This window comes from Carlito syrichta, unplaced genomic scaffold, assembly GCF_000164805.1.
Source record: "Carlito syrichta isolate Samal-C Ts95f unplaced genomic scaffold, Tarsius_syrichta-2.0.1 Scaffold294881, whole genome shotgun sequence".
Lineage (NCBI taxonomy): Eukaryota > Metazoa > Chordata > Mammalia > Primates > Tarsiidae > Carlito > Carlito syrichta.
The window spans coordinates 44,909-116,997 of record NW_007238977.1 but is presented as its reverse complement, the minus strand read 5'-3'; the positions used below and the strand labels follow the sequence as shown (position 1 = coordinate 116,997).

Here is a 72,089-nt window from a genome sequence, read left to right as displayed (position 1 = left end):
TAGAAGAAGTGACAATTACATCAAATGTGCAGACATCAGTATAAGAACACAGAAAACATGAAGAGGGAAATATGACACCTCCAGGGGAACACAATTTCTTTCCAGCAAAGGATATCAATAAAAAATTAATAAAATCCCATAAAACATTAAAATTACTGATTTTAAATCTCAGTGAGATACAAGAAAATCTTTTTTAAATACAAAAGAATAAAGTTGAAAATATGAATGAGAAGTTTACCAAAGAGATAGACATTATAAGGGAAAACAAACAAACAAAAAAAACAAAACAAGTTTTGGAACTGAAGAGTTAATTGAGCAAAATACAAAGTACATTCAAATGCTTCAATAATAATCTAGATCAATTAGAATAAAAAATCTTATAACTAGCCGGGCTCGGTGGCTCAGCCTGTAATCCTGCACCTTTGGGAGGCTGAGGTGAGTGGATTGCCTGAGCCCGTGGGTTCGAGACCCGCCTGGGCAGCGAGACCTCATCTCTACAATAAATCAAAAAATCAGCCGGGCGTGATAGCGTATGCCTGTAATTCCGGCTACTCGGAAAGCTGAGGTGGAAGGATCGCCGGAGCCCCGCAGGTCGAGGCTGCAGTAGCCGGGGAGCGGCCACTGTACTCCAGTCTGGGTGACAGAGTGAGACTCCAACTCAAAAAAAAAAATCTTAGAACTTGAAAACTGATATCCCAGTCAGATAAAAATAAAGAAAAAAATCAAGAGTGAATAAACCCTTAGTGACCTATGGGATATCATAAAGTGACCAAATATTGGAATTATCACAGTCCCAGAAGGTGAAGAAAAATTAAAGGGTTGTAAAACCTATATGACAAAATATGAATAAAAACTTCCCACATGTAGTAAAAAATGTAGACAGCCAGATACAAAAATCACCAAACAGATACAATGCAAACAAACAAGCAAAAAACTTCCATGGCACGTTAGACCCAAACTCTCTAAAGTCAAGGAAAAAGATACCTTTTGTCTAACAGAAAGACAAAAAGTACCTAGTCACCTATAAAGAAAACTTCATCAGATTAACAGTGAATTTCTTAGGTAAAACCTGAAACCTTACAGGCCAGGAAGGAATGGAATTATATATTGAAAATGCTGAAAGAAAACAAAATTCCACCCAAGTATACCATATCTAGCAAAATTATTTTCCTTCATATAAGTGAAGGAAAAAATTTAAAGTCTTTCCCAGACAAGCGAAATCTGAAGAATTTCATTACCACTAGATCAGTCCTATATGGAATACTCAAGGATGACCTACACCTGGAAGCAAAAGGTTGTCATTTTCCATCTTGAAAACACATAAAAGTATAAAACTCACTGATAAAGCAACAAAATGAGAAAGAGAAAGGACTCAAATTGTATGGCTATAGAAAACTGCCAACTACAGTGACAAACAAAAAGAGAGGAAAAAGTAAAGAATATACAAACAACAAGAAAACAACAATATGACAGAAAAAAACCCCATATATATCAATAATAACCTTGAATGTAAATGGATTAAATTTTAAAAGATATAGACTGGCTGAATGTAAGAAGAAAAATGTGGCCTAACTATATGCTGCCTACAAGAAACACACTTTGCCTGTAAAGACACATATGCCTGAAAGTAAAAGCATGAAAAAATATATTCCATGCAAATGGAAACCAAAAGTGAGCAGGAGTAGCTATATTTATATCAAATAAAACAGACTTTAAGCTCTAAACAGTAAAAAAAGAGAAAGAAGTTCATTATATAATTAAAAAGAGATCAATTTAGCAAGAGGATATAACAGTTCTAAATACATATGGAGTATCAGATTTGTAAAGCAAATATTACTAGATCTAAAGAGATAGACTCCAAAACAAAAATAGTGAGGAATTCAACATTCCACTCTCAGCATTAGACAGATCACGTAGACAGAAAATTAGCAATGAAATATTGGATTGAGGCTGGACGTTAGAGCAAATAGCAGCATACACATTCTTCTCATCAGCACATGAAACAGTCTCTAAAATAGACCATATGCTAGGCCACAAAACAAACCACAACAAATAATAAAGTATCAAAATTATATAATCAAGAATCTGCTCAGATGACAATGTATTGAAACTAGAAATCAATACCAAGAGGAACTTTGGAAACTATACAAAAACACTGAAATTACAAAACATGCTACCGAACAACCATTGGGTTAATGAAGAAATTAAGATGAAAAATTTAAGAACGTCTTGAAACAAATAAAAATGGAGACACAACATATCAATGCCTGTGAGATACAGCAAAAGCAGTAAGAGGAAAGTTTATAGCAATAAACACCTATATCAAAAAGTGGAAAGATTTCAAATAAACAATGTAACAATGCATCCCAAGGAAATAGAAAAACAAAATAAATCCAACCCAAAATTAGCAGAAGGAAATTTATTATTATCTTTATTAGATTAAAGCAGAACTAAATAAAATAGAGACTAAAAAAATACAAGAAACATTTATTTCAGAATTTTTTACTATCTGACAATCTGTAAATTATGTTATATTGTTTACATTTGTCATATCTAATGCAAGACTTAATGGAAAATTAATATTGTACATTGTTATGAGACAAAACAAAGAGGTGGTTCTTTGAAAAGAAAAATAAGATTGATAAACTACTAGGTAGAGTCACCAAAAAAAGGAGAAAACCTAAATAAGCAAAATCAGAAATGAATAAGGAAACATCACAACAGATACCACAGAAATATAAAAGATCATGAGAGGTTAGTATTAACAGCTGTGTACTAACAAACTGGAAAATCTAGAGAAAACAAACAAATTCCTGTTAAATATACCATCTACCAAAATCTAGTCAGAAAGAAACAAAAAAATCTGAACAGATCAATAATAAGTAGTGACACTGAATCAATAATAAAAAGTCTCCAAATAAAGAGAAGCCTAGAACTGGATGGATTCCTTGCTCAATTCTAACAAATATATAAATAAGAACTAGTACCAATCCTCCATAAACTACTCGAAAAAATTGAAGAGGAGGTAATACTTCCAAACTCATTCTATAAGGTCAGCATTACTTCAACACTAAAATCGGACAAAGACACAACAAAGAAAGAAAACCACAGACCAATATCCCTGATGAACATAGACTCAAAAGTCCTCAAAAAATACTCCCAAACTGAATTCAATAAAAAAGATAATGCCCCTTGATCAAATGTTATTTATCTCAGAGATGCAAGTGGTTTAACATTTGTAAATCAATAAACATGACAGATTACATCAGCAAAATGAAAGACAATAACCATATGATCATCTCAATAAACACAGAAAAGAACATTTGATAAAATTCAGTATCCCTTCATGCTAAAAAAAAAAAAAATCTCTCAACAAACTAGATATAGAAGGAACATAACTCAAAATAACAAAGGACATATATTACAAACACACAACTTACGTTATACTGAATGGGGAAACACTGAAAACCTTTTCTCTAAGAACCAGAAAAGACAAGAATGCCCACTTTCACTGTTTCTATTTAATATATAGTACTGGAAGTCCTATCCAGAGCAATCAGGCAAGAGAAAGAAATGAAAGACATCCACATTGGAAAAGAGGAAATCAAAGAGTCTCTTTTTCTAGATGACATGATCTTATATTTAGAAAAACCAAAATTCTTTGCCAAAAAGCTCTTAGAGCTAATAAGAGAATTCAGAGACGCTACAGGATACAAAATCAACATATAAAAAAGTAGTAGCATTTCTATTCACCAATAATGTGATAGTGAAAAAGAAGTCAAGAAACCAATCCCATTTACAATAGTGACAAGAAAAAACCCTAGAAATCAATTTAGCCTAGGAGTTGAAAGATCTCTATAAGGAATACTATAAAATCCTGATGAAAGAAATTGAAGAGTACACAAATAAATAGAACAACATCCGTGCTTATGAATTAGAAACATTAATATCTTTGAAATGACCATACTGCTCAAAGCAATATAAAGATCCAATGCTATTCTCCTCAAAATACCAATATCATTTTTCACAGAAATAGAAAACAAAATCTTAAAATGTGCATGGAATAAAAAAAAAGAACCTGAATTGTCAAACAATCTTTAACAAAAAGAACAAAGATGGAAGCATCACACCACCTTATTTTAAAACACAGTACAAGGCTATAGTCACCAAAATAGAATGGTGTTGGTATAAAAAACATACACATAGACCAAATGGGACAGAACAGAAAGCCCAGAAATAAATACACCTATTTACAGGCAAATGATCTTCATCAAAGGCATCAAACGCATACATTGAGGAAAAGACACCCTTTTCAGTAAATGGTGCTGGAAAAATTGGATATCCATATGTAGAAGAATGAAATTAGGCCCCTATTCTCCACCACACATAAAGATCAACTCATAAAAAAAAGGAAAATCAACTCAGGATGGATCAAAGACATAAATATAAGACTCAAAGCGATAAAGCTACTAAAAGAAATAGGAAAACACATTTTTATCGGTCTGGGCAAAGATTTTATGGCTAAGACCTCAAAAGCATAGGTGAACTAAAACAGAAATAGATAAATGGGACTAAAAAGCTTCTGCACAGCAAAGGAAACAATCAATAGAATGAACAACCTGTTAAATGGGAGAAAATATCTGCAAACTATTCATTTGACAAGGGATTAATATTCAAATTCTAGAAGGAACTCAAACAACTCAGCAATTTTTAAAAATTCCATTAAAAAGTAGTTAAAGGCAGGAGTTCAAGACCAGCCCTGACAACATATCAAGACATTGCCTCTACAAAAATGAAGATTTAAAATTAGCCGGGTATGGTGGCATGCACCTATTGTCCTATCTACTCAGGAGGCTGAGGTGGAAGGATCGCTTGAGCCCAGGAGCTCAAGGTTACAGTGAGGTATGATCATGCTACTACACTCCAACCTGGGCAACAAAGTGAGATCCTTTCTCAAAAAGAAAAGAAAAGAAAAGAAAAAAGGGAGAGGGGTAAAGGACATGAATAGAAAATTCTCAAAAGAAAACATCAAAATGACCAGTATAAGAGCCGGGCTCGGTGGCTCAGCCTGTAATCCCGCGCCTTTGGGAGGCTGAGGTGAGTGGATTGCCTGAGCCCGCGGGTTCAAGACCCGCCTGGGCAGTGAGACCTCATCTCTACAATAAATTTTTTTTAAAAAATCAGCCAGGCGTGGTAGTGCATGCCTGTAATTCCGCCTACTCGGAAGGCTGAGGCAGAATGATGGCCGGAGCCCAGCAGGCGAGGCCGCGGTGGCCGGGAGCGGTCACTGCACTCTAGTCTGGGCGACCGAGTGAGACTCCAACTCAAAAAAAAGAAAAAAGAAAAAATACAATATCACAAAGCATCAGGGAAATGCAAATCAAGACCACAATGAGATACTATCTTAACCTAGTCAGAATGGCTATTATTAAAAAGAAAACAGAAAAAAATAATAGATCCTGGCAAGGATGTGGAGAAACAGGAACTCTTAAATATTGGGGATGGAAATGTAAGTTAGTAAAGCCACTGTGGAAAACAGTATGAGTATTTCTCAAAAAACTAAAAGTAGAACTACCATACAACTCAACAATTCCACTACTGGGTATCTCTCCAAAGAAAAATAAATCAGTATACCAAAGGAAGACCTGCATCTGTATGTTTATTATAACTCTATTATTCATAATGGCAAAGATATGAAGTCAACTCAAGTGCCTACTGGATTTAAAATATGTGCTGCATATGCACAATGGAATACTATTTGGCCATTAAAAAAATGATTAAACTATGTCATTTGCAGCAGCATGGACAGAACTGGAGACTAAAAGAAATGAGCAAGATACAGAAAAACAAATTTTGCATGTTCTCATAGAGATAGAGAAATGAGTGATAGATAACAGAAGTTGGGAAGAGAGGCAGAGTAGGAGGAGGAAATTTCGAGAGGTGAATGGGTATAAACTTACAGTTAGATAGAAGAAATAAGTTCTGATGTTTGATAGCAGACTATGGTAACTATATAGTTGTCAACAATATATATTTCAGGGAAGCTAGAAGAGAGGACTTGAAATGTTACCAACACATAGAAATGATAAATACTCAAGGTGATGGATACCGCAGATACCCTGGCCTGACCATTACACATTCTATGCATGTAAAAAGCACTTCCAGGTATCCCATAAATATCTAAAATAGTATGTATCTATAAAAAAGGATATAATAGTGGAGGGGCAAGAGGAATATTGGAAATCCCTATACCTTCTGTTCAATTTTATTGTGAATCTAAAACTGCTCTTAAAAAATAAATAAAAATGTGATAAATGATTAAAGGCATTGACATGTCAGGTTATATTTCATGTAGCATATGAAGATTTTTAAACGAGTGGTCTCCATAATGTTGGACGATCCTTCTTAAGACAAATTCTGAGGGTTGGCTGGCATTAGTAACTTGTACTATAAAATGACTACATGTGACTTTTATTTCACTAGCTTTCAGCACCCTTGGTTAGACACATATTGCCAAATGTGGGCAGGGACTACACTGGTTTCTATTACTCTATTGCTGATTGATTTATTATTAGTCAAAAGGCAATGAGTGTATGACGTAAAACATCAATAAGGAAAAGTCAACAATAAGATGACATTACACCAGGATACTCAGGGGAAAGTTAAGAGATTTCCAAACTGATCTTCTTAAATTTCTGAAATAAAAGAAAGAAAAAAAAAATAACTTTTAGAATAGACTTCTTAAAGGGATTGTGTGCACTTCCCTATAGTTTCAGATTTTATAATAAATTAATTAAAATTTGCACTTAATAAGTAAGTGAATCATCAGAAAAGAAATAATTTAGCCTTTTACCTACTAATAACTTAAAGGTTAGCCCTAGGTTTTGCCTTGCACTTGTAAAGCAATCAATATGCCATTTTTCCATCAAAGAAAGAACACAAAGGGATTTAGTGCAGAACCACATCTCCCCAAGTATGAGCACCTGGGTCAAAGGATGAGCATCAGAAGATGCTAACATGGAAAGAAGAGGCCACCCTCAGACAGACAGTGAGTCCCATGAGTTAGAGTGGATGAATCATAGGCATGAGGAAAACTGGGTGGCCTTTCTTTGATATAAGGATTAATATGGTTTGTGTCAAAACCATATGGGAAAACTCACAAGATCCTCTAATTTCTGTGGTTCACTTCCATGTGCTCATTAAATTCGGAAACTGAGAAAATTAAAGCATAACATATGTGCATTTTTTAACTCAAAGAGTAAACCTTGAGGCTGTTCACATCAATGTTCAAGTCTTGAATCCTAAGTATTTCTTTATTTTTAAGAAAAACTTTATTTTTAAGCAAAATTTAATTTTACACATGAAGAAAAATGATTATATTTAAATCATCAATATATAACTTAATTACTTCATTACCATATTCATGGTATACATATCCTAATACCACTAACAAAATATTAAAATGGCATCCTTGTTAATAAATATTTGTCATGGTAGCTAAAATAATTTACCAATTTTAAGCAAAACCGTGAAATGGCAGGAACGAACTAATACAATATTTGTTAGATGGTCACCTCATAGTTTGAGGGGGGTTCTAGTTTCTAACAGCTTTATACTGAACTCTATCATTTATTCTTTTCTCCTAAGGCACTCTCATGCTATTGAAAGACTAATTGCCCCATAAACATGACTTTCATCGTGTAACTTAAAAAAAAAATCTAATGGCTCCCTATTTTTTGAATCATCAAGAATGTGCTCAGTGAACTTCAAATTCTCTAAGAACCAAATTTATCCCAAATTTATTTCATGATAGATTGATCACATAATGAACTTTCAAGTCAAATTAAGCTTTGTCATCCTGCAAACATGTAATATTCTGTGTAATTTATCTTCTATTATCACAGCCTCCTTCTAATTGAGGTGTTCTCCATATTATTTTCTCTCACTTAAATGACTTTTTGTAAAGGCTCCATCCAATTACCATCTTTTTAAATGAAATCTCTGAGAGTTCAGGATAGCAGTTTAAAGTGCAGGTCTTGCATACAGATTGGTTGGACTCAAATCTTTATTCTACACCATGAACCTGGTGAACTTGGTTAATTCACTTTATCTTTCTGTGCCTCGATTTCTTGATCTGTGAAAGAAAGATGAAAGTAGCATCTATCTTTTAGAATAGTTGCAAGTAGCAAATAAAATAATGAATTAGATGACTTGGAACACTAAGAAAAGTATCACATAATAAACATTACATAGTCATCATCATCAATAGTTTAGTAATAGTAGTATATTATTCCATAACCCTTAGTTTCTCCTTTGACAGACTTTTCTATCACTTAGAATCCACGATGCACAATTTAGCCTTTAATTATATGCAGATTTGTATTGTTTGCAACTGTCTTATGTAGTCTACTTTTGTTTCTTCAACTACATTTAAAACCCTGAAGACCAGAAACTGGATCTTTTGCTGTGTGTGTGTGTGTGTGTGTGTGTGTGTGTGTGTGTGTGTGTGTGTGTGTGTGTGTGTGTGTTGGAGTCTCACTCTGTCGCCCAGACTGGAGTGCAGAGGCCACTCCCGGCCACCACAGCCTCGCCTGCTGGGCTCCGGCGATCCTTCCGCCTGAGCCTTCCGAGTAGCCGGAATTACAGGCGTGCGCCACCACGCCCGGCTGATTTTTTGATTAATTGTAGAGATGAGGTCTCGCTGCCCAGGCGGGTCTGGAACCCGAGGGCTCAGGCAATCCACTCACCTCAGCCTCCCAAAGGCGCGGGATTACAGGCTGAGCCACCGAGCCCGGCGGGATCTTTTGCTTTTAAATGTATTCTAGTGTCTGGTAGAGGCCCGGAGTACGTGGTCAATTAACAGTAACTGGCTGATTCATCTTATTCCATTACAAACTATCATTCATATTTACCATATATGTAACTTCTGAAAGTTAAGACTGTGATCTATTCTCTCCATACGTTGACTTCTGAAATAAAAATAATTTTCTATTTTTAAAATTTTTATTTTAAAGATGTAGGGTGCATTTCAGGGTTAGGTATACAAATGGTTGTACAGGTAAAATTTGGTCCTCACTTTGGTCCCCACTTTACCTAGTTTGAGATCAAGTACCCTTATTGATAAAGCGTGCCCCACCACTGGCAGTTTCCCACGACTATCATAAAAAGTAATTTTCTATGTATAAAAATTCCATTGCGCCGGGCTCGGTGGCTCAGCCCGTAATCCCGCGCTTTAGGAGGCTGAGGTGAGTGGATTGCCTGAGCCCGCGGGTTCGAGACTCGCCTGGGCAACTTGGCGAGACCTCATCTCTACAATAAATCAAAAAAATGAGCCGGGCGTGGTAGCGCACGCCTGCAGTTCCAGCTACTTGGAAGGCTGAGACCGAAGGATCACTGGAGCCCAGCAGGTCGAAGCTGCGGTGACCAGGAGCAGCCACTGCACTCCAGTCTGGGTGACGGAGTGAGACTCCAACTTAAAAATAATAAAAATAAAAATAAAAATTCCATTGTTAGCTTTCCAGAACTCTTTAAGAAGAACCTTCTTCCTTATCTGCTAAGAAAAAGCAATCTTGTAATAAATTACATTTTAAAGAAAATCAGGATAGTAATTTCTTTTAAAAACTTTCCTTGTTTTATGAGTATCTGATTTCATTTTTTGCAGTGACTTATTCAGAATAAAGAGACTGATTCTGGTATGTAATAACTTGGAATGTCTATTGCTGTTATAAAGTGATGACATACCAATGTTATAGAAGCAGTCTATTCTGCATGCAAGAGATAAGGAAATACATTATATATAAATAATTGAAAAACAAAGAGAAATAGATTAAAGTGGTTATTATTATCATCTTGCATCAGTAATTCTAAACAACATCACTGATAAAATGTTCTTCCCTGCTGAGGGTAGACAACTACCCACTGACACATCATCCCTCCCTTGCCTCGTATATCACCGTCCTAAAGTTACCCTTGCAGGAATTAGATATTTCCTAGTCAATATTCAGGTTTCTGACACACCTTCGCGCTTTTTTTCCCAAAATTTTTACTGCATTCCACAGTAAAAATATACTTTATATCACACAGCCCATACACACATAAACATACATATATGTTTCACAAAAGAGACATCTGTACTACTAACAGGTGATGATGCTGATTTTGAAAAAATATTGCTCTAATTTGATCCTTAGCCATCCAAATTAGAACCACCGATACCTTTCTAGAATGAATTAAGTAAATTCCCTGAGGTCTTGTGAACTAGATTTAACTCAACAGTGAAAATAAACTAGACTTCCAGTATTGAGGGGTGAAAATAAATGTACCTTCTTTGGTCTCTTATACCAGCAGGCATAAATAAGAGATCATAGTAAACCGAAGCTAATACCCAGGCTGAGGAGTGTCACCAAAAGTCTCCTCACTTTTGTTTTTTGGAATTTCTATTCCTAAGTCTGGCTGTCATCTGAGCACCATCTCCCCATTTCTCTCTTTTCTCTACTCTTCATATAAAACGTATTTATTACTCTCATTGAATTCTGGACAATTTGCTATTCAGTTCCAAATACACAGAACATTCAAGTGCATCAATTTCATTCCTTTCTAAGCCGTGTGTTTATTTTGTTTCATTCCTCTCCAATGAGTGTACTAACTCCTTAGTTATCTCTCTCACTATCTATGCATAATTCAAGTACCTGTCACTGTAGGAGTTGGTTTATGCCCGTAATTCATGAATGAAACCAGTCATGATGCAATCAGAATTTCCTCATGAAAGCTATAGTTAGAAAACTAATAACAGCAAGATGAGAAGTGTATGCTCAATGACACATTTAAAATATAAATTATTCTTTCTTATCTATTCTTTGATTTAGGATCGAGACCAGCTGTAAACAGAGACTTAATCATTATTATACAATTTCTAGGAATTTATTATAAACAGCTAAAATTGTATTAAATATCCTTAGGTAAAAATTTAAAAGAGGATGATTCATTTTTAGTTCTGAATGAAGAGCCATAAAGTTATTTTATATCCATGAGAAGACCCTAAACTTGTTTCAACAGGGATCGAAGGAATTGATTACAGGAAAATATGCACATTTTCTTTTACTAGCAAGTGTTAATTTAGGCTGTCATTTTGTCCGAGCCATAGTTTTTCTCATTTGTTAAAATGAGAGTTTAAATATTATCAAACAGTCTTCTATATGCTCATGATAATATAATATGGCAGGAAATTGTACAAAAACTTTTTTGGTTTTGGCAAAACATATTTTTTTAATATTGGATTCAGAGGGTACACATTCATGTTCGTTGCATGAAAGTAGTGGTGGGGATTGGGGCTCAGGTGACCTATTCTCCAGATAGTGAACATTGTGCCCCGTAGGTAGGTTCTGAACCCTAACCACTCTCCTCCATTTCTCCTTACTGGTGTCTCCAGTGTCTATTATTTCTATCTTGCACAAAGACATTGGACCATTTAAGTCTAACAGGTAAAAACACTATTTGCAAACTATGTGATTTTCTATAAAGACATTCCAAGCTAATTAAGAGAAAAACTGCTAAACTAATAAATAATTTAAGGTAAACTTGATACAAAATATAAACATGCCAAATTCAATAACATTATCACTATTGTAAATAATAAAATCATTTCATTTACAATACCAAAAATTACATAATATAACTAGTATAATATAACTAGTATATAATAATGCCTTGAAAAATGTGCAGAGTTCACATAGGGAAGTAATATAATAATGGCCTTAAAAAATGAAATAATAATATAATAATAATGCCTTTAAAGATGTGCAAAATCCACATAGAGAAAGTTCTGTGCATTTTTAAAAAGAGCTTTGGGAGGCTGAGGTGAGTGGATTGCCTGAGCCTGAGGGTTCGAGACCCACCTGGGCAACTTGGTGAGACCTCATCTCTACAATAAATCAAAAAATCAGCCGGGCGTGATGCGTGCCTGTAGTTCCAGCTACTTGGAAGGCTGAGGCGGAAGGATCACCGGAGCCCAGCAGGTTGAGGCTGTGGTGGCCGGGAGCGGCCACTGCACTCCAGTCTGGGTGGCAGAGTGAGACTCCAACTCAAAAAAAAAAAAAAAAAAAAAAAGAGGATAAAGTATGACAAGGATATGAAGGAAAATATTACAAAAGAAAAGGACACATTTATATAAGACTAAAGATGGTTTTGGTATGTGAAAACTGGCAAAATGCAATGATTTAACCAACGAAACCTTTTTAAAAAGTGAAAATTTGTATTAGGTTTGAGGATGGAGGGGGAAGTAGAGAAGAGAAAGAGAACAGAGAAGAAAATGAGTGGAAAACTAAAAAAAGAAAAGGAAGGAGATGAGAAGAACATAGGCATTTTGGAGACACAATACTTGAATATTCCTTTGGGTGTAAACATCAGAATGTTCTAAGATCATGGCTCTTCAAATTTTTTTTATCTACAGTTTCTAAGAGGCTCCAGTTTAACAGGTGTCATAGCATAGCAGTCATTTGGGTAGTACTATCTGGAAAATTAAGCTAAGTTTTCAAACTTAGATTTTAGCTGTAGATGTGCCCATCTCTACATTAATACCTCAAAATATTAACTTAATAAAATTGAGCCCTTCTAGTAGAATGAAGGAATAGGTGAAAATATCAAAGACCACTGGCTTTGGTCTGTGGAATTGCTATAACACAGTGATACAGTATTTAGTGTTTTGCACTAAAGATATTTTTTATTCTAAAATAATTATACTTCTATGATTTTAATCACCTGATCTATGACAAACCTAATATTATTTGTTGAATATACAAAGTTCTGATCATCAAAAAGTATACATTGTTAAAGATCCTCAGGACGATTGAGAAAATGATTAAAATGTTAAATGTCTGAGGGCCAGTAGATAAGCATTAATTAAAGCAAAAACAAAAAACAAAAAAAAAACCACCCAGAGCACCAGGGTTATACTTTATAAAACTTCTGATCTCCACAATCATTAGATGACTCATCACTATGACAAATATGTGATGGAATGAGTCACTGAATGTAAAAGAACACATTTTTGTGGTCATATATATTTTCTAATCTAAATATAAGGTTAATAAATTAATACCCTATCATTACATAGTTCTGTTATGGATGACTTCTCTTTTCCAAAGAATTAAGCCAGAAGAACTCAAACATTTTGGTGTCAGGACTCCTTCATACTCTTAAAAATACTAGCGGATCCAAAGAGCTGCAGTTTATGTGGACTATTTATCAATATTTACCATATTTGAAATTAAAACAAGAAAACTTAAAATATCAATTTATTTATTTAAAATAATAATAAATCATTATATAAATAACATACCCTTGTTTTAAAGAATTATATTTTCCAAAAAATTGTGAATTCCATTTTATGTTTCTCTACTTTTGAATTCACTGTATTGAAATGTATTATTTTGATTGAAGTATTTTAAGAAAATCCTCTTTTACACAGATATGTAGTTAGAAAGGATGATTATTTAGATAGTTTTTTCAAGTAATTATGGATATTCTTTGATTCTACTCTAAAACTTGAAAAGTGACCGGGCCCCGTGGGCTCAAACCTGAAATTCCAGCACTTTGGGAGGCCGAGGTGAGAGGACTACCTGAGCCCACATGTTCAAGAACAGCCTGGGCAACTTGGTGAGACTTCCTCTCAACAATAAATCAGAAAACAAGCCCGGCATGGTAGTGCTTGCCTATAGTTCCAGCTACTTGGGAGGCTGAGGTGGAAGGATCACCTGAGTCCAGCATGTCAACGCTGAGTGGCCATGAGTGTGCTATTGCACTCCAGCCTGGGCGATGGAGTGAGTCTCTAAATAAATAAATAAATAAATAAATAAATAAATAAATAAATAAATAAATAAAACTTGAAAAGTATTAATTTCTTACAGATGAGTTGCAATGTAAAATTTGAAACCACATTAGTGATCTTTTTTACTTGGTTATGTTAAAATTCATCAGTCTCTGTCATACTTCAAATGAATCTTTTAGTGTATGATTTGGTAATATGCATTGCCTATTTATAAAGTTGTGGTTCACTTAGCCCACATGATCATGCAGATCTTGCAAATGTTGACACATTTCATCATATTAATACAATATAAAAATATTTCTTAATATCATCACCAATCTCATTACAAAAAGTCTTCGAAGTATTGGGAAGCTGGAAATTTTACAGAGACGTATACAAGATTTTCAAAATTCTAATTTTTATTTGAGAGTTTGAATTTTATCACTAACAAAAAATTGTAGTTGTTTTCCTTAGAGTGACAAGCTCACTTCATTCAGTTTTATGAAGCTGTCTGCCAAAGACCTAAGTCTAAGTAACCATGGTTTTCAGTTATTGTTTCAAGTAAAAATGATGCTTATATATTGAATAAAGGATATTTCAGCTTCCAACACAGACACACTTCAGTATGCAACTCTACTGCATGTCAGTATGCAGTAGAAGTGTTTATGTAGGCTTTTCATTTGCCAACCTGCATATTCAAAAAGATCTGCACTTAATAGTCAAGATTTAACAAATTAATTATTAGTACTGCTTCATCAAGAACACTCCTAAATGAAACTGGAATTCTTTTTTCTGGAGTGCTAGGAAGTGACAAATATAAGAATTCCTGGTAAAACTTAGTACCACTGCCTTGATTCATACTACAGTATGAGCAGTTTTATTCAACATTGCTTTTGTTCCATTAATACAAATGTTAACACAGTAAAAACTGCAAATGATACTTTAGTACTATTATGAAAATGCTTTTGGCTTCAATGAAGTATGATAGCCTCAGAGATCCTCAGGGATCCATGGCATACACTTTGAGAAGCATTGAATTAAACTTTTCAAACAAAACAAATGCCATTATAAACTTTCCAAGATATTTCTAAATTACTTGCAAGTACATTTCTCAATAGTAAATTGAAATGTCTAATCATTCATTTAAGATCCAAGTAGAAAAAATAAATTTTGAAAAAGAGTTTAAATATAAGCATAAGAAGTAATTTTTTAAAAATTACTTTATAGGAACTGTATGACAGGGCATAAGGAAGAAAAGCAAATTGTTTTTAAAATATGCATTAATCCATTTATTGTCTTCTATACCTTGTAGTTTGTAGTCTTGAAATGGCTCCATCATTTGACAGCATCTATTTCTTTGACTGGTGGCTGTTGGAAATGATCCTGGAATGAAAATTTTGGAATCTTTCCTCTGAGATCCCAAATAGTTGAAAGACATGCAGAGGCACACTACTTCCCCCAGGAGTTAACCCTCTGAGTCAGCCATGGGCCACAGTTTCAAAAGGGTTCTTGTCCATCTGAAGCTAGTCACATGCCATCTTTAGCCAATCCTAGGGCCTTGCTAAAAACAACAACTGGTCAACTGAGGCATCATCTAACACACCTGTAACCACCACTATCATTATCCCTGGCTCTCTTCCACAGAGCTTTGGGGACAGCCCATATACCATCAGGTGCAGTTTGATTTTGATGCAGTTTCCAAAATGTAGAAAGAAAATATCATCATACCCACTTTATATAAAGAATATGCAGCTTGGTCAAAGCCTAATGGTAAGTTAGAAATGAAAATATTAATAAAACAATTGGATATGTCATCCTTATTTCAAGAAGTACCTTTTATTCTTACTCATATGTCTATGTGCTGCTGAAAAAGCAAATGAGAAAAATTCCCTAGAGAAATAACTTTTAGAGCATTTCTTGCTAGTACATAAAATGACCTTGTAATTATTAAATACATACTAATGAAATATTACAACATAGAACTAATATTTGTTCAATTTCTACTATTAATATTACAAAGCCATGTTTTTAGGCACAAAAGAAGATTTGAGGTATTAACCAGACATTATTATTACATAAATTAAATTATACACAGTACCTTTGGGCTTTTATTCAGACATCTAATTATAAAGGTTGTTAAGCAAATATCCCAAGGAAATAATGTCCGCATTTTGGCTTTAAATTATTGCTAATTACCAAAGAAGATATATTCAACTACTATATACCATGCTATTAGTGAACTTTTGGCAGTAGTAGATTATATCTAATACCTGAAACATGAATCAGCTAAGAGTTATATGACTCTTTAGCAAATGCTATCAGTTGTTCCGAGTTGTTCTGTCAGACTCAGAAGCTTTTTGCTGAAGCTTCTACCTCTTCCCAATCACTAAATCTTGCCAGTTCTGAGGGCTAAGCTTTCATATAGCCTCTTTATCCCATTTACTTTCATCTTATTCCTTTTTCAACTATACTATCTATATATTCATGATTCCCAAAATTACATTTCCAGTCGTGATCTCTTCCTTGAACTCCAGGTATGAATATTTACATCTCTACTCAACACATTATGAAGCCAAAAAGGAAAACAAAATCATGGACTTTGCAGCAAGCTGGATGGAGTTAGAAATCATTATACTTAGTGATCTGTCACAGAAACAGAGAACTGAATGCCACATGTTCTCACTCATAAGTGGGCCCTGAACACTTGTCACATTAGCACAAGGGAGGGAGCGGCACTCACTGGGTACTGCCAGGGAGGAACAGAGGGAGGGGAGCATGTAACAACACAAGGAGTACCTGATCCTAAACCAGGGAAAGTGAGGGCCTGTTGGAGGCCCAAACTTCACCTGCATGCAGCCTTCTTATGTAGTTAACCCTTACTTGTAGCCCACATCTCTATAATAACATAAGATAAAATAAAGTAAAATAAGTCTCTACTCAACATATTCACTTGCATTTCAAATAGGCATTTGGACATGTCCCAAATGTAAATAATTCTCTCTCGTAACAGCTTTTTTCCAGTCTTCCCAATCTCAGTAAGTTGCACCATTCTTTGCCCAGTTGGTGAGGACAAAAACTTGGAAGTCATTCTAGACCCCTCTCCCATCTAATCCAAAAGAAAATGCTAAAGTCTCTACCCTCAAAATATATATTCAAACCTGAGCACTTTTCACCACTTTTACCAGTACAGCCCTAATCAATGATCTAATAATCAATCATGTGGAATATTGCTTTCCCTCCTAGAGGGCATCATAGCTTTCATGATTGGCCCACTTCAGTCTATCCTGTATATAACAATCAGAATGACTTTATTAAAATATTAGTCAAATTATGTTATTGCCCTGCATAAAATCTTCAAATGCCTTTCAGCACTATTAGAATAAAATTCAGTCTGACTTTGGCAAACAAGGTCATTCACAATCTTGCTCTAGTACTTCTGTGATCTTTTCAGTCTCCTCTTCACTCCAGCCAGTTTGTCCTCAGAATCTTTTTACTTTCTACTTTGAAAATACTTTTTACTTTGAAAAAAACTTTGTATTCTTTCCTTTGAAAAATTTCCCCCAGATAATTTAAAGTCTTGTTCCTTCACTTCTTTCACACCTCTGCTCAAATGTTACCTCATCAAAGGAGTCTTCTCTGACCACACTCTCTAAATAGTGATTCTATCACTCTATTCTCAACTCCATTGACTTTTTTTTCCTTTAACATTTATTGCTGGCTATTTCTGCCTGACTCTGTATCTATTTATGTTATGTTTATAGTATATGTATGTATGCATATATGTTCATATAGGATGAAATCATGAATTGTTGTCTCTCCAGTGCTTACAAAAGTGCTTAGCACATAGTTGTAAGGTTTTTTGAAGTAATGATGTAATCAATTGCTAATTCATAAGGACTTTGTACATAAACACTATGCATAAAATCTGATCTTTGAGACACTTTTCCTAGGTATACCTAGCCAAGGTTTAAACAATTATTTAATAATAAATTACTGGAATTTAAAGATGAAACTATATGATATAATATTTATAATGTTCCAAATATATAAACATGCTTTAGTGTAGAAATTAACAGAGGTCACCCAAACAAGAATAAGCAGACCATTCAGAACTTGCTATAGCAAGGGAGTCAGCCAACATCATTTGTGTTTGGCAGAGACTCACAGATAGGCAGAGAAGAAGAAAAGCTTTATAGTGTAAAAAAGAGAAGTCTTCAGGATGTCCTGACTGAAGACTGTTGGAGAAACTGTAGGAGAACTCACTGGAAGCAAAGCATCCTATTTCACTGGTTAGGGTTATGTATTCTGCTTTGTGCTGTTGACCCTAAGTTAGAAACATTGGCAAATATTAGGAAAGTGTTCAATGATTAATTAAGTTATTAATCAAGTCCCTGACCACTACAGGGGTTGTTTGGCTTCCTGATTACTAAAGATATTAGCTTGGCTCTCTGAATTCAAACCTGAGCACTTTTAGTTGCTGCGGATAATGATATTTTAAATAAATCATATATAATCCATTATATATTTTTTAAGTATTTTACTTTTTATAATACTGTTTTTAAATAGTCTCATTTAATATTTTGTTGTCTTTAAAATCTCAAATTACAGAACATCTCTAGGTATTACTATGGATAAATGTCTAGAACAAATGATAGTAGTTCATTTAACAATAGTTCTTAAATTGCTGGGTCCAAGGGCTTCAGATGGCAAAGGTATTTCTTAAAATACCAAAAAGGACACAGAATAAGATGAAAACATATTTCATAGGAGTTTTATAAGAAAATAACAGAAATGAAAAGCATTAGAAGAAGTAATAGCCAAGAATTTCTAAGAACTGAAGATTTAAATCTGAAGATTAGAGACCTGAAAAGTTGAAAGTACGATAAAGTATTTTTAAGTCACCATCTATAAAAAGAATTCAGTAAAATTTAAGAATATAAATGACTAAGATAAAAATTATCAAATTATCAATTTGAACATACAGAAAAACAGTTTAAACATTTAAAAACTCAGGATCAAAATGAAGAAAATAGAGCAATATTTTCAAAGTCTAAGAGAACCTAATGTAAAACCTCGAACTCCATTCCTAGATACAATGTATGACTATTTAAAGCGGAGGAAAAAATGAAGACATTTTTATGCATTCACTGTCTAGCTCTCCTGCTCACTCCACCACTTGGCTCCAACAATTTCTGAGTCCTACTAAGACCTTCACTCCATCATTTCTGTCCTGTTTTTATAGTCTTTCCCCCATATCAATCTTCACTTTCTTTGTTACCCAGTTTAAATGGCATAATATATTTATTTATAATCACTCTCTTGTGTGCATTCTCAACTCTCTTCCCTCTTTAAATTCATGACCCTAATCTCAAGAGGTCCCAAATGCCCCAAATAATAATCCTGTCACATTTCTATATTCTTTTCTTGCTCGTATTCTCCTAGACAACTATTTCAGGACTTCTGTTCTTTGTATACACTTTTGTCTCACTCTCACTCTGCTCGTGGTTTTATTTTCTATTTTACTGAAGAAATAGAAGTGAATCCAGAGTGAAATTCCACACATATCTAGAAACCTACCTTCCCCTGAATCCACATGTTCTGTCCTCTTCTGTCTTCTGTGGTTGCATAAATATGTTTCTTAAATGAAGTTCCTTCTCCTGGGCCCTAGAGCTGATCGCCATTAGCCTATTACTCTAGCAATTTTTGACCTTCCTCTCCTGAATTAATATTGTTTTCTACTTTGTATTGAATTGCTCCTTTTAGCATACAAAAGAAAAAAAGAAAACCTTGCCCTGCTTAAGTCACAGTCTCATTTCTCTATTTCACTTTAGAGCAAACTTTCTGTATAGAATTGTTATTTTCTAGTAAATAAAATATAGAAAAGGAAATGTAAATGACCAATAGGCATGATAAAAGATATCCAGTCTCAGTAGAAATCACAAAAATCTAAATTAAATTAGTTATGTCATTTGAACTCATTAAATGAGCATATTTGAAAATTCTTTAATATCAGAACCTAAGTATCCGAAGAAGAAGAAGAGTTTCATATACTCCCCTTTAAGTCTTTCTGAATGATCTTGATTTTAAAACTCTCTTAAGTCTGTCCTCCTGCCTTCCCTCCTTGCTTGCTTTCTTCATTTCTTCCTTCATAATTCACTCCAAAATCCATGAAGTGGGGCTGAGTGAAGCAGCTATCCATATGAGGCAGCCAGTAGAGAACCCAAGAAGGATGAGAAGGGCATCCACGCAGGGAGACGGCAGTGGCAGAAGCCTGGCTCAGGGTTGTAATCCAGTAGAGGATATTCATATAAGGGCTCAAGAGCAGGGAATAGTAAGCAGAAGAAGCAGACTGACAAGGAGTCAGGTCATCAGTGATTTCGCCAAATAAGTAAATAAATATATTGAGGATAATAGGAGGTAGGTTTATCACAGTAGGTGAAGAATGTTACAAATATTAAAAGAGGGAAAGCTTGAATGAAACTTGTGATTTGGACTAAAACTGTGGGTATTGGTATAAATTCATAGTTTTCAATATATTGACAGATTTTTTAAAAGATAGATGCAAAAATGTATATACATGCTTAGCAATAATTATAGATGTAGATATACATATATTTTTAGCTCTGTCCACTAGGAGGACCTAGAAGCAGTAAGACCTTAACAGTAATGTACACCCCTAGTATTCAGGCCTGGGTTTCTAAATACCATTCTCCAATGAAGGAACTAGGATTTTTTGGAGAAATGGCAGATTCCAAGGCTGAGTCACAGAAAGTACAAAATGGGCTTGGGACATTTTATTCTGACAGAAAGTATAAAATCACTCAAATAGTTACAGGAACATGTCAAAAACATCACAGAAGCCAGAGTGAAGTGGTCCCCACTGACCAAATCTGGGAAGATTTTAGTATCCATACAAATAATGATAGTACCAGATTGTAATTTACTAAATAAAATAGGAAGCTACAAAACAATACTGTTATAAATAACTGAATGAATAAAGAAACAAGCAAAAGAAGGTAGTGTTTTGTAGCAGAATACCCATAAATAAATATGAAAAGAATGATGGAATTAGAAAAATTATCTCTTAGTAACCATCTAGCAATGAATGATTCAGCCCAAAAACATTAATGGATACTAAATCTAGTAAGTGAAAGACTGATGATGAACAGCATATTTACATAGACTCAATGTATCACCCACAAAATACTTATTAATTCCAAAATGTTACCATGGAAAACCTGGCAGACATCTTCTTAATCAAGTGATCAAACTTAATATCGTCAGTAATGGTGCAAATCAAAATTGTGTTCTACCTGATAGGATATAACAAGAACACAACAGCATTTTGTGGCATTTCTGCCAAAATACAAAAACTCAAACTGAAAGACATCCTGTAAAACAAATGGCCTATACTTTCCAAAATTGTGAAGGCTATGAAAGTCAGCGAAAAACTGGATAACTCTTTTAAATTACAATACGTGATCTTAGATCGCTTTGCTATAAATGTGGTTGGGAAAACTGGTGGAACTTGAATGGGGTCTGTGTACTGGAAGGTCGTAATGCATCATTGTTGCCTTTCCGATTTTGGTGATTTTACTGTATTAGCATAATGTCCTAGTTTGTAGGAAATACACACATATGTGGGGATGTTTGGACATGATGACTGCTTGTTACAAACAATGTGGAGAAAATAAAGTCCTGTATCAAAGTCTTGCACCTTTGAGTTTGAAATTATTTTTTAAAATGAAAGAAAGAAATGAAAACCCTAATGATGACACCAAGGAAAACACTCACAGTTATCACATTACTTTCCATAAAAGGAAAGAAGAAAAGATAATCATTAAAGTTCAGGCAAAATAATCACTTGGCTCTGGGTGTGAAGAAATGATAACTTTTCCAATTAATTCTAAATAGTCATTGGTGCAATTTTGTGTATCTTGGAACACACAATAAATATTCATGGGTTGGGCACAGTGACTCAAACCTGCAATCCTAGCACTTTGGGAGGCCGAGGTGGGGGGATTGCCTCAGCCCACGGGTTTGAGAACAGCCTGGGCAACTTGGTGAGACCTCATCTCTACAATAAATCAAAAAAATTAGCCGGTGTGGTAGTGCATGCCTCTGGTTCTGGCTGCTTGGAAGGCTAAGGCAAAGGGATCACATGAGCCCACCAGGTTGATGCTGGGGTGGCCTTGAGTGTGCCACTGCATTCCAGCCTGGGCGACAGAGTGAGACTCCAATTCAGATAGATAGATAGATAGATAGATAGATAGATAGATAGATAGATAGATAGATAGATATTCATGGATAATTCTGGTTATGCTAATACTGTGTACAGATCAATATTTATTTATATTGACTTATGTAACTCTACTAGGTTTCTAGAACTTGTAGCTAGAACTTTTAAATCTTATTTCAGTATTGCTTACATCTTGTTAGATCATTGTCGTCTCTATTTTTTAAGTAATTTAGGCTCTTTAACCTGTAGAGAGATTCAAAAATGCTTGATAATTTGTCTAAGCCAAACGGATTTTAAACATGTCTTTTCTAAATATACTTGTAAATCCTACTTAAGAAATAGTATTTGTTTTGTAAAATGACTTTTGAGTTTATTAAAAAATAATTTATGATCAAATAACTTCATTATCATTATTTTAATGTTTATACAAAATGAAGTTTAAAATCAGGAATGGGTGAAAATACACCACCATTTTCTCTTTATTAGGTTGTATTTTACATGCTTGCTTTGTTGGATCCTTCTGTCCTTCTTGCTGTTTCTTCTGTATTTGTAATAAAATGATTTGGATTAATTTCCCATTAGGAAGTGATGCTTGTCAAATAGTAAGGTCTATGCAGATCTGTTCACTTTTGTCTTTGATTTCTTGTCACATGATGCAAGGTCCCCATATCTCATAAGTTTGACTGAACAGAGATGGCAGATGCAGTGAGAGACTGTGACTTGAGATTCAGCTCTAGATATTTTCCTCTGTTCTTTATTTATTTTAGGAGATGTGGTGTGATCAACATTTACCACCACACTCATATAATTTTTTTCCATTTTCTGTCAAAGATGTCATCTTTCTTCCATTGCTTTTTTGCCCTGTATAGTACATAGTAAGAGGTGAATACCTGCATCTCTTCATTTAAATTCTTTCAGTGTTTCACTCCCAAACTGGTCTGATTTAGTTTCTTAACTCCAAAGTTCAACTCTTTGTCAGTATTGGTATAAATGTTTCTCTTCAGGTAAATATCCATTTGTGTTATGATTTTTTTTTCTTGAATTCTTGATCCTGCTTTGCTTCTTTCCAAGAAGGTATATCAACGCATGGATAAAGAGTTGTTTGTGAGCTAAGGCAGCTTAGCAGTCCAGGCCTCAGAGTCATTGAACTTACTTTTGATCTTTACTATTCTCTGATCTGGTACTTGAACTGATCAACACTGAAGTGTTACTTATCCTAGCTAGCTTTTGAGATATCACACTGGCACCAATCACTGTAGTCTGGTCCTGACTATTTGCCTCTGGTCACAGAGTCCCTTCTTTCTGCAGTCAGTTTGAGCCCAGATTGATTTTAGTTCCTGGATCCCCTCAGTAACCCCACATTTCCTCACTGAATTACAAGGGAAAAATTTTCCCCGTGCGCCCAAGAAACGAGCCATGGAGAACAGATCTGAGGGTTGTCTATCTAGCCACCTTCCTTCACCAAATGTGCAACACTGCTCCCATGTCATGCTTGGCAGGAAAACATACAAGGGCTTCACCTAGAATGTCAAAGCTTCTCTTAGCCGTCACAGTCTCAACATTGTTGGTTTCATTCATTTCTATTTTTACTTCCTTTCCACTCATCCTGGAGTTTGGCCTCAAGAGGAAGCATGGAAACACATGCGTCTAACCTCCCTTCCCCTACTCTTTTTCTCTCTTTCTCCTTACAAATTACTCGATCAGAAACAATGGAGTATCTACTCCTTTCTTTTCTTGGTGTAGACTTACCATATCTCATAATCCTTGGAGTTTGATTATAAAGATGGAAGAAATATCCATTCTACCGTGTTGGAAATTTTTATAGTTTTATCCTAGCTTGTCTCTAGAAATGATGATTGGGGCTAGAAGAATTTAGAAAATACCTTTTTTTCTTGAAAGTCTTAGCTTTCCAGTTATTGCTTTCTCTTGACACTAAACTAATCTTACTTTGGATTTTTAGAGTTGCAACCCAGATGATGAATGGATGGATGGATGATCTCAAAAATATGTTTGTTGCAGCTCTATTCACAAAAACATGGAAACAACCATACTGCCCATTGAAACTGAAATAGATTTTTTTTAAATGTGGTACATATACACAATTGAATATTATGCAGCCATTAAGAAGGACAAACACATGAACTTTGCAGCAACATGGATGGATTTAGAGTCGATCATATTCAGTGATCTAATCACAAAAACAAAGAACAAAGTACCATATGTTCTTACTTATAAGCGGACCTTGAACAATTATCATAATACTATAAGAAAGGGATTGGCAGTAGTGGAAAACTGCCAGTGGAGGGAGGGTGGGATTGGCAGTTGAGGGAAACTGCCAGGGGAGGGAGAGGCACACTTCATCAACAAGGGTAACTGCATAATGAACATATGTATATCTAACCTGAATTGTACCCCCAAACTTTGAAATTTAAAAAAAATTTTAAGTATGTTGAGTAAAGGACATCAGACATAAAGACTGTATACTATGTGATTCCAAATATATAAAGTTCTAAAACAGGTCAAGCGAATCTATAGTGATAGAAATCAAAATAGACATTGCTTCTGTCAAGGGGAGGAAGACTGTCTAACTGTCTAACAAGAAGCCCAAAAGAACTTTCTGAGGTGACAAAAATATTCTGTGAGTATACATGCATTTATCAAAAATAATTACATTTCACTATAAGTAATTTGTACATACATTAAAACACATGAAATAAAAAAGAAAGACCATCCCTGGAGGGAGATAATGACATAAAGATGAACATGACAGCAACAACAAAAGTTACATTTTTTTTAACAAAATTTCCATCGTGAAAATCCTAACCCAGGGCAATGGATATCCTTGGCATGATAAGAGGTTGTTCATGCATAAAAGAATGCAAAAAATAAAAGCAAAAACAAACAAAAAGAAAAGAAAAGAAAAAGGAACGTTTCTACACTGCTGGTGGGAATGCAGACTAGTACAACCTTTTTGGAAGACAGTGTGGCGATTTCTGAAAGAACTAGAAATTGACCTTCCATATGACCCAGCAATTCCCCTATTGGGAATATACCTGGAGGAATTCAAATTATTCTATGAAAAAGATACCTGCACATGTATGTTTGTTGCAGCTCTATTCATAATAGCAAAAACATGGAACCAACCGTGTTGCCCATTGAAACTGGACTGAATTAAAAAATGTGGTACATATACACAATGGAATATTATGCAGCCATAAAGAAGGACAAATATATGAACTTTGCAGCAAATTGGATGGATTTGGAGTTGATCATACTCAGTGATTTATCACAGAAACAAAAAACTGACTTCCATATCTTCTCACTCATAAGGTGACCTTGAACAATTATAATGCTATAAGAAAGCGATTGACAGTAGCGGAAAACTGTCAGGGGAAGGGGAGGTGGGACTGGCAGTTGAGGGAAACTGCTAGGGGAGGGAGGGGCATACCTCATCAGCAAGGATACCTGCATGATCAATGCTTGTATACCTAACCATGAATTGTAACCTACATCTTTATAATAAATTAATTTTTTAATTTTAAAAAAAGAAAAGCATAGTAGTATAATTTTTAAAATATTATCTTATTACATATACTTTGTCATCTTTTATTGTCCATATTACTGTGCTTTTTACAGAGAATACACTGAATTGAATCTTCTGAAAAGTAATCCTATCTCTCATTTTTCCTGAAGTATGGAAACCACTAGATCTTCTAGTCATTTGTTTCTTCTTGTTACCTTGATTTCCTCATCATATCTGAAACCTCAGCTGAACATCTTCCTTTTAATTTACTTGAATGTAGGCTTCTTTATTCAACTAAGGTTTATCCTTTGACATACCACTGTTGTCATACAAAATTCCAATCTAAAAATTGACAAAAAATAGAGTATTCCAGTATGAAGATCTCGTATTCTGGAGCTTTCTTGAGAGTTTTCTTTTAAATCATAAACTCGCCTTTGTTTTTCTCTCTTTAAGGAAGTAATGAACATTATTAGATTTATAAAATTATAAGTCTCCATTCAAAATCATGTACATAGAAAATGTCTTTAAATAATAATAATGTGAGACAGATACCATCATATGAATGTTGCTTAATTCACGCCTTTGCTAGGCTACATGGACGCATAGGCTTAGAAAACAAAACAAAGTTGACATCTATCATACCTTTGAGTTTTTCCTAACTAGGATCTTAAGTAACACTGAAAGATTCTTCAGTGTATCTTTCAAGGAGTTCTCTTGTGATGAAATTGTATATGATATATGGTCCTATCAGAAATAACTAAAGAACATATTATCATTCTTCTCATTTTCTCATAGAACAATTATGTTGGGCACAATCAAATCATCAGAAGAGTTAAAATTTACAAATGTTATAGTATCTTTACTTATTAAGAAAATATTTTAGTAATGATAATTTTATTACTTTACAGTCTTAAATATCCAATTAGGAGAGCGTAACAATCAAGATAATTATCCACTGATTTTTCTATTGTGTGCCATGTGCCTCATTATGTCTTGTCTAATCCATACAAGACTATTTAAAGCATTATTATTCCCCTTAAAATATGAAGAAACTAATACTTAGAGAATTTATCAAACTCAAAGTCTTAGGTGCTCATAAGCACTAGGACCAAGATTTTAACTTACAGAGATTTGCTTTTCCCACTACACTATGTCAGCTGTTAATTTGGATAGAGATACTGATATATATTGGACTCTTCTCTATAATAAAGCTACACATGCCTCCTCTCCTAAATTAAGAAACACTGTGAATTATCAGTGACTGCCAATTTCTTTCACCTCTGTTTCCAATTCCACAGCTGTAAGGAGTGTTGAATTCCAGGCAATGAATGTGAGGCCTCTCAGGAGCTATACAATTGGCTTCCTGAAAGAGAGTTAACTTAATCTTGGCCTCACTGCCGTTTTCTGAAAGGTGAGTTTTAAAAATTCAAATGACTCTTTTGTCTAAAAAGGGGTGATGCCATAGAAGGATGGGATTGAGAAAGAGTCAAGGTGGAAGCCCAAATGTCAAGTCTCTCTTGACCAACTTAAAAGGAAATACAACCAAGATAAATAACTTAGACCGCAGGTGTAAGCTGGAGGATAAAATCCCTGATACCCCAAAAGGCTGAGCTTTCACCTAAAAAGAAGCCAATGGAAAATGATAAGTAAAGAAGGAAGCAGTAAGAGAATGGAGGATTCAACTTAAGGTTGATTCAACTCTGCAAAAAATGTCCTTTGTCAGTACAAGAGCTGACACCAGAGGATTTGTCCAAAGACTGTCTGTGATTCAAGCAAAGGAAGGACCATGACTCATGACCCACATAGTAATTGCAGAGACACATCCCAGGCACAAGAGGACAAGAAGAACACGATATGTTACTCTGGCTCGAACTATGTGATGTTTTAGTTCTGCTTTATCACTCTCTTTAAAAAAATAATGTTATAGACCACAAGAATGAAGATAGAGGGTCATTAGGATAGTAAGAAAGAAGATGTGTGGTGGAAAGGCTGATAAATGTTCCTGTATGTGTGGCTTAGTGTGAATTTGTGTGTATGATGGAACAAGAACTTGGGAGGGGGAGCAAAAACATGTGCTTGAATCCCAAAGTATTTGTTTTATTTTGTAGAGGAATACTGAGATACCAATGTCTAAGTTTATGGCATTGTTTATGGTGATAGTTTCATGGGTGTACACCTATTTTCAAACTCATTAAGGTACATACATTAAATATGTACAGCTTTTTGTACATCAGTTATATCTCATATTCTTAAAAATTGAAAACAATTCCTCTTATTGGTTCTATATAGCTCATGCCAGAAATGGGGATAGAAGGAAATTAGCATTAATCTATCAACAGGGATAAAAAGTAGAGTCACCAGATAAAATACAGGATGCCCAACTAAATTTGAATTTCAGGTAAACAATAAATAATTGTTTAGTATATGTTCCATGCAATATTTAACATATTCCCCTACTCCAGAGTTGTACTGCCCAGGTTTGAGCCCATCATTCTTTTTCTAGGACAAACAAAATTAAGGCATATTTATGCAAATTCAACTTGGTGTCTTGTATTTTTACTTAACAATCTGACAACTTTACCCCAAAATGCATGATTGATCTGTGCATATATTCTTTCTGGATTTATACTGTTTTGAGTTGTGTGTGTGTGTGTGTGTGTGTGTGTGTGTGTGTGTGTGTGTGTGTGTGTGTGTTTACAGAGGGGGAAAGAGAGGCAAAGAGGAAGGGAGAAAGAAAAAATTTAGTTGAATTTGGATGGAGCAGTAATGGTAAGAAATATCTACTTTATGTTTCTGAAACGAAATTATTTTTTCTGTTTTTATAATACTAGTATATATGAACAATACAAAATTTAGAAAATAAATAAGAATATAAAGAAAATCTTTGAAATCCACACTTTTATCACCTGATGACAGTCACTGTTAAACTTTAGGGTTTTCTTTTTGGCTCTTCTCTCCTCATATCCACAAATATAAAATTGCTGTGAAATCTTAAAGCTATATAAACACTAACATTTATTAGGGACTTAATAGGCAAGTTACTAAGTGCCTTGTATGGATTAACTCATTATAATCTTGAGGAGAACCCAGTGAGGTCAGTATTATTGTTGCTCCTGTTTTACGTCTGGGAGAACAAAGAACACGGTAAAGAGAAATTAAGCACCTTTCCCAAGGTTACTCAGCAAGTAAGTAGCCCGACTGGGATTCGAATATGTTTTGCTGCTGTCGAGTGTGAGCTATATGGCCCCTCTAAAGATATATAATTGAAAGAATGAACTTTATTCGCAACCATTCATTCTATAACATTTAATCTACTAAAGATGTCAGTACCACGAATCTCTTCTTATTTTGGTTTTGGAACTAGTAAAAAGACATTTCTCATAAAAAAAAAATGCCATTTCTTCAACAGAATGAATTAGTCATCGGCCATTTCTGATTAACCAAAGGCTTAAGAAATCTTTTTTTTCTTCAGGGTTTTAATTTTTTTTTTTTAAGCTGGAGTCTCACTCTGTCACCCAGACTGGAGTGCAGTGGCCGCTCCCAGCCACTGTAGCCTCGACGTGCTGGGCTCTGGCGATCCTTCTGCCTCAGCCTTCCAAGTAGCTGGAACTACAGGTGCGCGCTGCCAAGCCCGGCTAATTTTTTGATTTATTGTAGAGGTGAAGTCTCGCCAAGTTGCCCAGGTGGGTTTTAATATTTTTATTACACTTCTTAGGACCTCAAATGTAATGTTAAACAAAAAATGGCAAAAACAGACATACTCTACATAACGTCAATTCTTTGACACTTTTAAAAAACTTATTCTATGGTTCAAACATATAGCAAAATTTTGGTAAATATACTAAGCATGTTTGAGAAAAATGTAAATGCTGAGGACAGTAATTTAAATCTCTCAAATAAGACAAATGTGTCAATATTGCTGTTCAGATCTTCCATATCTTTATCTCTTTTGTATTTTCCTTTTCTAACAGTTACTAAGAGAGATGCATTAAATCTTCCAACTGTAATTTTGATTCATCTATTTTTCCCCTTTTATTTCTTATTTTTATTTTTTAAAAATTTTTATAAGAAATCTTTTAGGATTGAGTTTTTTCCATATAGCAGATGATCACAACTTAGAGGTAAACTTCTGGATTGGCCATATTAGATATAATCCCTAGCTCTGCTACTTACTGATTGTATAACCTTGGGCAGATGACTTTTTTGAATCTTAGTTTACAAAATGTTTAATAAGGGCAATACAGGTCAGCATCTCAAGGATGGCTTCAAGGGAGTGCAACTTGTATAGTCTTATAGAGCACGTGCCACTACAAAGGCCCTTGCTGAGATTAACGTTCCACTGTTGCCATCTTGAAATTTTTAATAATTTTATCTTTACAAGTGCATGTGAGTGACAACAAGAGCATATGGTTGTCAAGCAACAATGCTCATACCTGCAGGCTTAGGTCCTGGGCACAATGAGCAATGTCATTGGATAAAAACTAAGAAAATACAAATAAAGTATAAGGTTTAATAATAATAATGTGTCAATACCAGTTCACTAATTGTAACAAATGTGCCATACATCTATATGATGTTAGCAACAAGAGCAGCAGTGTGGGATATTTAGAACCTCTCTGTACCATCTTGCTAACTTTTCTGTAAATCTAAAACTGTTCTAAAATTTAAAAAGTTAATCTGTATAAAAAGTAGAAACTGTTATCTTGCCAAGAGCAAATGATATTAATTGAAATTATATCAACTAAAAATGAAGTTAATAAAAGCATAATTTTGATAAGCCAATAACTGAGTTTCCAGAAAAGCAAGCCAAAAAATTATAAAGTATTGTTTATTTTATGATATAAAATTATGACCCCAAAAATGGTATTTTTGCAACTTATTCACTTATATTGTTAATTACATCATCCTTATTATGTTTTATAGGTGAGTTTAAAGAGACATGCATTTTCATTTTTCACTAGACCCAGCAAATTATTTCCCTTGTCTATTCTTCCTCATACAGCTATGGGGAAGTTAAATAAGATCATTGTAGCCAAGTGCAGTGGTGTACACCTGTAGTCTCAGTTACTCAGGAGGCTGAGGTGGTAGGATCATTTGAGCACAGAGTTCAAGTCTAGCTTGGGCAACTTAGCAAGACCTCGTATCTTACAATAATAACAATAATAATAATATCAATATTAAACACTTAACATAGAAAAGTACTTAATGAATGCTATTACTGAACTATTTTTAGAATCCAGATACTGATGCCTAAGAGTGATCATTCTTCATATAATATTTTAAAATTGTAGTTGAATTGTTAACGACTTCAAAGCAGAAGTCATTTTATACCCAACTGATTGGTGTTATCTAACTAACGGAAGAGACCTGCATACATATTTTCATGTGAAATTAAATATTTGATAAGAATACAAGTATGTGAAGAAATGATTCAGGAGTAGTTTGATTTAAATTTGCTGATTTTCTTGTATTCTCTGTGCATTTTCAGAGTTTTATTTCCTTAATCCTCACAATGCTATGAAGTACACACTTTATTCCCATTAAACTGGAGAGCAAACTAAGATCTGGTTCAATAAACTCCTCAGCTCACAATATGAGAATCACCATTGGGGTTAAAATCCAGTTTATATTACTTCCAAGCAGTTTCTATTGATTACCTGGCAGTGTCTCACATGTCCCATGATGCAGACACTATTTATTTGCTTTCTTTAACATTTCCTCACTTCGGTGAATACTGCAAAATGGTTGGAAACTATTACAGAACTTACTTCGAATAGGTGAGAATTAAGAATAGCTTGTTCTCATGCTTTTTTTACAAACTCAATTTCCAAAAATAGTTCTTTCTTACAAAACTACAATCCCTTATCATGATCTCACTCCCTTCCAGTCCTGTTATGTCACTGGCCATACCGAATTTTGGAACCACTTAGATTCTAGACTGTAATCCTTTTGTAGAATGCTCCTGATAGGCTCCAGAAAATGGCAGTAGATCATAGAAGAGGGCTTGTAGACTTTGTTGGAAGAAAGCTTTTTTATGCCTTCACAATAAGATCATGTTTTCATGGTACTATACACAATAAGATCATGTTTTCATGGTTGGCCAGACAGTTCCACTGAGGTGTCTACTCCCAGCAGTCCCCCATGGGGTTCTCAGACAAGACCTGACAGCATGTTGCCTCACTTTTCACTCTGCATCTCTTGCTTCCCTCCTGGGGTTTTCCTGTTGCCTCTGAGACACTGTGGAGGTACACTGGCTTGCCCAACTCTGTCTGAAACCTGTAGACTATACATGGACAGGTGGCAAGTGTCACCGACCTGCCTCCACTTACTAACTCACCCCATGCAAAGTAGCTGCCACTGTGACTGCCGTCACTGCTGTTTCGGGATTGAGCCTCCTCACAGCTACTAGACATCCAAGTGGTGCAACCCAAAAGTGTCCCAGCTGATACACCATGGAGTATACTTTTTCCAATGGCAGATAGAAGAAGATGGATACATTCTTCTCCCTTCATCTCTCGAGGCAAATCATCCAGAACTATAATAGCTCATGGATTCTCCAAAGACATCTCACTGCCTTGATATAAAGCTCTAGCCTGATTGGTTACAAACTCCCTACATTTGCTCTTCATCTCTTCTTGCTCATTACCCCCTTTCCCTCAGTCTTTCTTCTGTAAAGTTGCACACCTTATAAAGTTTGTTTTGCCTTGGGATCTGTTTTCTAAAAAATTCAGACTAAGGTAGTTTGCCATTCTAAGATTTGCTAACATTAACCTCTCTTCCTAGAGTCAAATCATTTACATCTTATTTAAAAAGATTATCAGCAGTTTTAAATTATAGTAAGGGATCTCTGGGGGGTTACTTAAAGTTAACTGATTGAGAGACAAAAAAGGAACAGAACAGAGAACCACATTCACTGAGCTCTAAGAAAGTACAGGAGGTTGTCCCACTTAGAGATTGTGTCAAATTTCCTGACTCCTCCAATTTCTGTACTTTGCAGGTAACAGATGTTATAGTGGGTGAAAGGGAGTTCCACATGCACTGAAAATATCTTACTTGATTTGCAAGAGGTGGTGCTTAGGATTTTTTAGGAACAGACATGGCAGAAGTAACTCTGATGTGGCAATAGGAGAAGATATAGAAAAACAGGTTATCCCACATGTAATTATTTGTTGACTTATTATTGAAATTTTTACCAATACATACTATGCATTCTTCACCAACTATTCAGAGCAAAATTGCTAAAGTACTGTGTTTAAAAATTGACAGCCAAATTTGGAAGAAGAAAAGAACACAGCATGAACACCATTTCTACTCCTCTAATCAGAAGAAAACAAAGTGAAAACAACCCTCTCAGAATTTTGGGAAAGAGGAATTCAGACATATAAAATACTTCAGGAAAGCTACCAACTTTTGTCTTACAATGGGGTCTGCAGATGTCAGAACAAGGGCCAAGGAACCCAGTAAACATGATAAGGGTTCAAATAATGTGATGCTGATGGTAAACGTTCAGATTTATTTTGACACAACACTATAGATTGAGTACTCTGGCTTACATTAATCTCTTATCAAATGTTAAATATATCTTTTTGATAATCTGAATGATTAAGATATGAGAAGAGAGCCGGGCTCAGTGGCTCAGCCTGTAATCCCGCACCTTTGGGAGGCTGAGATGAGTGGGTTGCCTGAGCCCGCGGGTTTGAGACCCGCCTGGGTAGTGAGACCTCATCTCTACAATAAATCAAAATTCAGCCGGCGTGGTAGCACATGCCTGTAATTCCGGCTACTTGGAAGGTTGAGGCGGAAGGACCGCCAGAGCCCAGCAGGTTGCGGCTGTGGTGGCCGGGAGCAGCCACTGCACTCCAGTCTGGGCAACAGAGTGAGACTCCAACTCAAAAAAAAAAAATATGAGAAGAGATTTTATTTGTATTACACATCTAAGTAATCTCGTGACGAGTTCTTTTGTCTTGTGGCAGTTGAAGTTGTACAAGTTCAAAATGTATTGGTAGTGGATGAGTAGGCATCCAAGTAACAACACACATTACCTAATTTAAATAACATGCTAGAGGTTTAACTTGTTTGGGGTTAGAGGAAGCTTTGATTAATGTCTTTCTCATTTGAACACCAAAATAAACAGCTATGGCATGTACTTGTATCTCAAAAGCAATGTTCTTTCATGTGTTTGAACTGCAGCCTTATAGAATAAAAACTTTCCTTCCCTTCGTGTATATCTCATTGTAATTTGGTGAATTCTTCTGTGGCACCTTCATTAATAAATTATATTTTTTATTTTATTTTTGAGAGACAGGGTCTTGCTTTATTGCCCAGGCTGGAGTGTAGCATCACAATCATAGCTTATTACAGCCTTAAACTCCTGGACTCATGATCTTCCCACCTCAGCTTCCTAAGTAGCTAAGACTATAGGTGTGCACCACCACACTCAACTAATTGTTAAATCTTTCATAGAGACAGGGCACCCAAGCCGATCTGGCATCTCACTGTTAATAAAAAAATTCTTGTTTCAAAGAAAGAGTCAGTGATGACAATAAAGAGGAGGAGAATAGTCTTCTGATGCTTTTTTAATGTTATTCACTGAGAAGATGAAAATGGCTGCATATAACACAATCAATTAGTTTGGTAGTATGTATTTCAAGCAAATATTCTGTGAGTCTGTTTACTTATATGGTGACTATTTCCTGAGGGCCCACCATATAGAAGCAGTATTCTTGTTGCCAGAGTGTTGGTGGTAAATACAACAAAGGCCTTGCCTTCATGGTAGCTTATATTCAAAGAGAAGAAACAGGGAGTAAACAAATCAATACATAACATAATGTCAGGTTGCTTTTGATGATATGAAGCAAACTGAAACAGAGTAAGGGCTTAGAGAGTGAAAAGGTTATGGGGATATATTAGGTAGTAGAACAGGAGAAAACCTCTCAGAAGAATTTCCTGATCTACTAGAAGTTTTAGGTGGTTCCTATGTGCTTCTATAGCAATGTCTAATTTATACTATTATAATACATGCCACATTCTTTTGAATTGCACTTATATATTTGTGTATTTGTCTCTATGGGAGTTTTTTAAAAATATAAATGATTTCTTATTCGTCTCTGATTTTGAGAATCTACACAGTAACCTTGTACAGGGGATCCTGAGTAAATGTTTATTGAATGAATAAATATGTTAAGCAACAAATGTGTTTTTATCACAGGTACCTAAAGTGTGACAGTGGTAAGTGCTGGAAAAGAGTCTAAAACCCGTGCAAAGAAATAAGAAGCCTTCTGGGTATATTCCCAATAGGGGAATTGCTGGCTCATATGGAATGTCAATTTTTAGTTCTTTCAGAAATCGACACACTGTCTTCCAAAGAGGTTGTACTGGTTTACATTCCCACCAGCAGTGTAGAAGTGTTCCTTTTTCTCCACATCCTCTCCAGCATCTGTTGTTTGTTTTATTAGCGATGGCCATTCTTACTGGGGTTAGGTGGTATCTCAATGTGGTTTTGATTTGCATTTCTCTGATGATGAGTGAGGCTGAGCACTTCTTCATGTTTCTGTTGGCTGCCTGCATATCTTCTTCTGAAATACCCAGAAGAAATCAAATCATTCTGCAAAAAAGATATATATGTTTGTTACAGCTTTATTCACAATAGCAAAAACATGGAACCAACCATGTTGCCCATCAAAGCTGGACTGGATAAAGAAAATGTGGCACATATACACAATGGAATATTATGCAGTCATAAAGAAGGACAAATATATGGACTTTGTATCAACTTGGATGGATTTTGAGTCAATCACACTCAGTGATCTATCACAGAAACAAAGAACAGAGTACCATATGTTCTCACTCATAGACGGAACTTGAGCAATTATAATACTATATAAGAAAGCGTTTGGCAGTAATGGGAAACTGTCAGGGGAGGGCAGTGGGATTGGCAGTTGAGGGAAACTACTAGGGGAGGGAGGGGCATACCTCATTAACAAGGGTACCTGCATAATCAATGTTTGTATACCTAACCCTGAATGGTACCCCACATCTTTATAATAAAAAATAAGAAAAGAAATAAGAAGCCTTTTGCTTTTGTGAAGTGTAATACTATGCAAGTTGAATTGCTATTTTCTTTTATGAAGGGCTCTATGTCTTTACATTTATTAACTGTATTTACAAACAAATTTTGGGAAATGTGAGAAAGGAAAACAAACTGAATTGACTCTATAGCATCTCTAAGACAAAACAGTTATACAATGAACTAAAAGTTTCCCTTTCGGACCAGCTAATATCTTCTTTGCTTAGTGTAATGTGTCTGCTATACATTTTTAGGATACATTCAAAAGAGAATTGCATTAGATCTAAAAGGTTATATCCCACTGTACTATCTATTGGTATTATAGAAATGGAAGATTATATTAATTTTCATGTGCCACATTTAAAACCTGAAAAATGGAAATGGACTTCTAGGAATGGTAAAGAGTGTGGAGCTCATATCATACAAATACTTGATGAAGGGATAGGGTTTGAAAAAAATATGGAAGGGAACATGAATGGTGCTCGAATACTTACCTAGCAAATCTTATTCTGTGACATCCCGAACAAAGCTAGGACAAGTAAATACATTTTAGAGAAAGTAAAGGCAGAACACAACTGAAGAGCAGGCTTGTGGTAGCTGAGTGGAACACTGGATGACTGAGGGGTACAGTGACTCTTGGGTGACTCAAAGGGACACTGGCAAGAGAAAAAGTTTTGAGAAAAAAGAAGGCAATGGTAATGCCCACCAAAAAAGAAAAGAAAAAATGAAGTCAGGATTTCCTGGAGGATTAAGGGAGGTTTATTGAGATGGAATTGTAAATAGAAAAAAATCCAATAAGTAGCCCATGATGACAAAAGGATTGATAGAATGTTAGGTGGTAGCAACTATAGTAAATCATCAGAAGCTCTAATAAGTCTGGCTTCCAGATGGAAGATGAGAAAAACTGATGTGTGCAATATTAGTGGCACTCTGCAAAGACCTGAGAATAATGAATCAAGATTTTGCCTGTGTATGTGGTAAACATTTTAGTCCAATGCCAGAAGTTATATGCAGCTTGAATATGAGTGTTGGCCTATGTGTAGATTATATTTTTTTCTTTAAATATGTGGCAATAGGTGTATCCTCGAAATATCATCAGAATTGCTGATCATGAGGAAACCACACTAGGGAATTTTACTAAAAATACACAAATAAGGGCTAACCATATGCTGACATAGTTCAATAAGTTTTGTTAGCCAAAGTCAAACAACCAGCATCAAGGAGTGAGAAGATCCCCGCTGTCAGTCGTGCCCAAGCAGAGAGGGTGATTCTATCAACTGGGTGAGAAGTTGGATTTAGTAACTTCAAACGTTTCTTAGAAATTTATGATTTAGATATTGGTGTTTTGCAGCCAGTTTGCATAAAAAGAGAAGGTGAGTGAGTTGAGAAAATATACTTGCAAAAGAAAATGTAAGTGAAATTTCTATGACCTGGTGATATCTTTGAATTATTTGCAAGACTATTTTACACTTAGACACTAATATCCTTGTAATCACCATGCCAAGATTTCAGTCAGCATCTATTGTCATCTGTGCTTGCAAGATTCTAAGCGCCCTTCAGATGAGATGCCCCAGAGAAATATTTTTCTGGTCCAGAGACAACATTTAGTTAAAGAAAACATGACAGAACAAGTAGAAAACAATTCTTCCAGAAAGTACACTTCCTACGTTTGGAGGAGCAGTTTTTTTCTTTTAATTTTACTTTTGTACAAAAGATAATCTGAAAATCCTATTTTAAAAACAGGAAAAAAGTCTTCAAATAAAAAAATTTGTAAAAAGTGCTTTTTATTTGCATTTACTAAGAAGGGGTTCACTCCTTCAGGTGTTTTACTCATTATTAACCAAATCTTAACCTGGAAAATATTGTTAAAAGACAATACCTTCTCTAGAACCCATCAATGGACAAAGTCTTAGGATTTATATAAATCTCTTAAAATTTTAAAAATAATAATCCATGCGAGGTAGCTCATGCCTATAATAAGTACTTCAGGAGGCTGAAGCAGGAGCATTGCTTCTGCCTAGGAGTTCATGACTAGCATGGGCAACATAGGAAAACCTCATCTCTACAAAAAAATAGCCAGGCATGGTAGCATGCGATTGTAGTCCCACCTACTCAAGATGCTGAGGTGTAAGGACTGCCTGAGTGCAGGAGGTTGAAGCCGCCATAAGCCATGATTGTGGTGTTCATTCCACTGTACTCCAACCTGGAGTGCATTTTAAGTATGACTTTTGCTCAAAAGATGGTGTTAATCAAAGAAAAGCTAGAGTCACCATGAGACAGGCAGGACAGTCAAAGAAAATGACAGAAGCACAATTGAGGGAACGTCACATTATACATTGCTACCATAATTCAATCCAACTTTGAAAGGTAAAACACACAGTACAACTTCTGTGGGAAACAGTTTGGCAATTCCCAAAAGGTCTAAAAATCGAACTTCCATACAACCCCTACTGGGAATATACCCACAGGAAATCAAATCACTCTATGAAAAAGATACCTGCACACACATGTCTATTGCAGCATTATTCACAATAGCAAAAACATGGAACCAACCATACTGCCCATTGAAAGAGGACTGGATAAAAAAAATGTGGTACATATACACAATGGAATATTATGCAGCCATGAAGAAGCACAAAATTTGGCCAGGCACGGTGGCTCAAGTCTATAATCCCAGCACTTTGAGAGACAGAGACAAGAGGATTGTCTGAGTCCAGGGATTCGAGACCAGCTTGGGCAACTTGGTAAGACCTTATCTCTACAATAAATCAAAAAATTAGCTGGGCGTGGTGACAGGCACCTGTAGTTTCAGCTACTTGGAAGGCGGAGGTGGAAGGATCACCTGAGCCCTGCAGGTCAACGCTGCAGTGGTCGTGAGTGTGCCACTGCACTCTAACCTGGGTAACAGAGTAAGACTCTGACTCAAAAAAAAAAGGACAAAGTTATGAACTTCACAGCAACTTGAATGGACTTAGAGTCCATTATCCTAAGTGACCTATCACAGAAACAAAGAACTGAGAATCACATGTTCTCACTCATAAGCGAACCTTGAACAATTATCATAATACTATAAGAAAGGGATTGGCAGTAGTGGGAAACTGTTTAGGGGGGGCACACCTCATCAGCAAGGGTACCTGCATAATGAACATTTGTATACCTAACCCTGAATCATACCCCACATCTTTAAAATAAAAATTTTAAAGAAAGAAAGTTAATGCATAGATAACATCTCATAAAACATGCATATATATTTTTGGCACCCCCTGTATATATGCATCTGTGTTCTTCCAGTGCTGTTCACTTAAGAAAGTGGGTATAAGTGATGCGTGGCACAAATGAACAAGCACACAAGTATAAAGGTACCCTACTTGTACTATCAGTATACCACTTGATTCAACATATTACACTTCTACTATGTTCACAAAGCTGTCTGTCCCATAACATGGTAAAAATAACACAGTGAAAAGAGACACAGACACATTATTTTATTACAAGACAGATTTAGATTAGTGTTTTAACAGAAATACAAAGAATTTGCTATCAAGGATTTAGAGAAGAGAGAATCATTTTCTTTTTCTTTCTTTCTTTCTTTTTTTTTTTTTTTATTTGGAGTCTCACTCTGTTCCCAGGCTGGAGTGCAGTGGCACACTCATAGCCACCACAGCCTCAACCTGCTGGGCTCAGGGGATCCTTCCACCTCAGCCTTCCAAGTAGCTGGAACTACAGGCATGTGCCACCACATCCAGCTAATTTTTTTGATTTTTATTGTAGAGATGAGGTCTCACTAAGTTGCCCAGGCTGGTCTCGAACCTGTGGGTTCAGGTAATCCTCTCATCTCGGCCTTCCAAAGTGCTGGGATTATAGGCATGAGCCACCGCACCTAACCTGAGAGAATCATTTTCATCAAGTGCTTTATAGATAAAATTTGAACTGGGCTCTGAAGGAAATTAGAATTTTGACTGGTTTGTAGAGTTGCTAATAGGAGAAACTCATAGATGAGACTAGGAATTTATATATAATTCAGATTATGAAGGTTTTGAAACTCAAATTTTAAAAGTTATCCTTTATGTATTAGTAAATCATCAAGGACTTTAGAGACTTAATTAGGAGACCATCAGGAGTTGGTCTTGGGAAAGATGGTAGAGAAGGAGAAATTAAAAGTGATGATTAATTTTCAAGAACAATAATGTCTTTATATAAGTAAGTGAAGAGAGGAAGGGGAACAAATATGTGAGTCAGATGATGAAACAGTATGGACATGTTCAATGTGGGGGAGCTGGAATTATTTGGAGTGCTCAAATAGGCAACTAGAGATGTGAAATGGAGTGCAGGGGTCTAAACCTGACCATCATTACAGACATCTCGCGTTTGCATTTGCTATATAATTATATTTCTCTCCAGTAGATAATGTGTTATTAGGTCAGAATGTATTACTTAATATATACATATTTATTTATCATGGAACTTGGTACTATCCTTTGCAAGAATGGGTGTTTAAATGGAATTTAATCTATGCTTCTTCCCAGATCATTTTTTTAAATTTCAGTTATTCATTTATTATTTGTGGCAAACTTTCAATTCCAATATCCTTGTCATCTCTACATCCTTACATTCTAAAAGAATGCATGGTTCCACAGAACGTGAATAACAACACTGTAATCAAATAAATATAATGAAAGTAAGTTGTGACACCTCCTTGAACAATCTTGTGTCTCAGAATTTGCTGGATGATCCTAATTACCTTCTACTGCTGCAGTCAAGGGAATGATATATGGGGATCCGGGTTTCAGGAAAGATTGAAAGAGTTCTCACCCATCACAAGTTCCACCTGTTCCCAGACCAATTTTAATTCTTCCTAGATGTGATGCCACCCTCGTCCTCTGGGTTGTTAGTGATTGCCATTCATTTGCTACCTGGTATAAACACATAGGAATGTACACACAATATCTTGGCTTATGTTTATGTTCTTTATTTTCCAAAAGTAAGAATTGGAAGGAAAGCTTTTCCTTTGTCTATTCTCCTGCCACCTCCTCAGACTGTACATCACTGACTTAATGTAGTCAAGTTCACTAGTTTGACATTTTTGGGAAATACTATTTGTGAAGCCTGCTACTTGGGTTGTAGCGCCATCTGCTGGGAGAAGTAATGGAACACAGGTTTGCTTTGCTAGGAAAACAAAAAGTAAAAACACAGATGTCAGAAGTAGTAATTAAAGTCTTATTATCCTGTAAGCAAGTGTGTATAGTCTATATTAAAAGTTAAAAATAATGTATTTATTTAAATACTACTATATTCTGGTCATTTAAAATGCAATTCCAATCCCCCTGCTGGGAATATGTCCGGAGGAACTCGAATCACTCTATGAAAAAGATACCCAGCAGGGTGTGGTGGTACTTTGGGAGGTCGAGGTGAGAGGATTGCCTGAGCTCACGGTTTCAAACCAGCTCGGGCAACTTGGTGAGACCTCATCTCTACAATAAAACAAAAAATTAGCCATGCATGCTGCCACGTGCCTGTAGTTCCAGCTACTTGGAAGGCTGAGGCAGAAGGATCACCTGAGCCCAGCAGGTCGAGACTGCGGCGGCCGTGAGCATGCCACTGCCCTCCCACCTGGGTGAGAGTGAGACTGTCTCAAAAAAAAAAAAAAAAGATGCACACACTTGTTTATTGCAGCATTATTCACAATAACAAAAGCATGGAACCAACCATGCTGCCCATCAAAAGAGGACTGGATTAAAAAAATATGGTACATATACACGATGGAAATTTCGCAGCCCTAAAGAAGGACAAAATTATGAACTTCACAGCAACTTGGATGGACTTAGAGTCTATAATACTAAGTGATCTATCACAGAAACAAAGAACTGAGTATCACATGTTCTCACTCATAAGCGGAACTTCAACGATTGTAATAATGCTATAAGACAGAGATTGGCAGTAGTGGGAAACTACTGGGGGGGGAGAGCATACCTCATCAACAGGGGTACCTGCATAATGAACATTTGTATACCCAACCCTGAATTGTACTCCACATCTTTAAAATTAAAATTTTTAAAAATGCAACTCCAGCCAGGTTCAGTGGCTCGGCCTGTAATCCCGTGTTTTGGAAGGCTGAGGTGAGTGGATTGCCTGAGCCCGAGGGTTTGAGACCCGCCTGGGCAACTTGGCAAGACCTCATCTTTACAATAACTCAAAAAATTAGCTGGGCATGGTAGTGCGTCCCTGTAGTTCCAGCTACTTAGAAGGCTGAGGCGGAAGGATCGCTGGAGCCCAGCAGATCGAGGCTGCAGTGACCAGGAACATGGCACTGCACTCCAGTGTGGGTGACAGAGTGAGACTCCAACTCAAAAAAAAAAAAAAAATGCAATTCCACTTATAAAAGTGGATTAACACAAGTTTCATTAACACATTTGTGGAGAGCAAGGATAAATGACAAATCTATCATGTATAAATGTGTCCCATTTACCTTAAAAAAAATTACAGGATTTCAGTTTTTGAGATTATGCAACCATATGATTTTCTAAGACTGTTTGGTGCAAAATTTCAATCCCGTTGTCAGATTTTTATATCAAGCCATATGTTTCAATTTAGAGTGGGGAAAATAAGTTCATCATATTCATAAATATCTCATCAATATTTACTGACTACTGAATTATAGAAAATGTTATCATTTAAATTGGAATTGTTTTAAACAAAGCTTAATATTTTCATTTTGATTATAAAGTAATCATGCTTTATGGAAAATGTAAGATAAAATCTAGAAAATAAAGATCATTCATAATGTCAGAATAAATGGTGTTAAAAAATAAACTGTTTTCCTATATTTCTTTTTTTTTTTTTTTTTTTTGAGTTGGAGTCTCACTGTCGCCCAGACTGGAGTGCAGTGGCCGCTCCCGGCCACCACAGCCTCGACCTGCTGGGCTCTGGCAATCCTTCGTCCTCAGCTTTCCGAGTAGCCAGAATTACAGGCGCGTGCTACCACACCCGGCTAATTTTTTTATTTATTGTAGAGCTGAGGTCTCACCTGCCCAGGCGGGTCTCGAACCCGCGGGCTCAGGCAATCCACTCACCTCAGCCTCCCAAAGGCGCGGGATTACAGGCTGAGCCACCGAGCCCGGCTCCTATATTTCTTTCTGGTCTTTTTTGTACTTATACTTTAGACATCAGAGAAAAACTACATAGCAGTTTGTATAACATTTTTTCTTAGCATTATGACATATAAATCCATGAAATTCTAAAGACTTATCATCCCAACATAGTACTTTTTTCAATTTCCCTCTTCTACCCAATTAAAGAAAAACCTAAGCTCATCAATGCCAGATAGATCTTTTGATAATTTTACCAGAAAGAATCTCTTGTTGATCAAAACTCTCCAGGCTTTACGTCTTCTCTTTTTTTTCTAAATCTGCTCCCGGTTATCATTCTGGTTGATTACCAGATCCCTCCACTGTTTACCATGGGGAAACTATTTGTTCTTTGCTACAGTATAAATTAGTGCCAGGGGTCTGTTTTGGAAATAGGTTGGGCCAGGGAAGTTCATGGGTCTTCAAATAATTTGACCATTTCTCAACCCCCTTAAAGTTAAAAGGGGCCATTTGACAAGTTTTAGCAAATAATCCCGGAGCTCTGGTGATCTATTTTCAATTCTATTAATAGCTCTCTTTTCCTCTTTGTAGAAATGGGGGAGGCCATTTTCATGTGGTAGAGTCACAAGATGAAAGCAGCCTGAATTGCTGATCCAGCTGCTTGGAGAGTCATCCTACCAGTGACAGCCTATGAGTGAGAAATAAACATTGATGTGTTAAGCTATGAGATTTAGGTGTGTGTTACCACAATAAAATCTGACTAATACATGATGGTATATTCAGGCACAATTTTCTCTGCTTTGGGTTCTCTTTCCAAGTACCTCCACCCCTTTGCCGAGAAGTCTTTTTTGGGACTTCCTTGTGTTGTAGGACTCATCTCACAGGCATCTTCTGATATACCTAACCTTTCAATGTCCCCATGCCTCATTCTGGGCTAGTTGTCTCTTCCACCTGCTTCTGTAGTACCATGAGTTTATAGATGAATGATTGTTGAGTATTTATGGATTGATGAGATAATCTTATGGGTATTGGTTATATAGGCTTTCCTATGGAATAATTAGCACAGATCAGTTCGAAGTGTGTTCTACAGATCCCTAAGGGTCCCTGAGACTTCTTCAAGAGATCTGTGAATCAAACTGATGATGTAAAAGCAACAGTGGCTAAAATAGGGTGGCACCTTAGAAAATTGAGGTGGCGGCACCAACCTGTACCAGGAGTCATTGTATCGTTGATCTTGAGTACATACGTACGAGCACTGTTGCTGCATACTTGAATGAAAATTGCAGTCTTGAGTGAAAGCACTTAAGCGATTTTATGATTTGCAAGCTGAGTGCGTCATCTTTGTCATGGAACATTTTATTTGGAAAAAAATGACTGTCAAGCTATGATTATTTAGAATCAGTATTTGACAGATATTTTCCTGAAAATGAACACATTAAGTCTGTCACAAGAAAAGCAAAACAACTGACAGTATTTGTTGTTATAAGTAAAATTCGAGATTTATAATGAAAATTGGAATTTTAGTTAACTTATTCCTGTATGTGCTCCCGTGAACCTGACAACCCCCTGGTACTTAAAAAACTTTTAATAACGTGATCAGTTCTAATATTAATGAATGTGATTTGATTTTTTAATATTGTATAAGGAAAGGTGTCAACATTTGAATATATCTACTTTACTCAGGGAATTAACATTTTCAAAATGACAAATAAATACTGTTTAAAAATCATGCATGAATAAAAGATGCATTCAAAATGCAAGCTATGGCAGAATGCAGTGGCTCACACCTGTAATCCCAGCACTTGGGAGGCCAATTTGGGAGGATTGCTTGAGGCCAAGAGTTCAAGACCAGTCTGGATAACACAATGAAAGACCATCTCAAAAAATAAAAAAAATAATAAAATGTCTTTAAATGCAAATTTTAAAAAGTGTCAGATATACTAATGGATTGTCATATCATAGAGCACAAAAGTTCATTGATATGATTCAATTCCATGTTGGAAGAAACAACTACTTGTTGCATTTTGGTGTATTTTCAAAGGAGAATATCTACAAATATCTGAAAATGCTATTAACATACTCTTCTCTTTTCAACTACTGACCTATATAAAACCAGATTTTCTTCATATGTTTCAACCAAAATAACAGATTGAATGAAGTAGCAACCATGAGACTCTATCCATCTTCTATTAAACCAGACATTAAAGACATTTGCAAAGCTATATAAATAATACCACTTCTTTCATATTTTTTGTCTCGGAAAATATAATTATTTTAAATAAAATTATTTTATTTATATTAACATATAATTGATTTATTATTATTTTAAATAACTGTTTAATTTTTTTCAGTTTTAATTTTTAGTTTGCTATAGATATAATCTACATAAACAAAACCTCTTTGGGGTTCTCAATACTTTTTGAGAATGCAAAGGAGTCCTAAGAGCACAAAGTCTGAGAACTACTGCTATACATAATCTAGGTTCAAGAATATGGAGTTGGCAAAACTAGTACGGTAGGCTGGCTGCATGGATGCAGAGAAAGAGTTTATGGCCGTGATGGGCACCTCAAGTTTGCAGGCCTCAGGCCAACTCATTTGTAATAAGTTCATCAAAAGCTGCCTCCAGAGAAAGTGGCAAAGCTCTTACTATTCCACATAGTGCAGGAGAGGGTCCCTTACAATAGCCTGGGTGAGCTTCCCTACACCCTTAAAACTTTAATATGTGTAATATGGTCTACACTGCTGCTCTTTGCTTCCAGGCTGCTGCCCACCCCTGGAACGAATAAGAGTGATGGAACAACCCTCTCAACCTGTTCCATCAATAGAGTAGAAAAGCAGATATTTCTAGTTGTAGAAAAATACTACGAGGCTACCTGGTACTACAAAAGTCAACTACCCTTTTGAAATTGTGAGGCTAACAATCTGAGCAGGCTCATTTATATCAGGAACTACACAGCCTCATGGTATAGCTAGTATCCATATAGGAGTGTTGGGATAGGAAAAAAAATAAACACCCAACAGAACTTGGATAAGAATGGAGGGACCCATCTTCAGCCTTCACACACTCTCTTCAGAGGATACTGAAGACCTAACTCCCCTTCTTTCCCAGAAGAATAGACTTTCCTAAGGGGAACACATACCATGAGTTCAGTTATTATTTTTTATTTCTGTTTTTGACGGGACCTAACACTCTTCGAGAAAATGAGTGAGTCCCAATCTCCATATATTACTTAAAGTTTCTTTCTTTTTATTTTACTTTAAAGATGTGGGGTACAATTCAGGATTAGGTATACAAGTGGACATCGTTCAGATAAAGTTTGGGCCTCCTTTTGGTCCTTACTTTGCCTGGTTTGAGATCAGGTACCCTTACTGATGTTATGTGTCTCTCCCTCAGCAGTTTCTGGTTACTCTCAATCCCTTTCTTATGTATTATGGTAAACGTTAGGGTCCGCTTATGAGTGAGAACATGTGGTATTCAGTTCTCTGTTTCTGTGATAGATTACTGAGTATGATAGACCCTAAATTCATCCAAGTTGCTGCAAAGTCCATATGTTTGTCCTTCTTTATGGCTGCATAATATTCCATCGTGCATATGTACATTTTTTTTAAATCTAGTCCAGTTTCTATGGGCAGCATGGTTGATTACATGTTTTTGCTATTATGTAGTGCTGCAATAAACATGAGTGTGCAGGTTATTACTTGGAGTAAGTTTCAAAGGATGTCATAGAATCACAAAAAGCAAACCAACAAATCCAACAAACAGATTAGCAGATTCAAGGGGACGTGCGGAATGTCTTATAGCTGAGAATGAAGAATGAAGAATAAAGAAAAAAACAAGCAGCTAAAAAATGAAAAGACAAAACTCCAGAAAAGAAGTCTAGTAGAAAAGGAATTGGCGCCGAGCTCGGTGGCTCAGCCTGTAATCCCAACACTTTGGGAGACCGAGACAAGTGGATTGCCTGAGCCTGCGGGTTCGCGACCAGCCCAGACAACCTAGTGAGACCTCATCTCTACAATAAATAAAAAGTTAACTGGGTGTAGTAGCACGTGTCTGTAGTTCCGGCTACTTGGAAGGCTGAGGCAGAAGGATCGCCTGAGCCCAGCAGGTCCACGCTAGGGTGACTGTGAGCATGCGACTGCACTCGGGCCAGGCAATGGAGTTAGACTCCAACTCAAAAAACAAAAAAAAGAAAAGAAAAGGAATTGGGTCTAGAAATATCAGAGTTACAGAACCCTGCTCTCACCACTTGAGGAGCGTGTCAAGGGCTTAATGAGTATATAAGGCCAAAGGAGGGGCAAGGAACAAATATGAAATGGTTTCAGTGAGCTACAAAAGAGAAAATCATCAAGCCAGGAATAATATAGTATCATTCTTCAGTGTTGTCAGAGACACAACCTTCCCAGGACTTAGAAAAAATGTGTTATGGTTATTAACTGGGCATTTAGTTTGTGGACTTGGCAGACTCTGAGGTCTCTGAAGTTTAATCTCTTCTGATACAAACTCAGGAAACAACTAGAATAAACCTTTAAATGAATAAACCTTTAAAATTTTTATTTTCTTAATCTCAGCATTTTAGAGTAAAAAACTTTAATATGTGCAATACAGTCTACTCTGCCATAAACTTTTAAAACATTTACCTAAAGGCTTTCTTTATTATGCATAGACTATATGCACATTGAAGTAATTTGTATAAAATATATAAGATAAATATTACTAATCAAAACTATGTGTGCCAAACTTGGCACTACTCTTAACATAACAATAGCATCAAGACTATAAGGAAACATTTAAAATTTGTATTTTTTGAATAAAGCCACCAAATTAGTTCTTTTTTTTTACTTATCAGTTTATATAATTAAGTAAGGTATGCTTTAATTTGTGACTTTTCTGTTTATTGTATACTCTATCATTTAAAGCTATCCACGGAACTATCCATTTGTTTAGAACAATGTATGTGTGGACATAATACTAATTAGTGGTATTTGATTTGTAAAATAGTTGCTTTTGAATTGCTGCTTCTCATGGCAGGGTTTTGTCATTAACAAACTTTAACTCAGTAAAATACAGAATTCAGCGTAAGTTGTGTTTAAAAATTTACCAGTTAGGTTCCATCAAGATCTTTTCATTTTGAAGTGTACAAAAAAATTGATTTTTTTAACCAAAAAATGGAGTTTACTATGCTATATTAATAAACTCTGGCTCTCAGAAGAAGACAGGATCCAAGAAGATTCTAACTCCAAGATGGCATGGATTCACATGTAACAACTAAACTAGTATGAAATTGGCATCTGTAGGCTTAAAAACATAAAATTACAAGATTGATTAAAGTCTTAGCAGTCACTAGTATGACTTTCGCCAACCTCTAAACCTACTCTCACCCCCAAAAACTAGATCCTTGAATCTCCTCTGCCCCTTCTGCCACCCGAGCCTGCTGACCTACACGCCTGGGCTTGGAGCACTTGGATCCCCCACAACTGTGACTTCCTGGAGAAACACTTCTAAACTGTATGGACACTCATCCAGGACATGGGCCGGCACCTGACCAAACTCCGCAGGCCCAGGTGAGCACACCTCATCCCCTGGCGTGGCTTGGAGCCTCCTGCGAGCAGCAGCCTCCATGGTCACCCACCTGAGCCTCTCCTTCCAGTCTTCAGGTGGCTTTCTAACTGTCCCGAGCCCTCTCCCATACCATAGTCCAAGTGGACACAACCCTTCTGTTTACAGAAGAAGAGGAAGAAGGAAGAAGTAGAAAGAAGAAATCAGAAGGGGGGGGGGACCCACCTAAGAACTCTTAAGAAAACAAAAAGAAAAGAGAAAACTTGTCACTGAACAAAAATTACTGCTTTTAAATTTGTTTTAATTGAAATACATTACATGTGTCCATAGTTTATAGCTAGTTTTTGAAAATATGTTACAAGTAAGTAATTTTCCGGCAGGGTGCGGTGGCTCAAGTCTGTAATCCCAGCACTTTGAGAGGTCGAGAAGAGAGATTGTCTGAGCTCAGGGGTTCGAAACCAGCCTGGGCAACTTGGTGAGATCTTACCTCTACAATAAATCAAAAAATAAGCTGGGTGTGGTAGCCCGCACCTGTAGTGCTAGCTACTTGGAAGGCTGAGGTGGAAGGATCGTCTGAGCCCAGCAGGTGGAGGCTGTGGTGGCTGTGAGCATGCCACTGCACTCCAGCCTGGGCGACAGAGTGAGACTCTGACTCAAAAAACAAACAAACAACAATAACAACAAAATAAGTAATTTCCACAGAAACTTGTACGAAGAATTAACTGTACCTGATCACTGTAAATCTAAAATATGTTGTTTTGCCTAGTTTTGCTGATAGTGAAATTCTTTCACTATGATTGCAAGAATTGAACATACAAATAAGAGAATGTAACTCAATACCTGCATTCTGACCAGGTTTAGGTCACAGCTACACCCCTTCCACCAAAAGTATGACCTGAAGGCAGATGCAGCATGTTCCAACCCAGCCTGTAAACCATTGGGGTCCAGCCTCTCACAGTGTCTACTAATTTGCTATAGACAAAGACATACATTCATACTTCTAAAAAGTATAAATTACAAAAACTGAGAGTTTTGCCATGGTGAGATATGAATTGTGAGATAGAAAAGAAATAGTATTATAATGGTCTATGAGAGTGCTTTCTTTGCTTAGGCCTTTCTGGATCAAAACTAAGATTTCTTGTTTTGTCTTGTTGAGTCACTTTAAAATAAAAGTTCATAACTATTCCCTCAGGACCACAATTATTTCAAAACAACCATTGTACACACTAATTTAGAATGCATGTTAAATAAGGCTTAGAAACTGTGTGCCTATGTACCCCAGGGGGCTGTACCGAACTCACAGGGACGTTATGGAACTTTTTAAATTTTGAGGGATAAACTGCGATACTTGACATCTGTGGAATGCTGTGTAAACTTGAGGTTATCTGTGTTTCAACATTAGATTATACTACATGCCTTTAGATCATTTCACATCCTCACAAAGCTGGATTCTTGGTGGTTGCTGTTGTAGAAAGCAAATACCATACATAAATATTAATAAATGAGGCATAGAAATGATGGTGCTGGTGTCTACTTCACCTCTAAGATTTGAGAAGCTGTGCTCGACTCAACAGGTACACACAACCCTTTAGGAAGTAATTGTGTTTATTTAAGAATGAAATAAAAGTGTTCTTTTTATTCTTACAAAAACAATAAGGCTTAGGAGAAATAGGCAGAAATGACCTACAATAGTTGCTACATGATGCTTTTCTCTTAGATACCAGTCTTGGAGGCAATCCACTTGCGGTAGGCCGTCACTCGCGTATAAACCCCTGGCCTATTGATTGTCCCACATTCAGTTCCCCAGCTCACTACTCCAGCAAGGTACCAGATATTACGAGAATTGGGATGAACTAGTGGTCCTCCAGAGTCACCCTGAATAAAACAAAGAATATTTATCACTATCAGAATTTTCTTGCAGACACTTTACTTACACTAAATAAACCCAGATAAAGTTTGTAAGTGATCGGTGCTTCATAGAGACCATAGGAAGGTGTATGGTATAAATTCCTGTATTACCCTTAACCTCCTCTGTGACTGATCAAAATACAGTCCCTGGAATTCTGGGGCTTACATGGGACTCGAAGGTGTGACTTAATAAGTTATAAGTTCTACCTCTATGAGAAAGCTTTGGGAAACATGTGCTATAAGTATACTTGGAGTTCAGGGCTTCATATCTGAGAATAGCCAGACCCTAACTTAACCCTAGGGGGTAAGAAAGTGAGAGGAATTTGGAAATGAACCAAAGGTAATTGAAAAAATTCCAAGAATGATCATTTATTAAAATATAGTTGAGTCTGGACTGTGATGCCAGACAGACAGGTTTTGTATGCCAGTTCTGCTTACTAGCTATGTGACAAGCAAGTTACTTAACTTTCCTCTGCCTCAACTTCCTCATCTACAAAATGAAAATAATGATAGTATCTATATCATAAAGTTGTAATCAGGATTAAATGAATTAATATTTGTAAAGGGGCCGGGCTTGGTGGCTTAGTCTGTAATCCCAGCACTTTGGGAGACTGAGGCGAGTGGATTGCCTGAGCTCACAGGTTTGAGACCAGCCCAGGCAACTTGGCAAGACCTCATTTCTACAATACATAAAAAATTAGTCAGGTATGGTAGCACGTGCTTGTAGTTCTGGCTACTTGGAAGGTTGAGGCAGAAGAATCGCTGGAGCCCGGCAGGTTGAAACTGGGGTGGGTGGCTGTGAGTGTGCCACTGCACTCCAGCCTGGGTGACAGAATGAGACTCCAACTCAAAAAATATGTATATATGTACTTGTAAAGGACTTAGAACTGTGCTTAACTCAGAGCAAGTCCAACACAAATGCTCATTAAACAATTATAAACACATTGTTAAATGTAGGAAAGTTTTATTTTAGTACCAAAGCTGAGAGGGACTTTGATGGGATTGTCAAAATGCCAATTCATTGAAGCATAAAACTGTCCCCTCATTGGTGACTTTCCTAAAATAAGAGCACTTATTTACATAATATGAATAATGTCCAGAGTTACCTGGCAGGCATCAATATGTCCTTCCATGTACCCTGCACACAGCATTGTGTCCAGTACCACACCATCATAGGCTTCTTTAGCATTGCAAGTGTTTGTGTCAATGATCTTCACAGATGCTTTTTGAAGGGACACTGGGTATTCACCTAAAGGAAATCAACATTATCATCAAATAAGCTGCAACAGAGAAGGATGAAAAATTTGATCTGTCCTCTCTTCATAAGACCTACATTTGACTGCTGCCTATTTTTAGGATGCAAAGGCCTAGTCAGTTCTCTTACTGAAACCAGTGAAAAAAGAATGTTCAAATTATAATTTTAAACACCATTCTAATGCTGCCTTTCTGTCTTTATCTCTCTTACTACATCTTTGGGCCAGAGTTTTCTTAATTAGGTTTTTGAGGTTAGGGAGGTTCTACAACAAAATTGGTCTCCTTGGAATGTTTAAAACTGAAGTAATTTGCCAAGTCAGAACTTTGTATGCACCATTCCCTGAAAGATTGTCTGGGAGCACCAGGCATCTAGAGGTAAATGATGCCTTTGGCTGTATAGCCAGGTTACTGTTTTCCTGTTGCTTTTGAACCTCACAAAGTATGTTAAGTTTTTACTGGTCTTACCATCATATAAAAGTGCTCCCCATCCTGTAACAACAACTCCTTCACCTGGTGGAAAAACCTCTGTAGCTTCAGGAAGACAAACTCGATGTACATCATTTGTAAATAAGACTTTTTCAGTGAGCAGTATCACTGCAATATCATCATGATGTTCTCGCGGGGTATAGTCTTCATGTATAATAATTTGTTGAACACGATGTTGCATATAGGGAGGAATTACTTTAGTGCCAAAGCTGACAGTATAGTTTCTTGGACTGTTTGTCCTAAAGATTAAAAAAGTCACATATTTTGTTTTTATTTCAAGATGATAGAAACTCCTTTTGCATCTACTGTACTCTTTTGATGACAAGAATATTTGGTTGCTTTATTGTCAATTAGCAATGATACAATCTGATTTTTAAATTCGTTTTTAAAATATTTTTGAGTCCCTACACCATACACTATATAAGGTAATGGGAGCATAGAAATAAAAATAGCCTATAGCCTTAGGAATTATAAGTCTAATGAAAGATGGGTTAAACACAGGCAGTTATTATATAATAATTGGTTAAATGGTGGTATATATAATTAGTGGGATTAGGAAGCAAAAGGACTTAAATGTGTATACTTAAAGGAATGGAAGATTTCTTGAGGGAAATTAGCACTTTGGATGAGACTATAGGGCTGAGTCATATTTGCCTAAAAGATTAAGAGACAGAGGAAGGCGTATGCAGAGAAGGGAGGTATGAAACAGTACAATGTTTTTCATAAACTACAAGTAGTTCAGGAAGTCTTGAGTATAAAGTTATGAACGGTAAGAATCACGTGAGAAAAAATATGTGATGTCAAGAATTTCCATTTTTAGGAAGAAGGAAAAACCTTAGATAGGTTTATCGTAAAATTTGTCTTCCAAACCAGAACACTTCCGAGAATGAAAGGATGTGCTACTAATAATTAAGAAGGGATAGGGCAACCTCCTCAGGTCCCCTCCCACTGTGGGAGCTTTTCTGTCCTCTCAATAGATCCTGCTTTCTCAAAAAAAAAAAAAAAAAAAAGAAGGGATGAAAAGTGCAAACTTGAACTGCCCCAGGGCCTTTGGTCTCCCTAGTCTTGCATGGCATAATAAACTTACTTTTGAAAGCAGTGAGCCGCAGTCACCAGGTATCGTTCACTGATCAGTGATGCCCCACAATAGTGTTTCCCATTCATTTTAAGGCTTGCTTGCCAGGGCCATTCTCCTTCCTGAGCAACGGAACCTCCCTTGATTCTGTCATACGTAGCTGACATCCTTGCACGTCTCCCACAGCCTATCAGAAAGGGTCAGTTTTGTTTCACTGAGAATAGGAAGATAATATTTACCCAATTACAAAGCAGAGAGTGAACTGAGTTGTCCTTGTGTGATTATATCTGAAAATATCTTGCACTGATAGATACACAATGTAATGTATATGGAAATCACCCACAGCCCCTGGATCAGATGCATACCCAGCATAGTATCTCCAAGACACTTCAGCACTTGGAGAATGTGTGAGCTGTGGGAAGCAGGTGAACTAATAGTTATGTCTATGGACTTTGCAGCCAGACTCCCTGAGTTTGAATTATGGTCCCACTACGTACAAGCTGGATGAATATGGGCAATTGTGTCACTTCTCTAGGATTATCCATCTCTAGGATTATTAAGAGGATTAAATAAATTACTGTACATAAAGCACTTAGAATTGTGCCCGACTAATAGTAACAAGATATGACTGCTATGTTTTAGATCATCTCATACATTTGATCTTAAAATATCTGGACTTACGGTTGTTGATAATTTTTTCAGCATTGGCCTTACTGATTTCTGAAATAGAACAAAAAAGTCATAGTAAATTTAAAACCTAGCACCACTCACCCTGGAACAATGGAGTGAGATGTTAGATACAGCAAGGCAGGAAGGTCGAGAAATAATTTGGAATTTCAGGATAAAGTTCAATAGAAAGGAGAGAACAATATTTACTGGAATGGTTCTTTTATTACATGTGAATATATTATTCGGAAGTCGCAACTTCATAGTTTCACTGAGAGACTTCTTTTTTATTTAATTGGAATTGTATTCTACACCACTTAAAGTATAAAATTGCAAATCTCTTTCCTTAGAGGAAGAAGTACCCACAAGTGAAACTAAATCCTGCCAGTATAAAAAAATAACTTTTAAAAAGTGATCTGTCTTATAATGTTAAATTCAGTACTGTTTTTTAAAGTGTTGGAGATCATTAAAAGAGTAGCAAGACACATTAGATCTAAAGACTGTTTAAAGTATTAATATCTGCTTTGGAATGAGAAGCAGCTTCTTGTAACCCACCCCTTCAACTAACTATAAGGTTTGGCATTATTGTGATTTGAATGTGTTTTCTTTTATATATATATAAAACCTAGCACCACTTTACCATATTATATATATATATATATATAATATTTTTAAGATGTGGGCTACAATTCAGGATTAGGTATACAAGTGCAATGTGTTTTCAATAATGAAAAATACAAATAATTACTCTGATGTAAACATATTGAAGATCAGTTTTGGCTGTCTGATGTTTGTGAAATACGTTAGGAATAAGATAGTAAAAGTAACACTGCTCCTACATAATATCTAAGCTTACCCATGAGCCTCAGAGAATTAGGATCTGTAGTCAAGGATCCTGAGTGGTTCCTCAGCATTTGACGTAAAATGTTTTCAATTCTTCCTCTTGTGTTGTCCTTCATTGATCTGGGAGCCTTGAATATCAGCCATATATGTGCTGTCACACTAGTGTTATCAGGACTGGAAACAACATGAAGATTTCATATTTTGTAAAAGTAGCATTTTCTTCCTCATTCACTGACCTTTCATCTTTTGGTTTCTTCTGCCCTTTTTAGAGGAGTTGTGTAGTACCTTCACGTTAGGTTAGCCACAAAAGCATCCATCTGCCTACATTTACTTGATAACATATGCATACAGCTTTGTTATTCAACTTAGAGCAGGAGTTGCCCAACCCCCAGACCATGGATCAGTACCCATCCTTGACCTATTAGGAACTGGAGCTGCACAGTAGGAGGTGAGGAGCAGGCAAGTGAATGAAGCTTCATCTGTATTTACAGCTGCTCCCCATTGCTATCATTACTGCCTGAGTTCCATCTTCTGTCAGATCAGCAGGGCATTAGAGTCTCATAGGAGCACAAACCCTATTGTGAACTGCTCATTCAAGGGCTCTAGGTTACATGCTCCTTATGAGAATCTAACACTGGATGATCTGAGTTGGAACTGAGGCAGTGATGCTAGTTCTGCAGAGTGGCTGTAAATACAGATCAACATTAGCAGTGAAGTTTGACAGAGACCATAACAGATCAATTGCTTGCAGACTCATATCAAAACTCTATCAGTGAGTGGCAAGTGAATTGAGGTACTTCCATTGTACAACTGCATCTAGTGGCAGACTTTAAGTCAGAAACCAACACTTATTTTAGTCTGCACATGACCCACCCATTATTTTATTTTCCATTTCTGTCAGTACCTCCTTTTTGTATGATGAGTTGTATAATTATTTCATTATATATTATAATATAATAACAATAGGAATAAAGTGCACAATAAATGTTATGCACTGGAATCATCCTGAAGCCATCATCCCCTCTGGTCTGTGGAAAAATTGTCTTCCACAAAACTGGTCCCTGAGGCCAAAAAGATTGGGGATGGCTGATTTAGAGAACAAGCAGTTATACAAATCTGAAAAAAATAGAAAAATCCTGAGGCATAGGGTAAAGGTATCGCCTAAAAACTGGAATCATTTATTCATGTATTCATCAGTCATTTCTTGAGCAACTGCTATAAGAAGCAATGGGGTTAGGTGTTGTTTTGTGATGCAAGGGTGACTAAGACACAGTCTACACTCAAGGAATTTCTAGATATTTAGGGGAGATAATACATGTATATATAATACTATAATAAATGATGCAGAAGCAATAAGATATCTTATCTGGAGATATCCAGAAGAAAGCAAGTCATTTTTTACTTAAAGTATCAGAGAAATTTTCATGGATGAGGTGACTCACACATTGAACCTTAAAGTACTTTCATTGCTACTTTATCATTAAGCAAAAAATTGTATCAAGAAAAGATGAGAAGAAGGAATAGTTCTTTAGAATAACTGGAAAGCAATAATATTAATTATTGTTTATTGGGCATCTGCTATGTTCCGATGTACTTTGTACTAGATGTTCTATGTATTTTGTTATCACATTTATTAGAACACAGTCTCTACAACAACCCTGCAACATAGGTATCATCTTCATTTTATAGACGAGGAAATATTGAAGCTCTGAGAGGTTACATAATGTATTCAAGATTATACTGCTACGAAACTAGGATTTAAATTTAGTACAATTTACTCCATAAGCTGGGATCTTTACACAATGCATACTGTTGCCCTATACCTAGTCATCCAAAAACTGCAATGTTTAGAAGATTGGGCTCAAATGACTGAGGGCCTCCAATGCTAGCCAAGGGGTAGCAGTAATAAAAAGTTGTTGCGTAAAATTGTGTCTGAGGAAGATTGATCTGACTGTAGTGTTCAGGACAGATTTGATTGTCCTCTCAGGCTGGCCAATAGACATGCAAGATTTGTCAGAGAGCTCTGAGGCTAGTGTCTTAAGTGGAATTATGATGCTTTGTGTCTTGCCTGCAGGATGCTCAACATTTTGGCACAAAAATCAATCATAATTTCTAGGAAGCACTCAGTTCACATAAGTTTGATTACAATAGCAGAGTATGCCGAAGTGAAAAGCTCTGTCCTTCACAGGTTGTAGTCACCTCTGACAGATATCTGGACCCTTTAACTTTAGTCTCTCATTTCTATTTAATACTAAAATTGATCCCCAAAGCTAATGCTAGTTGGGACCTTAATCCGTTCTGCAGTCTAGTAGTCCTATGAATCTCAGGAGAAGATAAGAAGGGAAGACACCATCTTGTCACATTGAGGGAGGTAAAAGCAATAATTGCCTCCATTTGAAATATGTTTATTTACAAATCTTTCCACACAATTTTTTTGATCCTGAGCACAGTTCTATTAGTAAGGCAGGGCAGATATTATGATTAACATTTCATGAAATAGAGGAACAGACTCCAAGCAAAACTCTAGTGCTACTAAGTGGCAAAGGCTGGGCTCACTCATATTCTACAGCTAGTTTTGCCACTTTAAACCCACAAGCGGGGAAAAACAGTATAGCTTCTTTATTTCTTGTAATGGTGACTAGAAAGTTGTCTTTGGTCTCAAAGCCTGGTGTAGATATGCTGTCTTCTACCCTACAAGTAATAAGAACTCTAGTGGCAGTTCCATAAAGTATTTAGTTGACTTCCTAGGAGAAAACAGGATCTATATTTATGCAACTGCTAAATTAAAATGTTACAGCATCAATAATTGATCTAAGAGACCATCTAATATTTTTTGGACATAAATACTTTGGAAATCAGAAGGATTAGTCATCCATAATTTGAGGATTAATGCCTTCTCAATACATCCAATGAACTCAACTGTATGGTCCCAATCTTTGTTTTGGTTTTACATTGAACAATTAGTCTGACACTTAAGAAAATTCTGGGTATTTTTAGCTTATTGGTTAATGACTATACTATATCAACAGACTCTTCACAGAGCAAGTTGAAGCATAATGGTATGTATGATAGGTCTATTTCTTTTCTGATAGTGTTAGTTACTTACATCAGTGTGATGACTTGAGAATTGATATATTGCCTGTAAATGTTAGAACTCTGAAATGCATCAACCATCTGTTAAAAGAGAACATAGAATCAGATGTCAAATTTCAAGAATATATATTTCAGATCATTTACAATGAAACAAATAGAAAAATACTAACTTACCCTAGTCTCAAGAATTTTGCTGAGATAGTTGTTTTCTGGTGATGTCTCCCTTTCATAATTTCTATTATATGGGATATTCAGCGCTTTAAAGCTACCTTGGTAGTAGTAGATCCTGTTTTCTGAGACATTAAAAAAAATATTTAATATTTATAATTAAGTGGGCTTCAAATTCAGTTACAAATTACCTAGTAATACCAACCAATATGTAGCGTGCTTATATTAGAGATTGACAAACCCTTGTGCATCTTTTGAGTACAGTTGATTAGATAACCTGGACATTGTAGAAAGTGTTTGTAGATCCAATAACAGAATATGCATATGTTCATATATTTAGAAAGAGTAACATCTTGGTTGAGACAGGAATATATACTATAAAGAGATTTCTGTCTAAAATAATCAGTTGTCAGATTATATTATATTATTGTATTATATTATAGTAATAAAAATGGTTACTATTCAAGTATCTTCTACGAGAAAATACTTAAGAAAAACCTTATGAATTATACTAATTTTTCAGGAGAAATGTAATCTCAGAGAGATTATGTAATTTACCCCAAATCATGTAGCTATAAGACCCAAAGATCAAAACTTAATCTGTCTGACTCTATAAGCCACATTAATCTATTACATTGCCTTCCTAAATCTTCATAGATACAAAGCTACTTGATATATCTTATCTTTAATATGATAGATATTAAGCATTTAGGCATATGCTAGATATTGTATGAGTGCCTAACATACAATGAGCACTAAATAAATGTTAATATTATTTTGCAGTATGATCATTCATTGCCTTTAAAGATCATCTTGTGAAAGAGATAATATGAATGAAATCATTACATGAGGTATGAATAAGATAAATTATAAGACTTTCTTTTCAACTGCAAACTCTATATGAATACAGAGAAAGGAGACACCATAATTAAAATAAAATATAACATCATTATGAGTGTGAAAATATTTTAAAGTGAAGGAGGTGATGAAAAAAGAAGTCAGAAAGATCTAAACAAAGTGCTGAAAATGGGTTGATTATAAATGACTTATGAATAGACATTATTAATTTCAATTAGCTTGGCTGTGAGTCATAGGCTCTTTTACTGTAGAGACCAAGCTTTACAATGGTAGTTGATTAGGTTTTATCATAAGTAACAAAAAACAGAACTTGAATATATTCAATTTCTCTCCCATAATTCATCATTTACAATACACCATTCAGTTCTTTATTTGTATTCCCAATTATTTCTACCTTTTACAATGTTCAACAGTCATACATAATTTTAATGTAAATCAATAAATTGGCAAGGTGTGGATTGGTTTTATTACAGCAGGATGGAGTCTTTTTTTCAGAGTCAGTGGATAAACAGAATATTTAATGTCTAGACATTTAGATTAAGAAAACATACACTGGAAAAAAAAACACAATTCTTTAGTATTCTGTTTTTAATTTAATTCTATGCTGCAGTCCTAATGAGACACTGATCTGATGAAAATAATTCCTTGGGATTGGATGTTTACAAGGTTGCACCATATAATTAACATTTCCATCTCTATAAGCAGCTCAAATGCCAATAGGAATTGAAAAAAATGGATAAGAGAGCAGAAAAAAGAAATAATCTTACAACTTTTCTATGACTTAGTTACTTGTCTGTTATTTCTGGAAGGAACCCTGAAACATACATATACTTTTTTTTTTTTAAGTACTAAGTGCTCTGGGTTTAACATCAAGGTTTAAAGCATGAATTATGAGAGGATTTTTAAAGCTAACAGAATAAAAGGGCTTCTAGTTTTCCAACTTCTAAGCCCAGAAAAAGAACAAAGGACAAAAATAGTGGGCTCAATTATAAGAGTTACAACTTCAAACCAAAAACAGTGAAGCAAATATGCCCCAAACTGTGAAATATATACAAAAATGGGAAATAATGTAGTTCAGATATACATCTCACAAATTAAGCTGAATGGAATTTTTCTAAAAGTTCTCAACAATTAGAGTAACAAAACTTAAGGGCCTAGAGAAAGACAGGAATTTTTTGTAAAGACCTATTTTAACACTGAAGAATGGCAGAAGTAATAACAAAATTAAGTCATACAAATGTGCCATTTCTATTGTATGTGATCTAATCTCTCAGCGAGGCAACTTGGAGGTAAACTAGGGTGAAGAAGGAAGAAATGTTAGGAAGCACTACATCATAATTTAGAGAGTCTGCAAATTAGAGAGATTCCTCAGGGACAACCCAGCTTCTCAAGAGTTAAAAACTGAAGGTAAAGGCAACCTAGGGTTTAGGAAAATAACAGATGAAGCAAGAGACTGTTTGAAATAATAGACCAAGAAATAAGCTGCAAAATCCCTCAGCCTGGAAGTCCTGGGCAGAAAAATTACATAAAAGACAGAAATAAAGGACATCCAAATTAGAAAAAAAGAAAATCAAATTATTCCTGTTTGCAGGTAACATGCTCTTATATATCAAGAAACCTAAAGACTCAACCAAAACACTCTTAGAACTGATAAACAAACTCAATAAAATTTCAGGATTCAGAATCAACATACAAAAATCAGTAGTGTTTCCATATACCAGTAAAAAACTAATTTAAAAAGAAAATTTTAAATAATCCCAATTTCAATAGCTACAAAAAAATAAGACACCTACAAAAAATTTAACCAAGGAAATGATAGCTCTCCACAAGAAAAACTACCAAGCACTGATGAAGAAAATGGAAAGATACCTCATACTCATAGACTGGAAGAATTAATATTGTTAAAATGACTATACTACCCAAACAATTCTACAGATTCAATGTAACCCCTATCAAAATACCAATGTCACTCTTCACAGCAATAGAAAAAAATCTTAAAATGTGAATGGAACCACAAAAGACCCCACATAGCCAAAACAATCATCAACAAAAAGACCAAAGCTGGAGGCTTCACACTACCTGACTTCAAAATATACCACAAAGCTGTAGTAACCAAAATAACATGGTACTGATATAAAAAACGGACACATAGATCAATGGAACAGAATAAAGAACCCAGAAATAAATCCACATATTTACAGCTATCTGATTTTCGACAAAAATACCAGGAACATACATTGGGAAAAGACAATCCCCCCAATAAATGGTGCTGAGAAAACTGAATACCCATATACAGAACAATGATAATCGACTCTTTTCTTTTCTTTTTTTTTTTTTTTGAGTTGGAGTCTCACTTTGTCACCCAGGCGGGAGGGCAGTGGCACGCTCACTGCCACCATAGCCTTGACTTGCTGGACTCGGTAATACTCCAGACTCAGCCTTCCAAGTAGCTGGAACTACAGGCACTTGCCACTATGTTCGGCTAATATTTGATTTATTGTACAGATGAGGTCTCACCAAGTTGCCCAGGCTGGTCTGGAACCCCTGAACTCAGTCAGTCCTCTCACTTTAGCCTCCCAAAGTGCTGGGATTATAGGTGTGAACTGCTACGCCCAGTCATATTGTGTCAACCAGACTCTTTGCATTGACAAGACTTTTATCTCACACACACACACACACACACACATACAAAATCAAACCAAAATGGATTAAAAACTTAAATGCAGGAATCCAAACTACAAAACTTTAGAAGAAAACATAGAGGAAACACTTTTCAAGACATTGGTCTGGGCACAGCTGAATAAGACCTTAAAAGCACAGGTAATAAAAACAAAAATAGACAAATTCTATTATATCAAACTAACAATCTTCTACACAGCAAGGGAAACTATCAACAGAGTTAAGAAATACCCTGCAGAATGGAAGAAAATATTTGCAAACTATTAACCCAACAAGGGATTAAGAGTTAATGTCTAGGATATACAATTAATTCAACAACAAATTATCTAATTTAAAAATAGGCAACTGATCTGAAAAGATATTTCTCAAAATAAGACACAAAAGTGGGCAAATGGTATATATTTTTAAATACTCAACATCACTAATTATCAGAGAAAGGCATATCAAAACTGCAATGAGATATCATCTCACCATGGTTATTATCAAAAAGACACAGATAACAAATGCTTTCAAGGATGCAGAGAAAAGGAACCCATATACTGTTGAGGAGAAATTTAAACTAAATAAAGCTATTATGGAAAACAACATGGAAGTTCCTCAAAAAGCTATTACCATATGGTTCAGCAACCTTATTACTGGGTGTAATAAGAGAAAAGGAAATTAGTGTGTCGAAGAGAAATCTTAACTCCTATGTTTATTGCAGCTCTATTCACAATAGCAATCAGCCTCAGTGTCCATCAAGAGATAAATGGATAAAGAAAATATGGTATATACACACAATGAAATACTATTCTGCCATTAAAAAAGAATGAAATTCTGTCAATTTCAGCAACATGAATGAGCCTAGAGGACATTATGTTAAGTGAAATAAGTCAGGCACAGAAAAATAAATACTATACATACTCATACGTGGAAGCTAAAAAAGTTGTTCTCATAGAAGTAGAGAGTAGAATAACTGTTACTATAGACTGAAAAGTATAGAGGGAGGAGACATAGGAAGAGATTAGTTAACAAAAATTATGCTAGGTAAGAGGAATAATTTCTTGTGTATTATAGCACTGTATGGTGACTTTAGTAAACAATAGCTTATTTTATATTCTCAAATAGTTATAAGAAAAAATTTTAATGCTTTCAACACAAAGAAAGATTAATGTTTGAAATAATAGTTATGCTAATTATCCTGTTTTGATCATTACATATTATATACATGTATCTAAGTATAACTCTGGACCTCAAAAATGTGTACAATTATTTAATATGTGTCAATTTTAAAAAATCTCCTTCATCCTACAATTCACCTCCATGCTCCCTTCTTACAGGGTTCTTTAGAAAACATCAGTCCTAAATTACAAAGAACAAATAGTAGTTATAAAACATGATGTAGGAAACTTAATAGATCTTGGAGGGAAAGAGTCAAAAGGAAGAAAGAATATACACAAAAATCAGTAGAGGAATTATCCAGGGAACAGAAGATGAGTTTTAACAGCTAGTTCCCAGTTTCAAAGATGTCCCAGACAAACGAGTTCAACAATATACAATAAGTTCAGTGAAGAAGAAAAGTAAGTTTTAGAATCCAGCAAATAAATGGAAGAGGAAGATAAGACTATCAGAGATGAAAACTACATTTAAATTCATAGATATAGATTTAAAATCTTGTGACATGAAGAACAGGCTTGAGTAAAACAAAATAAAATAGAAAAATAAAAACTAAAATTATTGAGGAACTAAGCATCAGGAGAAGCAAAAGAGTTTCAAAAAACTGTATAATTGTAGTTCCTAAAAAAACGAAGTGAACAAATGAATTTGAATTTGTAGCTTAAAAGAGTTTGTTGTAGTCGGGCTCGGTGGCTCAGCCTGTGATCCCGCACCTTTGGGAGGCTGAGGTGAGTGGATTGCCTGAGCCCGCGGGTTCGAGACCCGCCTGGGCAGCGAGACCTCATCTCTACAATAAATCAAAAAAATCAGCGGGGCGTGGTAGCGCATGCCTGTAATTCCGGCTACTGGGAAGGCTGAGGCCGAAGGATCGCCGGAGCCCAGCAGGTCGAGGCTGCGGTGGCCGGGAGTGGCCACTGCACTCCAGTCTGGGCGACAGAGTGAGACTCCAACTCAAAAAAAAAAAAAAAGAGTTTGTTGTGTTTTTTTTTTAATGGACAGCCAGGCAGGGGACAGGAGCAGCCAAGCGGGGTGAGAGGGTGACCAGGTGGGGGTAGAGGGGTGACCAGGCTGGGGGGAGAAGGTTGGCCATGCAGGGAGAGAGGGGCGACAGACAGGGAGCCTTCAGGTGTGGTTGTGTGGGGGATGGCTGTGCTCTTCCGCCCTGGGCTCTGCAGGCCACCCCAGCTCCCCACCCACCCCCAGGGACTAGGGAGGTTGGAACAGGACTGGAGTCCTCCAGGGTGACACCCAGCGTCTCAGGCCTTCTCTGGAGGGGGCGTCTTTGCCTTCCCTGGAGGGGGCAGTCGTTTCTATGGCCCTGTTGGGGCCTTAGGGAGCAGAACTAGCAGAAGCTGCTCAAAGAGGGAAGGACGCATGGCGGGAAGCTCCACTGTGTTCTAAGAATTGAAACAGTAAGACTGACAACTTGGTGAGAACATTGCATTTTTAAAATCTTATGATTATTTAGGCAGAAAAAAATTTGCACTTACAAATGGGAAATGGTCAAGATCTTTTTTGGGGTGAGGAGCAAAACTAAATGGACATAAGATAGTGGAGCAAGTTTACAAAGTTCTGAAGAAAAGATAATGCAAACCAATAACATTTTCGCTTGTATTTTTTTTTTTTTTTTTTTGCATGTAAGATTTCAGGAATTTCAGCTGCTTAGAACTTTAAAGGAATGACTTCAAGAAGACATATAGCCAACCTGGAGATAAGTTTTAATGAGAAATTCAGGAATCAAGAACATTCAGTTAAAAATGATAGATTTAAATGTTTTTTCCCCAAATCCCCTTAAAATGATAAGAATAGTGTTTGATTTGGGATTTGAAAGAAATTAATCCACAAAGACAGTGATTATGAGAGAGGAGGCAGCAACAGCATTATGGAAGCTAGAGGCGGGTAAGTGAGTGGTAACTGGCCTAGCACACCCAAGAAGCCTGAACTCTATTATAGGGGTGGGGAAAGTAAAGACATGCTGTTTTTAAACTGCCCCCTAAATGGTGCCAAGGCACTTGTGGAAGTAGGAATGAGAAGGGGATTAAAACCAGAAAGACTAGTTGAAACAGTGAGCCCCCAGTGTCTTCCTAAACTGCTAAGGTTTTTAGATCAGGGAGATGAAAAACATAATTGAGGTTGGGTACACTATTCTCAGAATGTCTATGCTGGACTTTTCCCAACTTGACTACAGAAAACTAGCAGCAAATATCATATGCATGCAAAACAATAAAAGGCTTTTTTCCCCCCATCGGATGATTCCAACCAACCCTAGAGAAAAGATCTAAATATATTGGTAATTTGGGTTCTCTCAACACCACAACACTGATAGAACATTTGTAATAAAAGCCATTGCCAACAGACACTCCCCTCATAGAAGTTCCAGTCAGTTTTTTGGTCTCCAATCTCAAATATTAACAGACACCAAGGATCAATACATATTTGAGAAATGTGTCATCTAATAGAAAATATGACCAATATAAGCAAAGAAAATCTTGGAGAAAAAAGAAACTATTCAGGCAAAAAAATTTTAAAATTACTATGCTCAGGATTTTTGTAAGAAAGAATATCAAGATGTTATATAGGGAATATTTAGTTAATAAAAAGATATCATATAAATTAAATATATAGTAGCAAAAATAAATAATTCAATAGAAAATTTTGAAAAGAAACTTGAGAAAATCAAAAAGTTATTTTTTGGGAAAAAAAGATGAAGGGATAGAAAATATAAAGAAAAGAATTTAAAAACAATTAGAGGCTACATTTAGGAAGCCCATTATCAAAATAGCAGGAGCTTCAGAAAGAGACTATAAAGGACAGGAAATCATCAAAGAAATAATCAAAGAAAATTTCCAGATCATGAAATATAAAACGAATTGAAATGAATGAACTGAGCTGAATTATTTACTAAATGCCAGCACAATATGATCTATACTATGTCATATTACCATGAAATTTTGAAATATTGGGAACAAAGAAAAGCATCCAATGAGGTTTTAGAACATGGGAGACATGGATAGAAGAGGTTTCACTCAAAAGTCTTAGAATCAAAACATCATCAGACTTTTTGACAGAGACTTGGAAGGCGAGAAGACAACTGAACATTAGCATCAAAATTCATAGGGAAAATTTTTTTCCAATTTAGAATTCTATATTATTAATTTAGGTGAAAGTATAATTAAGACATTTTCCGGTAGGTAACATCAAAAAATGTACACTTCCTGTCATAACCTTCTTCCAGAAAGCTCCTGCAGTATATACTCCACTACAACTGAGTGAATAAAACAATAAAATGGAAATATGGAATTTAGGCATTGGGGATCAAACCCAACAGATAGTGAAAGTAATGCTCAAGATGTTGCTAAAGGAAACAAATGACTGTGACGTACCCAGGGTATGAATGTGTACAGAATCTTCATTCTTCTATAGTATAAAGTGAATAGATAATACCAACAATTGGAAAATTATGATACATAAATATTAAGCATCAACTTAAAGAGTTAAAAGTGGTTGCTTCTGCATTTTTCATAAAAAACTCTAAATAACTATTTGACCCTTTAAACTCTGAATAGATCTAGCTTTGGAGAAAATAACAACACTCCAACTTGGCAATGCCATGGAGAAAGGACCAATAGTGAGCATATGCTCCCTGTAAATATGTATTCAAAACTAAAAGCCTGTAGTAACTTTTATTACAAACCAGAATAGAGTGTTATAAATATTGACAATCTACCAGGAGTATTATTTGCTAACAAACTACTGAGAAGTATCAGAAGAATATGAGAGGTACTAGTGTGCTGATTCTCTTGTCTTTTATAGTAGGATATAAATGGCACAATGTCTAAAGTTAAAACACACTGCTTTAAAATAATGACTCCAACTTTTCTTATGTTTCCAAAGTCTTTTTCAAATGTTATGCTAAGCCGGGCTGGGTGGCTCAGCCTGTAATCCCGTGCCTTTGGGAGGCTGAGGTGAGTGGATTGCCTGAGCCCGAGGGTTCGAGACCCACCTGGGCAACTTGGCGAGACCTCATCTCTACAATAAATCAAAAAACTAACCGGGTGTGGTAGCGCATGCCTGTAATTCCGGCTACTCGGAAGGCTGAGGCGGAAGGATCGCCGGAGCCCAGCAGGTCGAGGCTGCGGTGGCTGAGAGCGGCCACTGCACTCCAGTCAGGGCGACAGAGTGAGACTCCAACTCAAAACAACAACAACAACAAAAAATAAAAAATAAAAATAAAATGTTATGCTAAATAGATTTTTCTTATTAATATCTTTGCTATGAAAAAACTATTTGAAATTCAATATTCATTGGTTTCTCTTCTTCAAATAGAATAATTGTAATATTTTAATTATAAAATAACACATGTAGTACCATCCTGGCAGAATTACTTTTTCTGCCTGTGTAGTAATTATCTGTTTACACATTCGTGTGTCTACAGGAATAGCCATTCTTTTACCTGTGTCTAGTCAAAAAGATGTTTGGCAAATGTCAACATTATTTCCGAGATCTGGGGTCACTGATGCCATTTTAAAGGGAACTAATTCATTGTTTTCAATCTTTTATCTTTTATAGAAATGAAAGTAAAGATTACGATAAAATGAAATAAATTAAAAAAATTTTTTTTTACCAACCTACTGCCAGAAAGTGAACCAAGAGACCAATAGTTATTCCAAGGATTGCCAGCACTCCAAACACAATAAGGGCAATCATCCATAGTGGTAAGGATGGACGAGGAGCTACGAATGGTCTGCGAGTAAAGGATATGAATACAAAGGAAGTATCAGAAAAAACAGTCACTTTAAAATCTATTTCTTTTCTCCTACTCACCCCCGGAAGTTCCACAATTTAGACATAGTAGTAGCAAAAAACATTTGAAGAAAGGAAGGAGAAAAGAAAGAAGAAAGAGACAAAGAAACAAAACAAACCATGAGCTTTTCTTACAACTGTTGATAAAACCTCTCTAGATCTGTGCTATGAAGTTATTTTCAGGAGTACGATGGTTGATGCCAAGTTATCTATACTTGTCATCTAGCTCCCTTCCCTAATCAATGGGTAGAAACACAGTAAGTATCAATAAGGGAAGATTTTATCCAGTCATCAGGGAGGGACAGGAAGGGAAATGTCTTAGAAGTTCTTTATGCCTAAACTTACAGTATTTTTTTTTTGAAGACTGACTATGAACCTATGTTATTTATTATATCTTTATTAATTACAAAGAACACACAAATATAGAGTGCTACACTACTAGGTTAGAGCAGTGTCCATCTATCTTACTAGCTTGTTTATTACTGTGGTTCAAATAAATCTTTTGTTGAAAATCATGCCATGATAAATCTACAATAAATTCGATATTTTCACCGTGTCTCATTTAAGCAACAAATATGTATTAGGAGCCTCAGCCTACGTTGAGATAAGGATTTGTTTGAATTTCCTAGACAAAGAGGTGTGAAAAGACAGAGCAGAAAAAGGGAGCAACATGCAGTGCTCAAAGAAAACAGCAATTTAATTTTGTTGAGCAAACTTTGAGTCACGAGTTGGCCAAAGATGAAATTGGAAAGTGTGATGCTTAATTGTATATGTCTAGGCTATGGCGCCAAGCTGTTTGGTCAAACACTAGTCTAGATAGTTCTGTGAAGTCATGCCATATCTGTGATTAACATTTATAATCAGTTGACTTTAAGTAAAGAAAATTACCTTCTATAATGTAGGTGGGCCTCATCCAATTGATTGAAGACCTTAAAAGCAAAAACTAAGATTTCTGGAAGAAGGAATTCTGCCTTGAAACTATAACAAAGAACTCCTGCCTGAGTTTCCAACCTGTCAACTTGTCTTATGAGTTTCAGACTAGCCAGCCCCACAATTGTGTAAGCCAATTCCCTAAAGTAATTCTGTGTGTTTGTACTTATGCTCACATAACTATATTTATATGTATATACGTGTATCTAGTCTATAAATATCTTACTGGTTTTGTTTTTCTGGAAAACTCTGACTGATACAGAGAGGTAGCAACAAGAAAAATCTTTGATATCACACAAAGTTGATGAGATTTTTGAATTCTGTGCTAGATTTTCTTCACAGGTGATTGGAGGGTGACTTTTTTTTTTTGAGCTGGAGTCTCACTCTGTCGCCCAGACTGGAGTGCAGTGGCCGCTCCCGGCCACCGCAGCCTTGACCTGCTGGGCTCTGGCGATCCTTCCGCCTCAGCCTTCTGAGTAGCCAGAATTACAGGCGCGCGCTACCACGCCTGGCTAATTTTTTGATTTATTGTAGAGATGAGGTCTTGCCTGCCTCGGAGGGTGATCTTAATCAGAATCACTTGGGCATGCTTATTAAATATGCACACAGTGGGATCTTACTTTAAATCTTGCAAATTTGAATCACTAGAAGAGCCTGAAAATTTGCACTATAACAACCGTGGTAATGCAGATTCTCACTAAGCTATGCACTATCTTCACAGTAAAATATTGAAAAACTTTAAACTACTAGGGCATATTGTCAGATTTTTAAAATTAGAAGTAGCATTTGAATGCAATGTATATAATGTATTGGATCATAGATAATAATAAATTGGGTTGATGCTTTCAGGAAAACAAAATTTTTTTAAAAATTTATTCTCTGTTAATGTTTCTTCATTCTCCCCAAAAGTGATTTCATATATTTTTTTCTCAAATCTTCAGCACCCATCTTCACTCTGATAAACTTCCTTATTCCACTGAGAAAATGGAATTTGCCAGAAAAGAATCTTCACAATTCCACCATCATATTAGTGAAGTTCTCTTTATCTGTGCCCCATCTCTCTTTTTCTCATGTTACTGTAAATCAGTTGCCTAGGCCCCTGTCTTAGGCCAACTCCTCCACCATCTCTTCTCACTGTCCAACATATAACCTAGGTTCCAGCTATTTTAAACTACCCAGAATCCTATGGACGCACCAGACTCTTTCATGTCTCCGTGTCTTTGCACTTACTGTTCCATCACCTAAAATGTTCACCTCAAGTCTACCCAGTTAGCTCACACTCAAACTCTGTCACCTTCTCTTCACTGATGTCTTCCATGGCTAATATTATGATCCTACAATCATATTACTATTTTTCTCCTTTAGTGATGAGCATGTTGTGATATGGGACCACATCATTATTTGTTGTGTTTTATGCACAGAACATAGCATGATGTTCAGCATTGTAGATAATTTTTGTTGAATAAATAAGTAAAGACAAAGGGAATCGAGGGCAACTATATCTCAGAGGATAGATAAGGCAGAAAGATTCAGATTATGTGAAGTCTTTAGTGCTTGTCAAGGAGCTTTGATTTTACCCTGTGGAAATGACTAATGAGAAATTGTAGTGCTTAGGAAAATAAATCTTCTAACAGCATGTTCAATGACAGTTGAAAGGAAGAATAAAAGGAAAGAATCAGTGATGAAAGAGATCGTTATAATTCATAAGAATAGAACGGTGGGATGATAGTAAGAATGGAAAGTGAGGAATTTAAGAAAGTTTATAGAAGTAAAATATTTGCCAGAACTTGGTAACTACTTAACTATATTGGTAAAGGAAAGAAACTTGTTAAAGATGTCACAGACTTTGCCTTAAGTATAAGGAAAGCCGGGCTCGGTGGCTCAGCCTGTAATCCCGCGCCTTTGGGAGACTGAGGTGAGTGGATTGCCTGAGTCCGCGGGTTCGAGACCCACCTGGGCAACTCGGCGAGACCTCGTCTCTACAATAAATCAAAAAATCAGCCGGGCGTGGTAGTGCATGCCTGTAATTCCGGCTACTCGGAAGACTGAGGCGGAAGGATCGCCGGAGCCCAGCAGGTCGAGGCTGCGGTGGCCGGGAGCGGCCACTGCACTCCAGTCTGGGCGACAGAGTGAGACTCCAACTCAAAAAAAAAAAAATCCATTATAACATGGCAAAACATATATGTGCTGTTTCTGAAAAGTGATCCAAACTCTGTATTTAAAGATAATTAAAAAAAAAAAAAAGAATAAAGAGAGAGAAAAATGAAGTCTAGAAGAAATAATTTGAGAAAAAAATGGTAAATTTTTTATATCTTGAATTTGAGGGGCATTTAAATTTTCAGTACACATCTGGAATGTCAGACATTTGATTAACTGAGGAACCACAGCTGGGGATATAAACTTAGGAGTCATCAAAAAACAAGAGGGAATCAAGGCTGTGAAACTGGATCCATGTATTAAAGTGCTTATTATATTTTAAAAATGCACAGAGTTAATGTTTCTCATTCCAAGGCAAACATTTGTTTTCATTCCCATGATAACTAGTTTAGCTCCATTTTTTTCATACCTTTTTTGGATTTCACCATCTCATTCATTTATGTCTCTCAAATGTCTTTAAATGATGAGCACTTGTTTCTTAATTGTCAAGTTTAAAATATTGTTGATCTTTTAGTGACAGGTCAGCACTTACCTCATCTCAGAAGCACTCAGCTCCACCAAAGCTACCTTGCTCACTGCTGGTTCTTTTGTCTTGACTTCACATCTTTTCTTTGCTTTTCTGTCTTGTATGAACTCCTACAAATTATTTTCTTTTTAAATCATCCCCTAATTGGAAATACACTTATATATTTCTTGTTTTAGCTAGTTTATTTTTAAAGGTTGAACTCAAAACATATTTTTGTATAAATTTGGGCAAATGTTTTATTTGACCTCTACACTTTTTAGAACATGTATTCTTAAAAGAACCAAAAAAAAAACTACATCTATTACAATTTGATCAAATAAGGTGTTTCAGAATTCATTCAAACACAGTAGTTTGAAGGCAAAAGAATTATTTCCTAATTGTCAATTTTATTTTATCAAAATTGCCATAGGATATAATATTTTCATTCCATATCCTATCGCTCAGATATTTATCTGGGTTGTAAACACCTTTAACTCATAACCTAAAGATCTTACAAATCATGATGACAAAAGGTCTTCTCAAGCAAAAAAAAAAATTTCTCAGCAATTAGCCAGTTTCAGGTAGATCATACTACAAATTATTATGGAAAATCACATAAGGAATTATTGGGAGAGGATACAGAATATAAATTATATCTTGCCATAAAAAAACTCCTGGACATAAACTTGTCAATGCTACCTTGGCAAAAATATAAATTAAAGCACAGCTTTCTTTTGATATTTTTCTCATTCCATCCTATAGGACTAACACTAAGAAAAAAATTGAAATTGACAAAATATGATTTTGAAGTCTTCCACTTCTAGTGTTCCTTTTTTTTTTTTTCTTAATCATTCATTATTCAGGCAACCACAAAGTTCACTAAGGTCTTACCAAATGTACCTGCAAAATTAGCCATGATTCTAAATCCCTACAAACTCTGCTGTAAATCAGATTAATGCCTCATTCTGAGACGCTATTCACTGAATTAGGGCTTGAACCTTTCCTTGGTGACAAGAATTTCTTAGAAACAATGACTTAATCCTTTGAAATCTTTCGGGTTGGGACTTCACACAAGTGTCAAAATGAAGAAGGGAGAGGAGGTGTTCTATAAATGAAAAAAAGTCTTTCACTCAGCATAAAGGTGATGATTATCTCACAGACAAAACAAAATGATTGTGCTGTTTCCTTTCTACTTTTTTTTTTGAGTTGGAATCTCACTCTGTCACCCAGCCTGG

At 35.9% G+C, this 72,089-nt stretch overlaps 1 protein-coding gene across 1 annotated transcript; it reads right to left on the bottom strand.

Moving 5' to 3' along the window:
• Window positions 1-49,987: 49,987 nt before the first annotated feature.
• On the bottom strand, window positions 49,988-67,309 carry LOC103256722 (transmembrane protease serine 11B-like protein). Its single transcript, XM_021710618.1, has 10 exons — window positions 67,284-67,309; window positions 67,088-67,203; window positions 57,774-57,892; window positions 57,613-57,680; window positions 54,520-54,680; window positions 53,679-53,717; window positions 53,010-53,184; window positions 51,902-52,161; window positions 51,289-51,431; window positions 49,988-50,149 (listed from the first exon to the last, which is right to left on the bottom strand). Exons 1-10 carry the CDS (start codon window positions 67,307-67,309, stop codon window positions 49,988-49,990), a joined length of 1,269 nt encoding a protein of 422 aa, XP_021566293.1.
• Between the last annotated feature and the right edge of the window lie 4,780 nt (window positions 67,310-72,089).

Excerpts from the sequence above, each read along its gene's own strand:
- LOC103256722 (XM_021710618.1), bottom strand. The coding sequence starts at position 67,309 with ATGTCTAAATTGTGGAACTTCCGGGG. Across the intron at positions 57,893-67,087 it reads GGTTCACTTTCTGGCAGTAG|AAAACAGGATCTACTACTAC; the intron begins GTTGGTAAAAAA and ends TTAATGTCTCAG. Across the intron at positions 50,150-51,288 it reads GACATATTGATGCCTGCCAG|GGTGACTCTGGAGGACCACT; the intron begins GTAACTCTGGAC and ends TGTTTTATTCAG.